The sequence below is a fragment of the Haematobia irritans genome, chromosome 1 (assembly GCF_050003625.1).
Source record: "Haematobia irritans isolate KBUSLIRL chromosome 1, ASM5000362v1, whole genome shotgun sequence".
Taxonomy (NCBI): Eukaryota; Metazoa; Arthropoda; class Insecta; order Diptera; family Muscidae; genus Haematobia; species Haematobia irritans.
The window spans coordinates 58,423,244-58,495,332 of record NC_134397.1 but is presented as its reverse complement, the minus strand read 5'-3'; the positions used below and the strand labels follow the sequence as shown (position 1 = coordinate 58,495,332).

The window sequence follows — 72,089 nt, the reverse complement described above, 5'->3', positions numbered from 1 at the left end:
CAAACGGAATGACAAAGTTAATATACCCCCCATCCTATGGTGGAGGGTATAACAAGTGAGTAAAGTAGAAAGTCGGGCGGGACCGACTATATCATACCCTAAACCACCCCTACTGAATTAGTAAACATAAGCATTTATGGGGTATCATTGGTATAGGTTTTGGAGAACATAAAGGGGGGTACATGTTTATGGGTGTCTTGTCACAATCTGGGCAGAAATGTCTAATATTAAGAGCTATAGTTTATTTTGTACCAAAAGAGTTAGTATACCATTAATATTGAGTCCATTATTAAAAAAGGGGAAATCGGTCAATTAGTTTAGGGTAATAAATCCAAATTTCTGCAAATAGGACAATAGATTTATGTAAGATCTAAATGTAAGTCTAAATACGATCGGCTAGTACATCAAAATTTGAAATTTGAGTAACATTGGTTAATAAATAAAAGTATTATGGCCAAATATGACAAAATCGAGCGATGCATATATATGGCAGCTATATCTAAATCTGAACCAATTTCGATGAAATTTCGCACATACAGTTAGAGCTATAGAAGATTACATTTAGCCAACTTAGAGTACCATCGGTTGATAAATAAGGGTTTTACGGCCAAATCGGGCGATACATATATATAGGAGCTATATCTAAATTTGAACCGATTTCGATGAAATTTCGCACATACAGTTAGAGCTATAGAAAATTACATTTAGCCAACCTTGGTTACGATCGGTTGATAAATAAGGGGTTTACGGCCAAATTTGACCAAATCGGGCGATAGATATATATGGGAGCTATATCTAAATCTGAACCGATTTCGATGAAATTGCGCACATACAGTTAAAGGTATAGAAGATTATATTTCGCCAACTTTGATTACGATCGGTTGATAAATAAGGGTTTTACGGCCAAATTTGACCAAATCGGGCGATACATATATATGCGAGCTATATCTAAATCTGAACCGATTTCAATTATTTTTGGCACATATTGTCAGTACCATAAAAGATTAGAGTAAGTCAAGTTTGAGTAAGATCGCTTAATAAATAAAAGTTTTATGACCAAAATTGGGAACATCGGGCGATACATATATATGGGAACTATATCTAAATCTGAACCGATTTCGATGAAATTTTGCAGACTTAAAGGGTGATGAAAAAGTTTACTATGTGCAAAATTTGATGACGATCGGTGTGTAAAAAAGCGCAACGTGACTCCATTTGTCGAAATCGGGCGATACATATATATGGGAGCTATATTTAATTTTTATCCGATTTCTTCAAAAATCAATAGCGTTCGTTCTTGTGCCCAAAAAACACCCTGTACCAAATTTCATCCAAATCGGTTAATAATTGCGACCGGAATCCTGTGAACAACAAATACATGGACAGACGGACGGACGAACGGACACCAAGCGCTAGATCGACTCAGGAGGTGATTCTGAGTCGATCGGTATTTATTTTATGGGGTCTAAAGTCAATATTTCTGGTAGGCACATTTTTTGGCCGATCAAACTTATTATACTCTGACCACTATGTGGTTTAGGGTATAATTAGTCGAGTTTTGCAACCAAAACTAATTAAGTTCTTAATTGAAACAATTAAACAAATAGTTGAAGAAGAAAGAAAATTAAAAATTAATTTTTTAATCAAATATATTTGTTTCTAATTAATTATGTGATCATTTCGAGCAATTTCAATTAATTAGATCAATTAATTTCGTGATTGAATACAACACCAATATATTTCTGTGTATGTTGTTTTTTTTTTTATACCCTGCGCCACACTGTGGAACAGGGTATTATAAGTTAGTGCATATGTTTGCAACACCCAGAAGGAGGCGAGATAGACACAGGGTGTCTTTGACAAAAATGCTTAGGGTGGTCTCCTGAGTCGATATAGCCATGTCCGTCTGTCTGTCTGTCCGTGAACACATTTTTGTAACCAAGGGATTAGGTAGTAATTTAAGGCCAATCAACTTCGAATTTGGCACAAGTATGTGTTTTGGGTCAAAATAGAACCCTATTGATTTTGGAAGAAATCGGTTCAGATTTAGATATAGCTCCCATATATATCTTTCGCCCGATATGCACTTATACGGCCCTAGAAGCCTGAGTATTACCCCAATTTGGTTGAAATTTTGCACTAGGAGTACAATTGGTAGTATAGTCAAATGTGCAACATTTTATTGAAATCGGTTCAGATTTAGATATAGCTCCCATATATATCTTTCGCCCGATATGGACTAATACGGTCCCAGAAGCCAGAGTTTTCCTCCAATTTGATTGAAATTTTGCACAGGGAGTAGAATTAGCATTGTTGCTATGCGTGCCAAATTTGGTTGAAATCGGTTCAGATTTAGATATAGCTCCCATATATAGCTTTCGCCCGATTTACACTCATTTGCCCACAGAGGCCAATTTTTTCCTCCGATTTAGTTGAAATTTTGCACAGGGAGTAGAATTAGCATTGTTGCTATGCGTGCCAAATTTGGTTGAAATCGGTTCAGATTTAGATATAGCTCCCATATATAGTTTTAGCCCGATTTACACTCATATGACCACAGAGGCAAATTTTTAACTCCGATTTAGTTGAAAGTTTGCACAGGGAGTAGAATTAGCATTGTTGCTATGCGTGCCAAATTTAGTTGAAATCGGTTCAGATTTAGATATAGCTCCCATATATATGTTTTTCTGATTTCGACAAAAATTGTCAAAATACCAACATTTTCCTTGTAAAATCGCCACTGCTTAGTGGAAAAGTTGTAAAAATGACTCTAATTTTCCTAAACTTCTATTACATATATATTGAGCGATAAATCATAAATAAATTTTTGCGAAGTTTCCTTAAAATTGCTTCAGATTTAAATGTTTCCCATATTTTTATACCCACCACCATAGGATGGGGGGTATATTAACTTTGTCATTCCGTTTGTAACACATCGAAATATTGCTCTAAGACCCCATAAAGTATATATATTCTGGGTCGTGGTGAAATTATGAGTCGATCTGAGCATGTCCGTCCATCCATCCGTCCGTCCGTCCGTCCGTCTGTTGAAATCACGCTAACTTCCGAACGAAACAAGCTATCGACTTGAAACTTGGCACAAGTAGTTGTTATTGATGTAGGTCGGATGGTATTGCAAATGGGCCATATCGGTCCACTTTTACGTATAGGCCCCATATAAACGGACCCCAAAATTTGGCTTGCGAGGCCTCTAAGAGAAGCAAATTTCATCCGATCCGGCTGAAATTTGGTACACGGTGTTGGCATATGGTCTCTAACAACCATGCAAAAATTGGTCCACATTGGTCCATAATTATATATAGCCCCCATATAAACCGATCCCCCGATTTGGCTTGCGAGGCATCTAAGAGAAGCAAATTTCATCCGATCCGGCTGAAATTTGGTACGTAATGTTAGTATATGGTCTCTAACAACCATCCATTGGTCTACATCGGTTCATATTTATATATAGCCCCCATATAAACCGATCACCAGATTTGACCTCCGGAACCTCTTGGAAGACCAAAATTCATCTGATTCAGTTGGAATTTGGTACGTGGTGTTAATATATGGCCTCAAACTCCCATGAAAAAATTGGTCGATATCGGTCCATAATTATATGTAGGCCCCATATAAACCGATCCCCAGATTTGACCTCCAGAGCCCCTTGGAAGAGCAAAATTCTTCCCATTCGGTTGGAATTTGGTACGTGATGTTAGTATATGGTATCCAACAACCATGCAGGAATTGGTTCCTATCAGTCCCTAATTATATATAGCTCCCATATAAACCGATCCCCAGATTTGACCTCCGGTGCCTTTTGGAGAAGCAAAATTCATCCGATCTGCTTGAAATTTGGTACGTGGTAGTCCATATCAGTCCATAATCGTACATAGCCCCATATAAACCGATCCCGATATTTGGTTTTGGAACCTCTTGGAGGAGCAAATTTCATCCGAGTGAGTTGAAATTTGGTACATTGTGCTAGTAAAGGGTGATTTGTTAAGAGCTTGATAACTTTTTTTTAAAAAAAAACGCATAAACTTTGCAAAATCTCATCGGTTCTTTATTTGAAACGTTAGATTGGTCCATGACATTTACTTTTTGAAGATAATTTCATTTAAATGTTGACCGCGGCTGCGTCTTAGGTGGTCCATTCGGAAAGTCCAATTTTGGGCAACTTTTTCGAGCATTTCGGCCGGAATAGCCCGAATTTCTTCGGAAATGTTGTCTTCCAAAGCTGGAATAGTTGCTGGCTTATTTCTGTAGACTTTAGACTTGACGTAGCCCCACAAAAAATAGTCTAAAGGCGTCAAATCGCATGATCTTGGTGGCCAACTTACCGGTCCATTTCTTGAGATGAATTGTTCTCCGAAGTTTTCCCTCAAAATGCCCATAGAATCGCGAGCTGTGAGGCATGTAGCGCCATCTTGTTGAAACCACATGTCAACCAAGTTCAGTTCTTCCATTTTTGGCAACAAAAAGTTTGTTAGCATCGAACGATAGCGATCGCCATTCACCGTAACGTTGCGTCCAACAGCATCTTTGAAAAAATACGGTCCAATGATTCCACCAGCGTACAAACCACACCAAACAGTGCATTTTTCGGGATGCATGGGCAGTTCTTGAACGGCTTCTGGTTGCTCTTCACTCCAAATGCGGCAATTTTGCTTATTTACGTAGCCATTCAACCAGAAATGAGCCTCATCGCTGAACAAAATTTGTCGATAAAAAAGCGGATTTTCTGCCAACTTTTCTAGGGCCCATTCACTGAAAATTCGACGTTGTGGCAGATCGTTCGGCTATTCATGATGAAATGTCAAAGCATACTGAGCATCTTTCTCTTTGACACCATGTCTGAAATCCCACGTGATCTGTCAAATACTAATGCATGAAAATCCTAACCTCAAAAGAATCACCCTTTATATGGTCGTTAACAACCATGCTTAACTAGGTCCATATCGGTCTATAGTTATATATGGCCCTCAGATAAATCGATCCCCAATCACACAAAAATTGGTCCATATCAAGTTCATAATTGTATATAGCCCCCATATAAGCGACCCCCATATTTCAATTCTGGCTCTCTACGTACAAAAAGTCCATATCGATTCGTAATTATTTGTAGACTTAACTATACATAACTTTTTTATCTAATATATACCATGTATGGACTAAATCACAATTTAGAAAACGATGTTAAGAAGTTTTAAGATACCACAACCCAAGTAATTCGATTGTGGATGATAGTCTTTCGTAGAAGTATCTACGCAATCCATGGTGGTGGGTACATAAGATTCGGCCTGGCCGAACTTGCGGCCGTATATACTTGTTTTTTACTAACATTGTGTTCCACCCTAGTGCATTAGCCGACTGTCCAGATCGAGTGATATTTAAATATATGTATTTGGGACAAACCTTTATATATAGCCCCCCCCAACACATTTGACGGATGTGATATGGTATCGAAAATTTAGATCTACAGAGTGGTGCAGGGTATAATATAGTCGGCCCCGCCCGACTTTAGACTTTCCTTATTTGTTTTTAATTGTGAAATGAAAAAATAGAACAATATTTACAAATAACATCCACTACACTTTTCCCCAAAACGATAATTTCCCTTTTTATCTTTTAAAGTATTTTCATTAAAGACAATAAAAAGAACTTTTGTCGCATTTGTTTTCAACGAGTTTTTGTTGCCCTAAAAGAGAACATGTTAATGCCAAAAGGGAACATTGTTGAAATTTCGTTTGGGTACGCACACCATTTTGTTGTGTGTATTGAATTTAGAATAAATATGAATAAGTTGGTGTATTTTGCACTTCCATAAACTGTCTGACATACTTCGACTAGAACTAGAACTCATCGCATTGTACTTTCTCATTCATAGAAATTGTCTAACGTATACGCTCATACTAGAGACTAAAGAGATTTCTCTGATTACATACCCAATAGGAACAATCCACTAGTTGATATTATGGCTATTGTTAAATATGTCAAGCAAATATACACACAGAAAAAAAAATAATTCCATTCGCCAAAGACAAGAAAACGTTTCGTCATCAAAGTAATTGGATTTTTGCTGCACTCCATTCCATTCTAGAAAAATTGGGATATTTTGAAATTATTTGATGTCAAACGTTCTAGACAAGCATTAGAATGCATTTAAAATCATAAGAAATTGTAAAAATTATTTATTTGTCAAAATATCACAAAATTTCTTAATTCACATCCAACACTCTGAATTCGCATTACATCTTATGAAGTGATGCAAATTCAGTGCAACGGCTTTTGAAATGGTGGACATCCGTCCTATGACAACCCCATGTTAAATTCATCGCTTCTGCGCAAATTTAGCACCACTTCCGGATCCAAACAGAAAATTTTCACTTCTTTTTTGGCGACGCTTGTTTTGCTGGGCGTTGATTCTTTCAAATCCAAATTGTCCAAAAGCAAAAAATGTCCGAAAAAAAAATAAAATTTTATACTCAGTTTAGATTTGTTCGAATTGGGTAGCTTTGGAAAGAATTATTGTTTTCAAACAGCCAACAAAGCCATCACACGCATCACGAATGTGGTTCTTCGATATTTTGGCCCATTTCCCGGCGATGCGCCGATTTGGTTGACACTTTAATATTTCTTAGTGTCAACCTAATTCTACAAAATGCTCCAGGCGCAAAACTTCAACGGTTTGTGATTTTATTTCTATAGAAATAAAATTTTGACAAAATTTTCTATAGAAATGCAAAATTTTGACAAAATTTTCTATAGAAATAAAATTTTGACAAAATTTTCTATATAAATAAAATTTTGACAAAATTTTCTATAGAAATAAAATTTTTATAAAATTTTCTATAGAAATAAAATGTTGACAAAATTTTCTATAGGAATAAAATTTTGACAAAATTTTCTATAGGAATAAAATTTTGACAAAATTTTCTATACGAATAAAATTTTGACAAAATTTTCTATAGGAATAAAATTTTGACAATATTTTCTATAGAAATAAAATTTGGACAAAATTTTCTATAGAAATAAAATTTTTACAAAACTTTCTATAGAAATAAAATGTTGGCAAAATTTTCTATAGGAATAAAATGTTGACAACATTTTCTATAGGAATAAAATTTTCCATTCGTTTTGTTTTGTTGTCGTTGGTTCTGTTCTTTAAGCATTGTTGTTGTTTTTTATTTCAGCTTAAAACCATACATTGACTAAACTACAAGTGTAGCTTAACCAACAGAGGAAATGAATGTTTGTCAAATTTATTTGGGCAAAGCCCTATAGACTGCAAGATGGTTGGATGCACGCACGTTTCGGAATTACCACATTCCTCATCAGCATCCTCTACTTGCAGAAAAACTATCAACCAATTATCAGAGTAAATTCAGGCAGTTCATTAAACCCAACAATAAACCACACTAGAACATTCCGAAAAAAGGTTTTGTATGATAGACGGCTTATGCCGAAATAAATTCGAAACAAACATATCTCTTTTCCTATGCCACTGTCAAATCATCGATTTGAGTGCAGTTGGCTGGGTTTATTTTGAGCGTGCTTCCTCTTCTTTTTCCATTCGTTTTGTTTTGTTATCGTTGGTTCTGTTCTTTAAGCATTGTTGTTGTTTTTTATTTCAGCTTAAAACCATACATAGGAAAAAGAAGAGGAAGCACGCTCAAAATAAACCCAGCCAACTGCACTCAAATCGATGATTTGACAGTGGCTTAGGAAAAAAGATATGTTTGTTTCGAATTTATTTCGGCATAAGCCGTCTATCATACAAAACCTTTTTTCGGAATGTTCAAGTGTGGTTTATTGTTGGGTTTAATGAACTGCCTGAATTTATTCTGATAATTGGTTGATAGTTTTGCTGCAAGTAGAGGATGCCGATGAGGAATAGAGGTGTGCACGTGACACGAAATGGTCATGACTCACGAAAATTTTCGTGCGTGAGTCGTGAGTCACGCTCATGACAACAGCGTGAGTGTGCGTGAGCGTGAGTCACGAAAATAATATCTTCGTCAGTGTGCGTGAGTAACGAATTACACTCATGACAATATTCCTGCTCACCAACATAAAACGCTTAAGAGTTAAATTCAATTACAATTCTAGTGACACCTGAGATGTCAAGAGTTTAATAACACTCTCGATTTTAATAATGCTCATGTTTTCAGACACTACGGTAAGGTAAATTAATTATAAAATTATTCGTGAGTCACGATATTTTTCGTGAGTCACGGTATTTTTTGTGAGTCACGACGTTTTCGTGCGTGAATACAAATTTTCTTTTCGTGAGTGTGCACGAGCGTGAGTCCTACCAAAAAATATCGTGCGTGAGTAAGATTTTTCTGTCGTGAGTGTGCGTGAGCGTGAGTAAACTATTACTCACGTGCACACCTCTAATGAGGAATGTGGTAATTCCGAAACGTGCGTCCATCCAACCATCTTGTAGTCTATAGGGCTTTGCCCAAATAAATTTGACAAACATTCTTTTCTTCTGTTGGCTAAGCTACACTTGTAGTTTAGTCAATGTATGGTTTTAAGCTGAAATAAAAAAAGGAATAAAATTTTGACAAATTTTTCTATAGAAATCAAATGTTGACAAAATTTTCTGTAGAAATAAATTGTTGAAAAAAATTTCTATAGAAATAAAATTTTGACAAAATATTCTATAGAAATAAAATGTTGACAAAATTTTCTATAGAAATAAAATTTTGACACAACTTTCTATAGAAATAAAATGTTGACAAAATTTTCTATAGAAATAAAATTTTGACACAACTTTCTATAGAAATAAAATGTTGACAAAATTTTCTATAGAAATAAAATTTTGACAAAATTTAGACAAGTTTTTCTATAGAAATACAATTTTGAAAAATTTTTTTATAGAAATAAATTGTTGCAAAAATTTTTTATAGAAATAACATGTTGACAAAGTTTTCTATAGAAATAAAGTGTTGACAAAATTTTCTATAGAAATACAAGATTGAAAAAATTTTCTATAGAAATACAAATTTTGACAAATTTTTCTATAGAAATAAAATTTTGACAAAACTTTCTATAGAAAGAAAATTTTGACAAAATTTTCTATAGAAATAATATGTTGACAGCATTTTCTATAGAAATAAAATGTTGACAAAATTTTTCTATAGAAATAAATTGTTGAAAGAATTTTCTATACAAATAAAATGTTGACAAAGTTTTCTATAGAATAAAATTTTGACAAAATTTTCGATAGAAATACAAATTTTGACAAATTTTTCTATAAAAATAAAATTTTGAGAAATCTTTCTATAGAAAGAAAATTTTGACAAATTTTTCTTTAGAAATAATATGTTGACAAAATTTTCTATAGAAATAAAATGTTGACAAAATTTTCTATAGAAATACAAATTTGGCTAAATTTTCTATAGAAGTACAATTTTGACAAAATTTTCTATAGAAATAGAAATTTTGACAAAATTTCCTATAGGAATAAAATTTTGACAAAATTTTCTATAAATATAAAATTTTGACAAATTTTTCTATAGAAATAAAATTTTGACAAAATTTTCTATAGAAATAAAATCTTGAAAAAATTTTCTATAGAAATAAAATTTTGACAATTTTTTTAAATAAAATTTTGACAAAATTTTCTATAGGAATAAAATTGTGACAAAATTTTCTATAGAAATAAAATTTTGATAAAATTTTTTAGAGATAAAATTTTGATAACATTTTCAATAGAACTAAAATTTGACAAAATTTTCTATAGAAATAAAATTTTGACAAAATTTTCTATAGAAACAAAATTTTGACAAAATTTTCCATAAATATAAAATTTTGACAAATTTTTCTATAGAAATAAAATTTTGACAAAATTTTCTATAGAAATAAAATGTTGACAAAGTTTTCTATAGAATAAAATTTTGACAAAATTTTCTATAGAAATACAAATTTTGACAAAATTTACTAAAGGAATAAAATTTTGACAAAATTTTCTATAAATATAAAATTTTGACAAAATTTTCTATAAATATAAAATTTTGACAAATTTTTCTATAGAAATAAAATTTTGACAAAATTTTCTATAGAAATAAAATTTTGACAAAAATTTTCTATAGAAATAAAATTTTGACAATTTTTTTAAATAAAATTTTGACAAAATTTTCTATAGGAATAAAATTTTGACAAAATTTTCTATAGAAATACATTTTTGACAAAACTTTCTATAAAATTATTTTTATAGAAAGTTTTGTCAAAAAAACGTTTTTTTGACAATTTTGACACAATTTTCTATAGAAATAATATATTGACAAAATTTTCTATAGAAATACAAATTTGACTAAATTTTCTATAGAAATACAATTTTGACAAAATTTTCTACAGGAATAAAAATTTGACAAAATTTTCTATAAAAATAAAATTTTGACAAAATTTTCTATAGAAATAAAATTTTGACAATTTTTTTTAAATAAAATTTTGACAAAATTTTCTATAAGACTAAAATTTTAACAAAATTTTCTATAGAAATAAAATGTTGACAATTTTTTCAATAGAAATAAAATTTTGAACATTTTTTCTATAGAAATAAAATTTTGAACATTTTTTCTATAGAAATAAATTGTTGAAAGAATTTTCTATAGAAATAAAATGTTGACAAAGTTTTCTATAGAAATAAAATGTTGACAACATTTTCTATAGAAATACAAATTTTGACAAATTTTTCTATAGAAATAAAATTTTGACAAATCTTTCTATAGAAAGAAAATATTGACAAAATTTTCTTTAGAAATAATATGTTGACAAAATTTTCTATAGAAATAAAATGTTGACAAAATTTTCTATAGAAATACAAATTTGACTAAATTTTCTATAGAAATAAAAATTCAACAAAATTTTCTATAGAAATAACATTTTGACAAAATTTTCTATAGGAATAAAATTTAAACAAAATTTTCTATAGAAATAAACTTTTGACAAATTTTTCTATAGAAATAAAATTTTTACAAATTTTTCTATAGAATTAAAATTTTGGCAACATTTTCTATAGAAATCAAATTTTGACAATATTTTTTATAGAAATAAGATTTTGACAAATTTTTTCAGCAAAAAAAAAAATAAAAAACTTAATGGTCACGAATAATAGGTTCATGATTTTCCCGACCATGATTTCATATTCAATTCTTTAAATAAGAGAACACGTTTGTCGCATTTGTGGAACATTTATTGCTACCATCATTTTTTTCTGTGCCAAAAAATTCACAAGGACAAAATTCATGGTTTTTGCAACAATTATATGCTCTAAATAAGCATTACTCGTAAAAGGATGCAGTTCAAACATACACCCAAAGAAGGAATATGATCACCTCAAACATGTTTCAAGAGCAAAATGTTATTTTTGGATGGTGACCATGTACCATGTTTGTCGCAAAAATGTTGTTTTCTCGCCAAACAAAAGGCCGCTTGTGCTGCCTTAAAAGTTCTCCTGATGAAAGGAGACATAGATATAGTTCTTATTCAAGAACCATACATATATAAGAACAAGATCTGTGAATTAAGCACTCCGGGTTTCAAACTTTTGCATAATACCGGTAACGATATAAATCGAGCATGTATAATTGCTAAAAACGAACTAAACTTGTTTCTGCTTCCTTCATTGAGCAATGCAGATACTGTCGTAGCCAGTCTAGAGATATCCACATGCAAATATTGGGTATCTTCGGTCTACATGGGACATGATAGGGATATGCCACCCTGTGCCGTTAAGACCTTAGTTGAGGAGTCACTAAAAACAAAGACAAAGCTCATTATGGGATGCGATGCAAATGCACATCATAGTATTTGGGGAAGTAGTGATACTAATGCAAGGGGAGAGTCGCTAATAGAGTTTATTTTGCGTACTAACCTGGTAGTTTGCAATAAGGGAGATGCACCAACCTTCGTCACCAGGAACAGACAAGAGGTTTTGGACGTAACGTTGACCTCTCCGGAACTGAATGATAAGATATCTGAGTGGCAAGTTTTGAGGGAACATAGCTTCTCAGATCATCGCTACATCAGTTTCAGATTGGCTGTTCGTAATTCAAAGACCATATTTCCGCCAAATGTTAGGAAAGCTGATTGGAATAGGTATAGGGAATCTTCAATTTGATGATACCGGAAATGCCGGAGACAAATATGAGCACTGTGCAAGATATCGAACACGCAGTGGAGCGGATTACGAAGGCCTTCAACATTTCACTGAAAGCTGCTTGCCCTAGGGGAAAGCCAAGGGGAAAAAATCGGCCGCCATGGTGGACTACGGAGTTAAGTAATATGAGGAAATCCTGCAGGAAGCTCTTTAACAAAGCAAAGTCCACAAGAGCTCCGGAGGATTGGGACACTTACAAGATGAATCTGAGAGAATATAAACGAGAACTGAGAAGGTCTCAACAAAACTCTTGGGATGATTACTGTAGCAGTATTGAGAATACGTCAGAGGCTTCCAGACTACGGAAGGTACTAGCATCCACTAACTCCGCTCCAGGTTTCATTAAAACATCGGAGGGAAATTGGACAACGTCCAGTGAGGTGACGTTGGAGGTACTTTTGGACACACACTTCCCTGGAAATCAGACGGTTGACCCATGTTCCGGCGGTGTAACAGATGCTCGGCGATCACTTCCTATCGAGGAAATTGTGTCGGAATCTAGAATAAAATGGGCTTTAAATAGCTTTGGACCATTCAAATCCCCCGGACCTGATGGAATTACTCCGGCGGAGTTACAGGCAGTGGCTGAAAGAATTATCCCCTGGTTGACGGTGATATATAAACAATGTGTAAACTTAGCATATATTCCAGAAAAGTGGAGGGAAACAAAAGTCGTCTTCATACCTAAAGCAGGAAAAGCCTCTCACTCGAGTGCGAAGGATTTCCGACCAATCAGCTTATCCTCATTCCTACTTAAGACACTGGAGAGGATGATAGACATGTATCTTAGAACTAGCGTGGATTCAAGTTTGCTCTCGAAACGACAGCATGCATACTCGAAGGGCAGGTCTACTGAGACCGCATTGCATGAACTGGTCAGCTTTATTGAAAGCTCACTATCTGTCAAAGAATACACAATCGTGGCGTTTCTAGACATCGAAGGGGCGTTCAATAATGTCCATCCGAGCTCGATATTAAATGGACTGACAACTCTCAATGTTGATCCAGGTATATTTAGGCTGTTAGACGAACTTCTAATAAAGAGACGTATTTCAGCCACACTAGGGCAAGCAAACATACAAAGGTATGTGAACAGAGGCACTCCCCAAGGAGGAGTTCTATCACCTCTTCTTTGGAATGTTGCTATAAACAACCTTCTGGTTTCTCTAGAAAAAGAAAGGATAAAAGTGGTGGCATACGCAGATGATGTGGCGCTAGCAGTCAGGGGAAAATTCCCATCCACAATCAGAGATATTATACAGAGAGCTCTCCGGATGACTGAGAAATGGGCGAAAGATAATGGTCTTGGTGTAAATCCAGCAAAGACAGAAATAGTCATGTACTGCAAAGATCGCAAAACTCCCACGGTTAGGCCCATTTCCTTAGGGGGTACTGAAATTCCCTTTGGTGAGTGTGCAAAATACCTTGGCGTTATTTTGGACAGGAAGCTGAATTTTAGGCTTAATATTGAAGAGAGGGCGAGAAAAGCCACGGTAGCTTTGTACTCGTGCAAAAAGGCAATAGGGAAAAAGTGGGGACTAAGACCAAAAATTGTGCATTGGCTATACACGGCAGTGGTTAGACCTATAATGCTATATGGTGTTGTAGTCTGGTGGCCGGCACTTCAGAAACCGACTTGTTTAGATAAAGTTCAGCGTATGGCGAGCTTATGTATCTCAGGCGCATTTAGTAAGACAGGAACAGACTCCCTTAATGTCATGCTACATCTATTGCCTTTAGACATTTTGGCCAAACAGTCAGCTGCAACAACGGCTGTGCGGTTGCGCGAGCTATCGCTGTGGTCGGAAAAAATGTACGGTCATAGTTCGGTCCTCAAAGTAATGCCAGATGTGCCTAACGTAGTGGATTACACCCTGGCAAAACCACTTTTCGACAAAAGTTTGAAACTCTAATTCCCAACAGTGAGGCGTGGTGTACACAGACCCCGGGGAATAAAAGATATATAGATTTCTATACTGATGGCTCCAAATTGAATGGACAAGTGGGGTTCGGAGTATATTCTAAAGATTTGGAAATTCGAATAGCGAAAAGATTACCTAATCACTGTAGTGTTTTTCAGGCTGAAATATTGGCAATAAGAGAGGTGGTGGATTGGCTGAGAAGTAATGTTCCAACAAATATTGGCATTAATATATACTCAGACAGTCAACCTGCAATAAAATCCTTGGACTCTGTGTTCCTTAACTCAAAAACGGCCATAGACTGCCGCAAATCTCTCAACGAGATGGCTGAGCAGTACAATATTCACCTAATATGGGTGCCTGGTCATAGGAACATACCGGGGAACTGTGAAGCAGATGTGTTAGCAAGGCTAGGAACTACCTTACATATTCCAGGGGAACTAGAATCTGTTGGTATGCCTCTGGCCACCTGCAAGCTCTTACTGCGTGAGAAGGCTGTTATGATGGCCAATATTCGATGGGAAAATTGCAAGGGTTGTAACGACACCAAGCAAATATGGCCCCATTTAAACTTAAACCGCACACTAGATATGCTAGTGTTCTCAAGGCGTCAGATAGCACTCCTAATATCTGCTATAACGGGTCGCTGCCTGATAGGCGAATTTGCAAAAACTATAGGTGCGAAGTATAATGACTATTGTATAAGCTGTCATGACGTGGAGGAAAAGGAATCAATTAAACACCTCTTGTGTGAGTGTCCTGCTTTTTGTGTAAGGCGTAAGCGAATTTTAGGAGCATATAGCTTTAGATTACTGGCTGACCTGGAAAACGTTAACTTAAGCAGTTTGTTAATGTTTTTGGAGCAATCTGGTTGGTTCCACAAAAGTAAATAATAGAGAAGGTTCAGTGGTTAAGACTAGAAGTGCCCATATGTAATAGGTACTTTTAGTTAAATGTGGTATCACAATGGACTGAATAGTCTAAGTGAGCCTGAAATTTAATCGGGCTGCCACTTTAACCTAACCTAACCTAACCTTCTCGCCAAACATAACATGCTTTCCGAAAACAGATACATAATTTCCGAGAAAATAACATTGTTGCAGCGAACATGTTACATGGTCACCATCCAAAAATATCATTTTGCTCTTGAAACATGTTTGAGGTGATCATATTCCTTCTCTGGGTGTACAATAAAAATTTAAATTAAATTAAATTTAGTAGAATTTTGATTCACTTTTTTGTGTGTTTTTACACCACCACAATTTTTTGGCTACAGGGTCACTTACATTCCAGGCATTAGGCAAGTAATCGTTTGAAAGCAATATAGACTAAATTCATTTTGTTATTATTATTAAAAATTATTATTATATAGATTTTTGTATATTTTGCAACTGTTTACTTAACTCGAATGACATTTAAGCCCAGTAAATTTCCTACTCATTATTGGTATATGAGGTGCTTTGATTTTTTTCTTTTGAATTTAATCCATTTAACTTATCATCGGCTCAAGCTCTCTCCACCATGTCAAGACATCAGCTGGCTTTTATTTTTTGGATTTTTTTACTGTCTCATTCGTGTTCTGTTTATTGCTGTTTAAGTTATAAATAAATTAAAAAAAAAAAAACAAATCAAAACGCAAAAACATATTTTGCCTAGAATAATTCAGTTTGTCTATGACAGAGGTTGAACAAAGTTGATTTCTTTATTCTAAGATAAATTTTGTCAATTGTGAAAAACAAAAAAAAAAAAAAAAAGAATAACGCACAATGGCTAAGGATAATTTAACAGCAGTTTTGTATGGCATTGAAGATATGAGATTGGTAAGTCACCCCAAAAAAAAACATAACAAATGAAATAGTAAACATATCCCAAAAGACCGGCTTCTCGTTTATATTTTGCAAGAGTCTTCATAAATATATGACACGTATGGTAGGTAGCTGTCAGTGTCTGTTATATTTTAGTGTTTATTATGAACAGAAAGACTTACTTTATAAAAATGCTGGTGAAAGACCTATATAAATTATTCTAAAAATTTATCAATAAAAATGTTTATTTGTTTTCCATTTAAAATAATGGAAATAAAAATGAATGTCATATTTTAAAAATTTCTTTGTACATATTTTTAGAGAATTTATAAAAAGTAGGAAAATATTAATAAAAAATGATTGAGTGCAGTAATGTTGTCCAATAATTTGGAAATTTCACTCATAATGTGGAAAGTGATACACTCGCCCGAACTACTTCTTAAGACAAAACTTTAAGCACACTTACCAAAGCAGAAATTTTAGTCAAGAAGAAGTCACTTTTTTACACGTTTCAAGCAACAAAACATACGAAAAATTTGCCGGCTTGGGGAAAATCTTGCGATCTCAAGTGAGTTGTGAATAAAGTTTGATACCGAAAATCAATGCAAAATACCCCAACTGCACTGAAAAACAAATAAGGAAAGTCTAAAGTCGGGCGGGGCCGACTATATTATACCCTGCACCACTTTGTAGATCTAAATTTTATATATAAAGGTTTGTCCCAAATACATACATTTAAATATCACTCGATTTGGACAGAATTTGATAGACTTTTACAAAATCTATAGACTCAAAATTTAAGTTGGCTAATGCACTAGGGTGGAACACAATTTTAGTAAAAAATATGGGAAACATTTAAATCTGAAGCAATTTTAAGGAAACTTCGCAAAAGTTTATTTATGATTTATCGCTCGATATATATGTATTAGAAGTTTAGGAAAATTAGAGTAATTTTTACAACTTTTCCACTAAGCAGTGGCGATTTTACAAGTAAAATGTTGGTATTTTGACCATTTTTGTCGAAATCAGAAAAACATATATATGAGAGCTATATCTAAATCTGAACCGATTTCAACCAAATTTGGCACGCATAGCTACAATGCTAATTCTACTCCCTGTGCAAAATGTCAACTAAATCGGAGTTAAAAATTGGCCTCTGTGGTCATATGAGTGTAAATCGGGCGAAAGCTATATATGGGAGCTATATCTAAATCTGAACCGATTACAACCAAATTTGGCACGCATAGCTACAATGCTAATTCTACTCCCTGTGCAAAATTTCAACTAAATCGGACCAAAAAAGCGGCCTCTGTGGTCATATGAGTGTAAATCGGGCGAAAGCTATATATGGGAGCTATATCTAAATCTGAACCGTTTTCAACCAAATTTAGCACGCATAGCTACAATGCTAATTCTACTCCCTGTGCAAAATGTCAACTAAAGCGGAGCAAAAAATTGGTCTCTGTGGTCATATGAGTGTAAATCGGGCGAAAGCTATATATGGGAGCTATATCTAAATCTGAACCGATTACAACCAAATTTGGCACGCATAGCTACAATGCTAATTCTACTCCCTGTGCAAAATTTCAACTAAATCGGACCAAAAAAGCGGCCTCTGTGGTCATATGAGTGTAAATCGGGCGAAAGCTATATATGGGAGCTATATCTAAATCTGAACCGATTTCAACCAAATTTGGCACGCATAGCTACAATGCTAATTCTACTCCCTGTGCAAAATTTCAAATTGGGGTAAAACTCTGGCTTCTGGGACCGTATTAGTCCATATCGAGCGAAAGATATATATGGGAGCTATATCTAAATCTGAACCGATTTCAATAAAATTTGGCACAATTGACTATAGTGCTAATTGTTCTTCTTGTGCAAAATTCTAAGCAAATTAGGGTAAAACTCTGGCTTCTGGGGCCATATAAGACCATATCGGGCGAAATATATATATGGGAGCTATATCTAAATCTGAACCGATTTCTTCCAAAATCAATAGGGTTCTATTCTGAGCCAAAACACATACTTGTGCCAAATTTGAAGTCGATTGGACTAAAACTGCGACCTAGACTTTGATTACAAAAATGTGTTCACGACTAACACAAAAATGTGTTAGTCGAAAAGTTGTAAAAATGACTCTAATTTTCCTAAACTTCTAATACATATATATCGAGCGATAAATCATAAATAAACTTTTGCGAAGTTTCTTTAAAATTGCTTCAGATTTAAATGTTTCCCATATTTTTTACAAAAATTGTGTTCCACCCTAGTGCATTAGCCGACTTAAATTTTAAGTCTATAGATTTTGTAGAAGTCTATCAAATTCTGTCCAGATCGAGTGATATTTAAATGTATGTATTTGGGACAAACCTTTTTCAAAATTCGGTAAATTGGAGTTCTCAATCTTTTCTAAACTTGGAAAAGTCAATTTTTCAAACTTTGGACTTTATATAAATCTAGAAAAGTCGACAAGTTCTCTCAAGTTCTCGATTTTTCCAATTTTGTTTTTTTTTAAATCAACTTTAAATTTGAAAAATCGATATTTAAAATGTAAAAAAGTGGGCTATTCGAAGTTTTCAAAATTTGAAAAATCCGCCTGATCGAGTTTTCAACACTTTTAAGATTTGGAAAAGTTGAATTTTCGAGCCTTTCAAATTTAGAAAAGTCAATTTTTCGATATTTTTAAAATTTAAAAATTTCGATTTTGGACCTTTAATTTTTTTAGAAAAGTAGACACTTTGGCCTTTGGATTTTTTTTTTTTTAATTTAGATGAGTGGATTTTTCGAATTTTCTACTTTTTCAAAATTCGTTGGATTCGAGTTTTCAATCTTTTCAAGATTTGGAAAAATCAATTTTTCAACCTTTCGATTTTGTAAAAATCTGGAAAGTTTGACATTTTCAAAATTTGGCAAAGTTAAAAATCGTCTTGAAATTTGAAAAATCGACAAATCGATGTAGTAAAGTGGACTCTACGAGTTTTTCAAAATTTCGAAAATTCGCTTTATCAAGTTTTCAACACTTTCAAGATTTGGAAAAGTCGATTTTTCGAGCCTTTCAAATTTGGAAAAGTCGATTTTTTAGATTTTTTAAAAATTTCGACTTTTTTAAAATTTAGGTGAGTGGATTTTCGAGTTCCCTACTTTTTCAAAATTCGGTAAATTGGAGTTTTCAACTTTTCTAAATTTGGAAAAGTCAATTTTTCAACCCTTTGGATTTTTTAAAAATCTGGAAAAGTCGGCAAGTTCTCTCAAGTTCTCGATTTTCCAATTTTTTTAGATATACTTTAAATTTTTGAAAAATCGATATTTAAAATATAAAAAAGTGGGATATTCGAATTTTTCAAAATTTGAAAAATCCGCCTTATCGAGTTTTCAACACTTTCAAGATTTGGAAAAGTTGCATTTTCGAGCCTTTGAAATTTAGAAAAGTAAATTTTTCGATATTTTTAAAATTTAAAAATTTCGATTTTGGACCTTTAATTTTTTTTTTTAGAAAAGTAGACACTTTGGCCTTTGGATTTTTTTTTTTTAATTTAGATGAGTGGATTTTTCGAATTTTCTACTTTTTCAAAATTCGTTGGATTCGAGTTTTCAATCTTTTCAAGATTTGGAAAATTCAATTTTTCAACCTTTCGATTTTTTAAAAATCTGGAAAGGTTGACATTTTCAAAATTTGGCAAAGTTAAAAATCGTCTTGAAATTTGAAAAATCGACATTTAAAATGTAGTAAAGTGGACTCTACGAGTTTTTCAAAATTTCGAAAATTCGCTTTATCAAGTTTTCAACACTTTCAAGATTTGGAAAAGTCGATTTTTCGAGCCTTTCAAATTTGGAAAAGTCGATTTTTTAGATCTTTTAAAAATTTCGACTTTTTTAAAATTTAGGTGAGTGGATTTTCGAGTTCCCTACTTTTTCAAAATTCGGTAAATTGGAGTTTTCAACTTTTCTAAATTTGGAAAAGTCAATTTTTCAACCCTTTGTATTTTTTAAAAATCTGGAAAAGTCGGCAAGTTCTCTATATGGAAAAATTTGGAAAAATCAACTTTTTGACCTTTATAAAAGTTAACTTTTTACTTTTTTTAAATTTAGAAATGAGGGCTTTTTAACCTTTTCAAAAATTTGATTTTTCGAAATTTTCAAAAATTGGAAAAGTCGAGTTTTCGACCTTTTCTAAATTTAGTAAACCCGAAATTTCGTCTTTCCTAGTTCTTTTTTTAATTTCGAAAAGTAGACTTTTCGAAACGTCGATTTTTCGACCTTTCACTATTTTAAAAATGTAGTGCACTTTTCGAGTTTTCGACTTTTTCAAAATTTGGAAAATTCGACTTTTCGAGTTTTCGCCCATTTTATAATTTGGAAAAGTCGAACTTTCAACCTAAAATTTGAAAAAACCGACTTTTTTAAAAATAGTCGAATTTTTGAAATTTCGATTCTACGAATTTTCGGCCTTTTCAAAATTTGGAAAAGTGCATTTTTCGACTCTTCGACCTTTCAAGTTTTTAAAAATTTTCGATCTTCGACTTTTCCTTTCATTTCTAAACTTCGATTTTTCGACCTTACAACTATTAAAAAAATTTAGTGCACTTTTCGATTTTTCGACTTTTTCAAAATTTGGAAAATTCGACTTTTCGAGTTTTCGCCCATTTTATAATTTGGAAAAAAAAAACTTTCAACCTTTTTAAAATTTGAAAAAACCGACTTTTTAAAAATAGTCGAATTTTGGAATTTTCGATACTACGAATTTTCGGCCTTTTCAAAATTTGGAAAAGTGAATTTTTCGACTCTTCGACCTTTCAAGTTTTTAAAAATGTTCGATCTTCGACTTTTCCAATGGTGAGTGTGCATCAGTACATATTTCGAGTTTTCGATTTTTTTAAATTCGACTTTTAGAGTTCAACCCTTTCAAAATATGGGAAGGTCTACTTTTCGGAAATGCCGACTTTTTGACTTTTCAATATCTGTTTCGACCTATTCAATATTTCAACCTTTTCAAAATTCGAGATTTCGACTTTTTATCCCAAAATCGGACAGCAATAGAGAGGAATCGTGCAGTCTTCTCAATATTCTGAACTACAATAGATTTCTATTTGTTCTTAGATAAGAACAAATAAACAGAACAGATAAAGATTGAGCTTGAAAATTAAAAAAAAATGGTCCAATTTTTGTCTACAAAACTTTGCCGAAAATCTTATAAAAATGATACTCCATTAATTTTTTTTTTTTATTATTTAATTGCAGGAACAACGTCCAATACCAGAAATTGCTGATAATGGTAATCAAGATTTAGTACAAAATCTGTTGCTTTAGTACCAAAAAAATTTTTGAATATATTAGAGAGACAAAAATGTAAAAATATTTTTTTATCATTCATACTTAAAAATTTCTATTTTCATCCAATTTTCTATCAGAGGTTCTCTTGGCCATGGATAGCGTGGGTATTTGCGGATCAGATGTCCATTATTTGGTCAATGGACGCATTGGGGATTTTATTTTAACCAAACCCATGGTTATTGGTCATGAAGCTGCTGGGGTGGTGGCCAAAGTTGGAGGCAATGTAAAACATCTCAAAGTGGGTGATCGTTGTGCCATCGAACCTGGTGTACCATGTTACATTTGTGATTTCTGCAAAGGCGGAAGTTATAACCTATGCGCTGATATGAAATTCTGTGCCACTCCACCCTATGATGGTAATTTAACGAGATTTTATAAACATGCCGCTGATTTTTGCTATAAGTTGCCCGATCATGTGACAATGGAAGAAGGTGCTCTACTCGAACCATTATCGGTTGGTGTTCATGCTTGCCGCCGAGCTGGAGTATGTTTGGGATCTAATGTTCTAATCCTGGGAGCCGGACCTATAGGGCTAGTTACCCTATTGGTGGCCCAATCGATGGGTGCTTCGAAAATTATGATTACAGATTTGGTACAGCAACGATTAGATGTAGCCAAAGAGTTGGGAGCAACGTATACAATGTTAATGACACGCGATGATGCGGCCGAAGAGGTGGCCAAAAAAGTAGAAGAAATTATGGGTACTATGCCCGACAAGACTATTGAATGTTGTGGAGCAGAGACTACAACAAGATTGGGAATTTTTGTAAGGGGAATATATTTTTAAATATCACATAAATGGATTTTATTATTTCGATTTATTTTAGGCAACTCGTTCCGGTGGATGCTGCGTTGTGGTGGGCATGGGTGCCCCTGAAGTTAAGTTGCCTCTTATCAACGCTTTAGCTCGTGAGGTTGATATTAGAGGAGTGTTTCGCTATTGCAATGAGTAAGTAGTTCTTTGAATGGTTTGAACTTTCATAAAGGCGTGTTTATAGCTCCTCTGATTTATATTCTGTATTTTCAAAATTATTTTTTTATATTATTCCTAGCACACTGAGAAAAACACCATTGCCAAAATATTTCCAATTAAAATGGTGAACTGTATTCCCAGTATTTCTCTGGCTCTTTCCCCAAATTGAGGCGCTTTCGTCCCTAAAAAAATTCAAATTTAATTAAAATTCCTCACAAAAACTCCGAAAAATATGAAAATTCTCCACCAAATCGCCAAGTTAAAATTTCCGTCCCCTATCATGAAAAAAAACATCCGCTATTTGAGGAAAAATATCCAATACATATTGGGCCAACAACGCCTTCATATTGATCGATCACCCAATTTAATTTCTTTACTATTTAGAACAAAATTTTAATTCATAAATGACATAGTGATCGAAGTCCGATTTTTAATTTCCATAAGATAAAAATTTGATTACTCTTTATACCCATAATTAAAAAATATCCGCAATTTGATGAAAAATCTCCAATACTGGCAACACTGGTGGCAAAACTTAAAACGTGTACAATTAAAGAATTAACTGTTGCAAATAACTTTTTCTTTTTGTATATAATATTTAATTGATATAATTTCATTTTTTTTTTTTTATTTTTATTTTCCATTCTTTTAATTTTAGTTATCCTGCTGCCTTGGCTTTGGTTTCCTCGGGTAAGGTGAATGTTAAGCGTTTGATAACCCATCACTTCGATATAACCGAAACCGACAAAGCATTCGAAACAGCCCGCAAGGGTTTGGGAGGAGCTATTAAAGTAATGATCCATGTTCAACCTAGGGATACAAATAATAAAAAATAATAGGCAAATATATTTTTTAAATAAGTGTCTTTTTCTTCTGGGGTATATGGGTACCATTAAGGTAATTAGAATTAGGACCAATTCTACCAATCTATGGATTTTTCAGGAAGACCTAGGTTAGGTTAGGTTAGGTTAGGTGGCAGCCCGATGTATCAGGCTCACTTAGACTATTCAGTCCATTGTGATACCACATTGGTGAACTTCTCTCTTATCACTGAGTGCTGCCCGATTCCATGTTAAGCTCAATGACAAGGGACCTCCTTTTTATAGCCGAGTCCGAACGGCGTTCCACATTGCAGTGAAACCACTTAGAGAAGCTTTGAAACCCTCAGAAATGTCACCAGCATTACTGAGGTGGGATAATCCACCGCTGAAGAGCTTTTTTGGTGTTCGGTCGAAGCAGGAATCGAACACACGACCTTGTGTATGCAAGGCGGGCATGCTAACCATTGCACCACGGTGGCTCCCTAGGAAGACCTAAATTTTCTTCGGAGACCTTAAAACTTAAAAGCCTGTAACTTATGTCCTCTTTAGAAAATCTCCGTTGCAACCCCTCGAGACCAGTAAAAGAGATAACAGGATATCAGATGGACGAGATATTAATTATTAAAAAATTAATTGGAAGCGCCGAAAAAATCAATTAATTTTTTAGCCAAAAAATTTTTATTTTTTTTAATTGAATACAATTAATACCGTGATTGAATCAGAAAAAATTCTGTTTACACAAAAAAAAATATCACCAAAATTTTTTCCAATTAAATTTTTAAATGAATTTAAAAAAATATATTCAATTAAAAATTAAATTGATTTAACAAATTGTTTAATTGAAACAAAAAATTAATTGGAACAATTCATTTTTTAATTGGCTCTGATACACACAAAAAAACTTTTTCTGATTCAATCACGAAATTAATCGACCCAATTATTTTTTTAATTGAAATGTCTTCAATCATAGAAATGATAGTATCAATTAAAAAATTAATTGAAAGCCAATAAAAAAATTAATTGATACAATTAATAAATTAATTCTGTTTACACCTAAAAAATATCACCAAAATTTTTTCCAATTAAATTTTTAAATGAATTTAAAAAAATATATATTCAATTAAAAATTAAATTGATTTAACAAATTGTTTAATTGAAAGAAAAAATTAATCACAAAAAGTAATTTGTTTCAATTAATTTTTTAATTGGCTCTGATACACACAAAAAAACTTTTTCTGATTCAATCACGAAATTAATCGATCCAATTAATTTTTTAATTGAAATGTCTTCAATCATAGAAATGATAGTATCAATTAAAAAATTAATTGATCCAATTAAAAAATTAATTCTGTTTACACAAAAAAAATATCACCAAAATTGTTCCGATTAAATTTTTAAATGAATTTTTAAATTTTTTTAAAAATATATTCAATTAAAAATTAAATTGATTTAACAAATTGTTTAATTGAAACAAAAAATTAATCACAACAATTAATTGTATCAATTATTTTTTTAATTGGAACAATTCATTTTTTAATTGGCTCTGATACACAAAAAAAAAACTTTTTCTAAGTCAATCACGAAATTAATCGATCCAATTAATTTTTTAATTGAAATGTCTTCAATCACAGAAATGATAGTATCAGTAAAAAAATTAATTGAAAGCCAATAAAAAAATTAATTGATACAATTAAAAAATTAATTGATACTATCAATTTTTGTGATTGATTTTTGTTTCAATTGAAAAATTAGTTGAATCAATAAAATTTTTAATTGAATATTTTTTAAAATTCTATTGGAAAAATTTTCGTGAAATTGTTTTCTGTGTACTAACATTTCTGTGATTGAAGACATTTCAATTAAAAATTACTTAGATCAATTAATTTCGTGATTGAAGACAATTTTTTTTTTTTTGTTTTGTGTAGGATGAGAATCAAGAAGTCGACATTTGACGCTATTTGCTGAACTAGCAAACATTATCTGCTCGATTAAAAAATGTTTTAGCTTGGCTGAAACAAATAAAAATGTCAACTTAGGGGCTATGCTAATACAATTTAAATAATATATTATGAATAACTATAGTATTTGCCCATAAATCAAAATATTTATCAAAATTGAGGCATAACAGCAAACAAAATGTTTGCTGACCGCATTTAGGAACTTGTAAGTATATTACAGTACAAAAATATACCAAAAACTACTTTTGGCTCTTAAATATGCTTTGGAGAAAAATGTATAACCTAAAAATTTTATAATTTGTTGTTCGTTAGACCCTGAAATACAAAAATACAACAGCAGACATCGACTGCTTTTTTAGCAGACTTTTTTTCTATGAGTGTAGTTTTTGATCATGCAATCAAGTCGCCATTTTTAATATATGACCTACAAGGATTTTATTTAATTTTTTGTTTTTAATTAAACTAAAATTCTATGAAAATATGGCTAGCAGGAATATTTATCCTGGACCACAAAATCTCAAGCAAGTGTCACAGTCTTCGGTAGTCGCATATATTGCTGGTCTACAAAAGCCTAATTTTATTTCACGTAGATGTGAGTTACCTCAACAAAATGCAAAAACTGCTGTTTTACCAAACCTTTTTGCTGTTATGAATAATAACATTTTTTGAGTACATATCAGACTAAAGCTGCTATTTTAATAGACGTATTTTGTAATTCTAAATAAAACATTTGTTTTTGATTTTATTAAAATTAATATTGTATTTTCTGGGTGCGATCTCCACCTTTATTATGTATTCCACAAAATCCATTTGATTTGATGTTTGCGCTTTTATTTGCGGATAAAAAAAACAAAAAATATGAGGGATAGGTTTCTCATATCAATGTGGAATAATAAATTAACAATCAATGTTTTATATGCAGAATATGTGATAAAATTATATCAACTCTTTCTCCTCCACACCTCTAACTCACGACTAAAATCACAATCTAAATTGACAACAGACTAAAGTCTGTACACCGAAAAAATCGTTATTAAATAAAATATTACCTGTTCTTTCTCAGCAAAAAAATTTGGAAGTTTTTCTAAAGGAACAACTTTAAAAGTACTTCCAAAAATATCCTCCCAAAGGTGTTCTTTATTTTGACTACACAGGAAGTTCTTTTCCTTTATTTTTTTAACTCGCTTTATTCATATTTTCAATGGATAATTTTAACTTTTTTGTTTCCAAAAAATGGCACAAATTATTTAAATTATGTCGAACAAAATGCTAAATACATTCTAGAAATATTTTATATTTTGCACCACTTCCAGATCCAAAAAAGAATATTTTGATTATTTTTTGGAGACGCTTGTTTGCTGTATTATTATGCTGCTTAATTGGGGAATAAATACCTTTTTGGTATTTAGGGAAAATCTTGCATTTGGCTTTTGATGCACTCATAGAAAAACGTCTGTTAAAAACAGCAAACGATTTTTTTCTAAAATTTTAAAGTTCTAACATATTACCCAAAGTATATTCAAGAACCAAATATAGGTCCTAAATCCCTGCCAGATTTCAAGGTTCGATTATATAAAGATCACTTACGATGGGAAACGTACCAAAAAAATGTATTTCTATAGAAAATTTTGTCAAAATTTTATTTCTATAGAAAATGTTGACAAAATTTTATTTCAATAGAAAATTTTGTCAAAATTTTATTTCTATAGAAAATTTTGTCAAAATATTATTTCTATAGAAATTTTTTTCAAAATTTTATTTCTATAGAAATTTTTTTTCAAAATTTTATTTCTATAGAAAATTTTGTCAATATTTTATTTATATACAAAATTTTGTCAAAATTTTATTCATATAGAAAATTTTGTCAACATTTTATTCCTATAGAAAATTTTGTCAAAATTTTATTTCTATAGAAAATTTTGTCAAAATTTTATTTCTATAGAAATTTTTGTCAAAATTTTATTTGTATAGAAAGTTTTGTTAAAATTTTATTTCTATAGAAAATGTTGGCAAAATTTTATTTCAATAGAAAATATTGTCCAATTTCTTATCTATAGAAAATTTTGTCAAAATGTTATTTCTATACGAAATTTTGTCAAAATTTTATTTCTATAGAAAATTTTGTCAAAATTTTATTTCTATAGAAAATTTTGTCAAAATTTTATTTCTATAGAAAATTTTATCAAAATTTTATTTCTATAGAATATTTTGTCAAAATTTTATTTCTATAGAAAATTTTGTCAAAATTTTATTTCTATAGAAAATTTTGTCAAAATTTTATTTGTATCGAAAATTTTATTTCTATCGAAAATTTTGTCAAAATTTTGTTTCTATAGAAAATTTTGTCAATTTTTTTTTTCTATAGAAAATTTTGTAAAAATTGTATTTCTATAGAAAATTTTGTCAAAATTTTTTTTTTCTAAGAAAATTTTGTCAAAATTTGTGAATTTTATAAAAACATTGAGAAATATATAAGCAACATTTTTATGAACTCGTTGAGATTTAGATATCATATACGATTGTTTTCGAGGTGATGGGGATTCTAAGAAGAAATTAAAAAAAATGTTTGCAGGAATACAGCTTCGTCTCCGTAAATAAATTGTTCACTTTTTGTATACACAAATTTCTCCATAGTTTTCATTTTTGAGTAGCTTTTAATAATATGCGATTTTTATACCCACCACCATAGAATGGTGACGGGGGTATAATAAGTTTGTCATTCCGTTTGTAACACATCGAAATATCGATTTCCGACTATATAAAGTATATATATTCTTGATCAGGGAAAAATTCTAAGACGATATAACGATGTCCGTCTGTCTGTCTGTCTGTCTGTCTGTTGTAATCACGCTACAGTCTTCAATAATGAAGCGATCGTGCTGAAATTTTGCACAAACTCGTCTTTTGTCTGCAGGCAGGTCAAGTTCGAAGATGGGCTATATCGGTCCAGGTTTTGATATAGTCCCCATATAAACCGACCTCCCGATTTGGGGTCTTGAGCTTATAGAAATCGATTTTTTTATCCAATTTGCCTGAAATTTGAAATCTAGACGTATTTTATGACCATGAAGAGGTGTGCCAAAAATGGTGAGCATCGGTCCATATTTTGGTATAGCCTTCATATAGACCGATCTCCCGATTTTATTCTTGGGCTTATAGAAACCGCAGTTTTTATTCAATTTTCCTGAAATTGGAAATCTAGAGGTATTGTAGGACCACAAATACGTGTGCCAAAAATTGTGAGTATCGGTCCATGTTTTGGTATGGTCCCCATATAAAACGACCTCCCGATTTGGGGTCTTGGGCTTATAGAAACCGTAGTTTTTATCCAATTTGTCTGAAATTGGAAATCTAGAGGTATATTAGGACGATAAAGAGGTGTGCCGAAAATGGTGAGTATCGGTCCATATTTTGGTATAGCCCCCAAATAGACCGATTTCCCGATTTTACTTCTTGGGCTTCTAGAATCCGAAGTTTTTATCCTATTTGTCTGAAATTGGAAATCTAGAGGTATTTTCGAGTCATAAAGAGATGTGCCGAAAACGGTGAGTATCGGTCCATATTTTAGTATAGCCCCCATAAGAACGATCTCCCGATTTAATTCCTTGGGTTTCTAGAAACCCTAGTTTTTATCTGATTTGCCTGAAATTGTAAATATTGTGGTATTTTAGGCTCACAAAAACGTGTATCGGACTAAGTTTTTATCGGTCCATTTGGTAATGCCTCCATGTAGACCGACTTCACTTCTTGAGGGTGTATAAGACGCGCCGATCATGAAAATTGCTTGAAACTCAATGTAAAATGTCCAGATTTTACTTCTACAGATTTAAGATTTCAAATCAAGACGTTATTTTATAATTTTCTGGCACACTTACAAGAGATGTTAATGATTCCTCTAAAACTCAAACAATAATGGTTCTTATAAATCCAGAATTTGATATAGTCCTCATAGGTGAAATCTTTAAATTTATCTTCGGGAAGTGTCCTCAAGTCCTCAAGCCCTCCTGAAATGTCAAAGGAAACCCTAATATTCGGTTCATGGTGGTGGGTATTTAAGATTCGGCTCGGCCGAACTTAGTGCTGTATATACTTGTTTTATTTATTTTTTGTTAAATTAAGCTCAAAATGTCAGCTTTCGAACACCATATGATATGGCCCAATTTGGTGGGTATCACTGGAGAGAGGCTACTCCAACGGCATCTATTGCCAAAATATGAAAAAAAAACGTTTTTGACTCTTCAATGGTAAATATTCTCCACTAGTAATTCTAGATAATAACATAGAATTCAACCTGATAACGCCGGCAAGACTTGGCGATTGATTTAAAAGGCTTTATTTCACATTTGTGGTGAATAATTGAAAATGGCATTTATTTTTTTTTTATACAAAAAATACACATATTTTTGTTCATTTTCAACATTTTGTCTGTTGTTTTTTTATATATTATTAAATATAAAATAGAATAACATAAAAAGAAAAAGAAAATACATACATTAAGTGTGTGTGTGTTTGGGTAATATAAGAGTAGAGTAGTCATTCAATTTCACAATTTCTAATTAACCTTAATAAAACAATATTAAATTGGCATTTACATATGGTAAGCAGAAATTGGAAAAATGAATGAACAAATTTACAATTCATATGCGTTTTTTTTAACATTTAAAATGTCCTACATTTTCACTTTCTAGACGGAAATGGAAGCAGTTTTTTGTTTGTTTATATATTTGTTTAAAAGATTTTTTTGTTTTGCTGGATTTAACAGAGAAAAGAATTTAAAAAGAATTGCTTTTATTTGCTTTACTTAAATCGAAAATAAATGTATGTTTAATTCTAACACTTTTTAAGCATCTTTTTTATTTAATCATAGGCACTCTTCTGTTTTTTTTTTTCTTATTGTTGTTTTATAAACAAAATTTATATTAACGAATTTCAAATATATAAGGAAATTACGTTAATAAATTATTTAAAAATTTAACAAAAAAAAAAATAAGATTCAAATTTTTAAAACGAAAATAAAGGACGGTGCAAAATAAATATGTATGAGATAAATAAACAAAGAGAAAAAATAATCAAATTTTGTATTTGATTACAGAATTTCACTTTTGGGGATCTTGAGAGGAGATTGCATTAAAAGTTGATGGCAGTAAATTCGTTATGAAAGCTTTAGTTTTAAACCCTAGGGCTTATTAAATTGCCATAGGCAAAAGATAATATCACTCATAGAAAAAAATCTGCTAATAATATCAAACATGGACTGGCATTTTTCAGACCTATTACATATTACAAAGCCGAAATTCGAAATGTAAGATTTCTGTAGAGACAACATTAGGATTATTGAAATAAGCAATTTTTAAATTAATGGAAGAAGATTCGTTCTAGGAAATGATTGATTTTTTGATGATTTTTTTTCGTTACGACTTTGAAATTTGGTTACTTCATTAAAACCCATACAAATTTGATTTTAAAAAATGGAATTTCCATCGTACGGCCAATATTTTTCATCACAACATTTTCAAGCCTCTTGGAATATCTGTCATAATAAATTTTGAATTATTTTTCTATTTCATACAAAAAAAAATTTGGAGGCAATTAAATTTCGACTAGAAAAATATTGACCACCATATCCATTACCATTCCTAGTTTTTTTTTACATCCTTTTGTTTTTTCTTAAACCTAGTAAATATTTTCTTTTATAACTCACTTTTAATATCATTGAAATTAAATACTTAAAGATTTCTTATACTTCAAAATCCCTATAAAATGCTTCATGAGAAATTCTGTAATCAAATCGTCTTCATCCTCTTTGAGACTCTTAAATAAATATGATATTGATTTTTTTTATTTTTTGAAAAACATTTCGATTCTCCATCGAAAAGTCTTTTGTGTGGGGTTTTATGGAAAGTTGTGCGCTGCATGACATACTTAAAGCAGATTCTTCATTTGATTTTCCAAAAACAATTTCCATAGAGATTTTATTTGCATGTGGTGTCTTATGGTTTTATGGATGCAAATGCATTTTCCTTTACATTTTTGGAGGTGCCGTGGGTGTATTGAATTGGAAAGTTGGATAGCGTGGTGCAAAATCAACATCACCTATCACACGAGTATGTTCCGAATCATCACGATTTGTGATTTTGGGGGCTTTAAATTGAGTTTCCACAAATTGTGGGGGAGCTAAAAAAAATGGAAAACAAAAAGTAATGCAATTAACTCTTGTTTTCACATAGACTCCACAGTCTAAAAACTTACGTATATTTGGATACAATTGACCCCCACCAACACTATCGGCTACATTCCATCCCAAAGCACCACCCTGACCGTTTGGTGGACTTGCCGGGCTCACTGGTTGTGTGGGTGCCATTGATGGATCATCATTCTGTTGTTGCGGTGCAATTTGAGCTGGAACATCAGTATAAGGTGCTGGTGGCTTAAATGAAGCCAATGGTATTGTACCCAAAGTTATGGGTATATTGCCTGTTAAATTCCTATGTGGTCCAGCTACGGTGCATTCCACATGCAAGTCATAATCCAATGCAATAACACCACAATTTACTAGATTCGTAGGAGGTAATGGGGGTATTTCCAATTGTTGACTAAATGTTCTTGATTCTCCACCGGCCACGGGACCAATACCCAATTCAGCTATGGTTATCTTGGATTCTTTCTTCTCGGCCCTTGGTTGGGTTGTGTGGAACGTAACACGTTTACGTAATACAAATTTCACTGTATTAATAGTAACATTACTGGCATTATCACATTCACAGGTAATTGGTATTATCTGGCCAGAGACATATCCGGTAACTGGTATCGATGTAATAACCGATAATGGACCAGACTTGCAACAGAAACAACAAAAACTTTTCTCCAATTCCAATTTGAAGGGTTCTTTCACACGTGGATTGAGATTTAGATCAACTGGAGCAATTACAGTAAAAGCCATTTTCATGTCTTGATCAAATTTCCAGGGTCGATCTAATGTGACTTTAATGGTGTAGCGTACATGACCGAATTCGCCCTCGAATGAAGAAGGTAATGTGGCCGGCAGAGCACAGGTGAATGGGTAGGTATGAGTACCAGCTGGTAAATCAATTTCGGCACCTTGAGAAAAAGAAAAAGTTTTTAATGGAAAATTTGAAAGAGTGTAGAGATTTTAATCGGAATCTAAAAAACCATTATTGTCAAATATAATCAGTGATTTTTTGGGCTTTTATTGCTTTTTTTGCACTGTGGAAAATCGATTTGTTAAAATCGATGAGTTTCTACGGCCCATTATTTTTGAAAATTTGATTTGTGTAGATTTTGAAAATGCATTAAACTGAACTTAAATATATTTCGTAGTCCACATATTCGAACGAATTTCTATTTTAAAACAAGTAAGGAAAGTCTAAAGTCGGGCGGGGGCGACTATATTATTGATTGATTGATTTATCCATTTATTTCCCGACATCTTCTACATTTTTTCAATACGATTATTATGACTGGAATATTCCCTGCGAATTGGAAGCTGGCTAAGGTATTTCATCTACTAAAAAAGGGTACTTCTGGCAAGGAATGCTCAGACTTTAGACCGATTTGTGTCCTACCTGATTTGTCTAAGACGTTTGAGATAATTCTTAAGGATCAGATGTGTGCATATCTTGAATCACATTCCTTGGTGGACAGCTGCCAATCTGGCTTTAGGAGCCACCATAGCACAACATCTTTAATGATTCATGTCACGGACAATATAAGACGATCTTTAGATCGTAGGAATCCGGGTATACTTGCAATATTAGATCTAAGTAAGGCGTTTAATTCTGTTGACCACACTATTCTCTTAACTAAGCTTTTTTCTCTGTTCCGTTTTTCGCACTATTCATGTATGTTAATTCGTTCTTTCTTGTCGGATCGATCGCAGTTTGTCATATCTAACGGTCGATCATCTGGGACTCGTGCAATACAATATGGTGTCCCGCAAGGTTCCATTCTAGGTCCGTTGCTTTTTATGTTATATGTCAATGACATTTGCGAATGTGTTCATTTTTCTGAGCTTGGGATCTATGCGGATGACATCCAATTATATAATTCTTTGGATTCTTCTTTGGGTAATTGCATTCGGGAACTTGACGACGATATTGGGCGTATTTCTGTGTGGTGTTACGAGAATAATATCTGCTTAAATGTGCGTAAAACTAATTGTGTTTTGTTTCATGGGGCGCGCGATCACTCTGCAAGTATTACGGTACAGAATTCTGTTGTACCTTATTCTACTTCCGTTTCCTGTTTAGGATTTGAGATTGATTCCGGACTGAGTTTCACGGGTCATATTTCCTCTGACTGAATCTGACTCTAAGGAAGTTATATAGTATTGATGTTATTCTACCGATTGATGTACGACACAGTCTAGCTCAGGCCCTACTCATGCCGAATATTTTGTATGGACAGGAGGTACTAATGCATCGAACTTACGTAAATTACATTCTTATTTTCATGGTATTTTAAGATACGTTTATGGCTCACATGCGCGTGATAACTACGACTTCTACTCTTTTCAGTTTTTGGGTTGTTCATTTGACAACTTTTTAAACTTGAGATGCTTGTATTTTTTCTTCTGTGTGGTGAAATTTGGTTCACCACTGTATTTGATGGAGTCAATAACGTTTTTGAATAAGACTAGAAATACGCATGTGCTGTTGGATCATTTTCACTATCTTGTCTTTGAGAGATCGTTTTCTGTACGTGTAGCCAGGTTATGGAACTCGCTACCTCACCACCTTAAAAATTTCTCTATTACTCCTTTTACATTTAAAAGAAATTTGTTAAATTATTTATCTACTCTATAATGCAAATATTTATCATCTCACTGACAATTTCAAACTAAATGCGTTTTAATTTCTTGTTTGCTATGTATAAAGGGTTGTGCGTTAGGATTTTAATTTTAATTTTTTTTTTTAGTTTCGTTTTAATTATTAGGGTAAATTTTTATTTGCAATACTAGAGCTCTATTGATTGAATTTCTATCATCATGTTGTCCAGAAGGGCGTTGGTTGATTAAATAAATAAATAAATAAATATTATACCCTGCACCAGGAGCCACCGTGGTGCAATGGTTAGCATGCCCGCCTTGCATACACAAGGTCGTGGGTTCGATTCCTGCTACGACCGAACACCAAAAAGTTTTTCAGCGGTGGATTATCCCACCTCAGTAATGCTGGTGACATTTCTGAGGGTTTCAAAGCTTCTCTAAGTGGTTTCACTGGAATGTGGAACGCCGTTCGGACTCGGCTATAAAAAGGAGGTCCCTTGTCATTGAGTTTAACATGGAATCGGGCAGCACTCAGTGATAAGAGAGAAGTTCACCACTGTGGTATCACAATGGACTGAATAGTCTAAGTGAGCCTGATACATCGGGCTGCCACATAACCTAACCTAACCTAACCTGCACCACTTTGTAGATCTAAATTTTCGATACCACATCACATCCGTCAAATGTGTTGGGGGCTATATATAAAGGTTTGTCGCAAATAGATACATTTAAATATCACTCGATCTGGACAGAATTTGATAGACTTCTACAAAATCTATAGACTCAAAATTTAAGTCGGCTAATGCACTAGTGTGGAACACAATGTTAGTAAAAAAATTTGGGAAACATTTAAATCTGAAGCAATTTTAAGGAAACTTCGCAATAGCTTATTTATGATTTATCGCTCGATATATATGTATTAGAAGTTTAGGAAAATTAGAGTCATTTTTACAACTTTTCGACTAAGCAGTGGCGATTTTACAAGGAAAATGTTGGTATTTTGACCATTTGTGTCGAAATCAGAAAAACATATATATGGGAGCTATATCTAAATCTGAACCGATTTCAACTCAACTAAATCGGAGCAAAAAATTGGACTCTGTGGTCATATGAGTGTAAATTGGGCGAAAGCTATATATGGGAGCTATATCTAAATCTGAACCGATTTCAATCAAATTTGGCACGCATAGCTACAATGCTAATTCTACTCCCTGTGCAAAATTTCAACTAAATCGGTGCAAAAAATTGGCCTCTGTGGTCATATGAGTGTAAATCGGGCGAAAGCTATATATGGGAGATATATCTAAATCTGAACCGATTTCAACCAAATTTGGCACGCATAGCTGCAATGCTAATTCTACTCCCTGTGCAAAATTTCAAGTAAATCGGTGCAAAAAATTGGCCTCTGTGGTCATATGAGTGTAAATCGGGCGAAAGCTATATATGGGGGATATATCTAAATCTGAACCGATTTCAACCAAATTTGGCACGCATAGCTGCAATGCTAATTCTACTCCCTGTGCAAAATTTCAATTAAATCGGAGTACAAGATTGGCCACTGTAGTCATATGAGTGAAAATCGGGCGAACGATATATATGGGAGCTATATCTAAATCTGAACCGATTTCAATAAAATTTGGCACACTTGACTACACTACTAATTGTACTCCTAGTGCAAAATTTCAACCAAATTGGGGTAAAACTCTGGCTTCTGGGCCCGTATTAGTCCATATCGGGCAAAAGATATATATGGGAACTATATCTAAATCTGAACCGATTTCTTCCAAAATCGATAGGGTTCTATTCTGAGCCAAAACACATACTTATGCCAAATTTGAAGTCGATTGGACTAAAACTGCAACTTGACTTTAATTACAAAAATGTGTTCACGGACAGATGGATTTCACTTCTTGGGCTTATAGAAACCGTAGTTTTTATCCAATTTGCATGAAAGAGGTATTTTAGGAGGGGTGTCAAAAATGGTGAGTATAGGTCCATGTTTTGGTATAGCCCCCATATAGACCGATCTCCTGAGTTTATTTCTTGGACTTATAAAATCCGTAGTTTTTATCCAATTTGCCTGAAATTGGAAATCAAGAGGTATTTTAGGACCATAAAGGGGTGTTCCAAAAATGGTGTGTATAGGTCCATGTTTTGGTATAGCCCTCATATAGACCGATCTCCCGATTTTACTTCTTGGGCTTATAGAAACCGTAGTTTTTATCCAATTTGCCTGAAATTGGAAATCTAGAGGTATTTTAGGACCATTAAGGGGTGTTCCAAAAAATGGTGTGTATCGGTCCATGTTTTGGTATAGCCCCCATATAGACCGATCTCTTGATATAGGCCCCATATCGACCGATCTCCCGATTTTACTTTTTGGGCATGTAGAAGCCGTAGTTTTTATTCAATTTGCCAGAAATTTGAACTCTAGAATTATTTTAGGATTATAAAGAGGAATGCCGAAAATGGTGAGTATCGGTCAATGTTTTAGTATAGGCCCCATATCGACCGATCTCCCGATTTTACTTTTTGGGTTTGTAGAAACCGTAGTTTTTGTTGAAAATTTGGGGTTTTTTTAAAACTTTAAATAGGTTTGCAAGAAATGATTTTATTGTTTAGGATTCTAGAAACCGTAGTTTTTACACAATTTGTTGGAAATTTTAAATCTACAAGTATTTTAGGACCATTAAGAAGAATGCCGAAAACGATTTAACTCCTTGGGTTTCTAGAAACCGTAGTTTCCGTAGTATCCGATTTGAAATTGTAAATATACTGGTATTTTAGACTCACAAAAACGTGTATGGGATTTTAATTTTATCGATCCATTTGGTAAGATCTCCATATAGACCGATTTCACTTCTTGAAAATTGCTTGAAACTGAATGTAAAATTTCCAGATTTTACTTCTCGTAATCATTTAAATAATGGGGGTGAAAATCTACAGGTTTTAGACTTCTAATCAAGGCATTATTTCATCATTTTCTTGCCCACTTACAAGAGATGATAATGATTCCTCTAAAACTCAAACAAAAAATGGTTCTTATAATTCCAGAATCTGATATCGTGTTCAGAGATACAATCTTTAAATTTATTTCGGGAAGTTTACTGGTTGAACTGCTCTGCTTGGGAGAATATCTGTCATCAAACCCCCTGAAATTTGAAAGTAGACTATAATATTTTACATTAATTACAATTTTAAATGCGAGCTAATTGGACATGAAGATTAAGGAATTTGTATTATTATGCTATTGAAAAGAAAATTCCAGATACCCATCTTACAAGCCTGACTATACATATGTTTCAGTGTTGGCTAATCCACATTTCCATAGTCTCTAGTAAGATCTATTTGAAACTAGTATCAACTAGTTATCGCAGCATAATAATACCAATTCCTCAATCTTCATGTCCAATTAGCTCGCATTTAAAATTGTAATTAATGTAAAATAATTGATTTGGACGAAAACGCAGCCTGCGTTGATATCAGGCTAACATAAAAATAGGAAACTATAATATTTGATTCATGGTGGTGGGTATTTAAGATTCGGCCCTGCCGAACTTACTGATGTATATACTTGTTTATAAATTCAAAATTCCAGAAAAAACGTAATCGCAATGTTTAATTATCTTTGTGGACATTTGTATACCTTATATACTTACTATTTTTTCCTCCTACCAAATAGTATTTAATCTGAAAATATTCTTCATGTCCTTTATAGGTGGTTGTCTCATCTTCTTCCCGTCCCTCGCTGTTGGTAACTTTGCGTGTATCAGACCATTCTGTATTAGCTTCGCCCAAAAATCTGATTATTATTCCTGAAAAAAAAAATAATTTATTATTATTGCATTCTATATACATAAATAACAAATAATAAACACACACTCCATATATTCGATCAGTTACAGTATCTTTATAGAGAACAACTGAATGACATCATCATCATATTTTATTGTGAGTTGTTAAATTAAGTGTGACAATTACGATAAATACTTTATCTCAAGTATGTCAGTCAACAAAATCACGCACAGCACAAACATTACTTTGAAATCGTTCTACCATGTTTGCTTTTGATGTAAGAAACTATAACATAATCTGGAAAACCTACATTCCAATCAATCATAAAAGCTTTGAAAGTTATATAGTATTCTATTCCAACTTTTCCTATTAAATAAAGAAATCTTGGAAAAATCGACCTTTATGTTTTGCAAAAGGCCAATTCTCAACATTCGATTTTTCAATATAAGGAAAATGCCAATTTTTTCAAACGATGACTTCCCAACCTTTTGTCTTTTTCAATCTTTGGAAAAGGCGAATTTTTCACTTTTACAAGATATGGAAAATCTAATTTTTTTAATTTAATTTGTTTTGTTCTGTTTTTTATACCCTCCACCATAAATTTGTCATTCCATTTGTAACACATCGAAATATTGCTCTAAGACCCCATAAAGTATATATATTCGTGACGAAATTCTGAGTCAATCTAAGCATGTACATCCATCCGTCTGTTGAAATCACGTTAACTTCCGAACGAAACAAGCTATCGACTTGAAACTTGGCACAAGTAGTTGTTATTGATGTAGGTCGGAGGGAATTGCAAATGGGCCATATCGGACCACTTTTACTTATAGCCCCATATAAACCGACGCTCAGATTTGTCTTGCGGAGCCTTTAAGAGAAGCAAATTTCATCCGATCCGACTGAAATTTGGTAAATGATGTTAATATATGGTCACATCGGTCCATAATTATATATAGCCCCCATATAAACCGATCCCCAGATTTGACCTGGTTGAAATTTTTATGTGGTGTTAGTATATGGTCTCTACCAACCATGCGAAAATTGGTCCATATCGGTCCATAATTATATATAGCCCACATATAAATCAATCCCCAGATTTGACCTCCGGAACCTCTTGGAGGAGCAAAAATAATCCGATTTGGTTGAAATTTGGTACATTGCGCTAGTATATGGCCGCTAACAGTCATGCAAAAATTGGTCCATATCGGTCAATAGTTATTTATAGCCGATGGTTAATCACACAAAAATTGGTCCATATCGCCAAAATAATCTACCAAAATTTTATTTCTATAGAACATTTTGCCAAAATTTTATTTCAATAGAAAATTTTGTCAAAATTTTATAATTTATAAATTTGATTTGTCCTAGCACAACAAGATTTTATATCTTATAAGTTACAGTACTAGGTAAAAATAATGTTATTTTCGCATCACAGTCTGATAATTAACATTGCAATTGAAAGAAAAAAAATATAATAATAAAAAAAGATGTATAAATATAGTAATAATTGTAAAATATGATTGAAAAAAAAAAAACAAAAAAGTAGAAAAGAAAGCATTTAAGAATAGTAAGGTAGATAAGTAGATGGTACAAAACAAAAATGCTTACAATTGTTAAAATTAATAATGAATTTATATATGGATAATAAGTAAAAAATGAAAGAAAATTAAAAAAAAAATTACTTAAACTTGGTTATTAAAAAATGATTGAAGTGTTTTCTTAAATTGAAATGCGTTGCTTATTAACTGAATATGGGTAGGAAGATTGTTCCAAAGACGTATTGCGCAGATCAGGAATTGATTCTCAGATGCAGCGTATTTATAGCGAAGTTGAGTGATCCTCTTCCCTCGATTTGATCGAGAAAATTGAAGTCTATCATATAGATATGTTGGTTCACCAGTATAAATAATTTTCTGGAAAAATACAAGACGTTTGAAATTTAAAAAGCTGTCGAAAGTCATGTTAAATAGTTGGTAGGCAAATGTAGAAATTCGGTTACAGCGTATTTTATTGAATACATATCTTGCAATATTGTTATAAGCTACTCTTAGCTTTTGCTTATCAGCGCTGCTACAGTTTCCAAATATTTCAACTCCATACAGAAGAACAGGAATAAGATACGTTTTGGATAGAAGCATTCGAATATGATGTGGTGTTGATGATTGCACAGTCCACAAGTTACGCAACATTCCGTAGGTTTTAGCAATATTGCTTTGAATATGGTTAGTCCAAGTTAGATGCTCATTAAAAGTAACTCCCAGATTTGTTGCAGATTGAACAGTGTTTATCTTGACATTTTTCTTGTAAATAAACAAGCATTTCGATTTGGTGGGATTGATCATAAGTTCATTCGTTAGTGCCCAATTATTTATTCTTTCCAAGTCCTTATTAATTTCTTCGATGCATACTGGCAGTTTATTAACAAATGTACTAGCATAAACTTGAACATCATCAGCATATAGGTGGACTTTGCAATACCGTAAAACTGCAGGCAGATCATTTACATACAAGCAAAATAATAGCGGACCAAGCAATGATCCCTGTGGAACACCTTTGTTGATATTCAGCGCACTAGATTTTTGATTACAGTGATAAACAGATTGTGTTCTGCCGCTTAAGTACGAAGAAAGAAGCCTGCAGGCAGAGGCAGAAAAGTAAAACATTTGTTTTAATTTTCGTGTTAAGATTCCATGGTTCACAGTGTCGAACGCCTTACTATGATCAAGCAGTACAAGTACAGATACCATGTTTTCATCCAGTTTTGATCTCAGATACTCAATTACATCCGTAAGCACGGTGATACAACTTCTTTGAGGTCTGAATCCTGATTGTTTCTCTGTTAGAAGGTTGTGCGATTTAATATATGTGTTCATTTGATTGCACATAATACGTTCCAGAACTTTCGACAGATATGGCAGTATGGCTATGGGACGAAATTCATTTGATTTAGGCTTAGGTAAAGGAATAATTTTGGTAAATTTCCATGACTTGGGGAAAACAGATTTTGTGAGAATTGTATTAAAAATGAAAGTGAAATAGGGCAGGCACTTTGGAAGCAATAATTTAATGAATTTTGGACTTAGTTCGTCTGTTCCTTCAGCATTTGATTTTATAGATAGGAAACATTTCAGGACTTCACATTGTTCAAAACAGTTAAAATTGAATTCGATATTAGAATCAACATAATTTGATGTTATAATCGGGTATGCTAAATCATTTGACGCATTAGTAGAAATGGATTGACGCGCAAAGATTTCGTTCAGATTATCAACATCAATATCAGCTGGCGCTGAGTGCTTTCTCCCAATACCAATATCACGGATTACTTTCCACTTAGATCCACTATCAACTGCCATACCAAATTGTTGTCTATAGAATTCTGTTTTTGCGACTTTAATTTTTTCGTTGACTTCACGTCTTGCATTTTTGAATTCTTCGTGTAGCTCAACAGTTTTATAGCGTTTCCACCGTTTGTATATTAAATCACGTTCACTGATTGATGTCTTAATTTCTTGATTGAACCAAGGCTGTTTGGGTTTACTTTTAATGATTTTTAACGGAACGGATGCATTAAACAGTGTTGATATATTTTGCTGCATGAAATTCACTTGGTCCTCCACATCATCAAGGTAATAAATATCATCCCAAGCAATATTATTAACCATTTCATTCAGTAGGTTATAATTTAATCTACGAAAGTCTCTCAACTCATATTCAATGCGTTTCTGACAGAATTTTGCGTCGTAAGTCATGAAGAGCAAGTCATGTTTAGAGAATGTTGGTGCAGACAGTTGGTCGTATAAAAGTATCTTATTCAGACAGTTAACAAAAATAGCATCGATAAGAGTGTTTCCAGTATGTGTATAATGTGTTGGTATTGTCGTATTAATTGAGTATATTACTATAGAAAGTTTTGTTAAAATTTTATTTCTATAGAAAATTTCGTCAAAATTTTATTTCTATAGAAAAATTCGTCAAAATTCTATTTTTATAGAAAATTTTGTCAAAATTTTATTTCTATAGAAAGCTTTGTCAAAATTTTATTTCTATAGAAAATTTTGTCAACATTTTAGTTCTATAGAAAATTTTGTCAACATTTTAGTTCTATAGAAAATGTTATCAAAATTTTATCTCTAAAAAAAATTGTCAAAATTTTATTTCTATAGAAAATTTTGTCAAAATTTTATTTCTATAGAAAATTTTGTCAAAATTTTATTTCTATAGAAAATTTTGTCAAAATTTTATTTCTATAGAAAATTTTGCCAAAATTTTATTTCTATAGGAAATTTTGTCAAAATATTTCTATAGAAAAGGTTGTCAAAATTTGGACTGACTTACAATGTAGAAGACGTTGTTAAGGAAGTTTTAAGATACCTTGCCATCGGCAAGTGTTACCGCAACCCAAGTAATTCGATTGTGGATGGGTACATAAGATTCGGCCTGGCCGAACTTACGGCCGTATATAACATACTTGTTTTATTATTGGTTTGTCCGTCTGTTGAAATCACGTTAACTTCCGAACGAAACAAGCTATCGACTTGAAACTTGGCACAAGTAGTTGTTATTGATGTAGGTCGGAGGGAATTGCAAATGGGCCATATCGGACCACTTTTACTTATAGCCCCATATAAACCGACGCTCAGATTTGTCTTGCGGAGCCTTTAAGAGAAGCAAATTTCATCCGATCCGACTGAAATTTGGTAAATGATGTTAATATATGGTCACATCGCTCCATAATTATATATAGCCCCCATATAAACCGATCCCCAGATTTGACCTCCGGAGCCTCTAGGATGAGCAAAAATAATCCGATTCGATTGAAATTTGGTACATTGCGCTAGTATATGGCCGTTAACAGCCATGATTGGTACATATCGGTCTATAGTTATAGAATATAGAAAATTTTGTCAACAACATTTTGTCAAAATTTTATTTCTATAGAAAATTTTGTCAAAATTTTATTTCTACAGAAAGTTTTGTCAAAATTTTATTTCTATAAAATATTTTGTCAAAATTTTATTTCTATAGAAAATTTTGTCAAAATTTTATTTCTATAGAAAATTTTGTCAAATTTTAGTTCTATTGAAAATGTTATCAAAATTTTATCTCTAAAAAATTTTATCAAAATTTTATTTCTATAGAAAATTTTGTCAAAATTTTATTTCTATAGAAAATTTTGTCAAAATTTTATTTCTATAGAAAATTTTGTCAAAATTTTATTTCTATAGAAAATTTTGTCAAAATTTTATTTCTATAGAAAATTTTGTCAAAATTTTATTTCTATAGAAAATTTTGTCAAAATTTTATTTCTATAGAAAATTTTGTCAAAATTTTATTTCTATAGAAAATTTTGTCAAAATTTTATTTCTATAGAAAATTTTGTCAAAATTTTATTTCTATAGAAAATTTTGCCAAAATTTTATTTCTATAGAAAATTTTGCCAAAATTTTATTTCTATAGAAAATTTTGTCAAAATTTTATTTCTATAGAAAATTTTGTCAAAATTTTATTTCTATAGGAAATTTTGTCAAAATATTATTTCTATAGAAAAGTTTGTCAAAATTTGGACTGACTTATAATGTAGAAGACGTTGTTAAGGAAGTTTTAAGATACCTTGCCATCGGCAAGTGTTACCGCAACCCAAGTAATTCGATTGTGGATGGGTACATAAGATGCGGCCTGGCCGAACTTACGGCCGTATATACTTGTTTTATTTTTGGTTTGTTCTTCAATAATATTTGTTGTTTTGATTTCAGCTTAAAACCCTTGCGTTGACTAAACTACCAGAGTAGCTTAACCAACAGAGGAAAAATATATTTGTCAATTTTATTAGGGCAAAGCCCTATAGACTGCAAGATGGTTGGATGGACAGCCGTTTCGGAATTACCACATTTCTCATCAGCATCCTCTACTTGCAACAAAACCCGCAACAAATTATCAGAATAAATTCGGGTAATTCACTAAACCCAATTAAAATTACACTCGAAAAAAGGTTTTCGATAGTCGGCTTTGCCTAAAATAAATTTTGTATTAAATAATTAAATTAAAACATTTTTAATTTTATTTCATTTTCTTTTAATGTTTGCTAAGTTTTCGCTCTACTAATTTTAGATCGTCAGGCTTCAAAAATAGTGAAACAGTCAGTTATTCGATTATGCTAACCATTGCCACCGTGGTGCAATGGTTAGCATACCCGCCTTGCATACACAAGGCCGTGGGTTCGATTCCTGCTTCGACCGAACACCAAAAGTTTTTCAGCGGTGGATTATCCTACCTCAGTAATGCTGGTGACATTTTCAACTTTGTTTTTTTTTTTTTTTTAATTCGATTGTGGTCTACAACTTTTAATCTAAAGCACACATGTACACCATTTGTTTAGGAAATGCAGTTAAGAAAGAAAGCAAGAAAGGGTAGGAATCCACAAACTTGCAAGCTTAGTGGAAAGCAAATCAGCTTTCAAACAAAGACAATTATGTTGATATCTTTACCCTGTGCGTTTTGCCCAGCAGATAGGTCTAAAGGATATATGGTCGTCTTGTGATTTCTTCTTCTTCGAAAGTGGAGGTGTCTGAGCTAGACATGTTCAACAAAACGCCGTACAGCCACCCAGTTTCTCTCGCTTCTTATCACTCTCGAGAAGAGAGCGTAATAATTTTGAACACTCCCTGTATGCTCGGCATCATTGTGATATCTTTTTCGTCGAAAGTGAAATTGTGTGACCCTTATTTCCCTATTTGGTAATGACAAAATAAGATTGGCCTTTGTGTCCACCACCGTTTTTCTCCATATTTTTGCCACTCGCCCTGGTCACTTGATGGATGCTAATTATTAAGTTGTTCCCGTCTTGGTGTTTGGCTTGGAGTATTTTTTTACCGTTATTTTTGACTCTTAGAGCTAGTGCTCTTCGTTTTGAAAACAGTTTCTTTTGGCTTCAACACTACAGCCCATGACGATTTCAGCCAATTTTTAAATAATAAAGTTTTTTTTCGAAATCAATAAGCCAATTGCCCCATTTATTTCTCTATAATGAACTTTAGTCTACCCATCACATTATAAATATTTGCATTTTTCACATTTTAAGAATATGGAAAAGTCGACTATTCTATGTAAATTTTGAACAGTAAGGATGATTTTTCCTAAAATTTCAAAAAGACGAAAAGTCGATATAAAAGCCCCAATTCGAATTGCTAATTTTACAGTGATAGACAATAGAAGAAATTTTCAAAATAATTTGGCACTTTACCTTATCTTGGAGATAAACATCACATCGGCCAACAGTCACTATGTTGCTTTTTTCGATGACAATGAAATATGAACGTTTCTAAATCAAATGCACTACAAGATAAGGGTTCCATACCCTCAAACACAAAGAAAATGGAAAAAATTGTCACCTTGACAAATGAAAGGAATAGTATTGGGACTTTTCAAGTTTATTCAATGACAATAGAGGTTAACGCCGTATACGAAGCATCAAAATAGGATCATTTACAATTTACAAAAATTTTATATAATAACATTTCTGTCCCAATATAATTTTCTACCTCTCCACCACTGACATATGTACTTCTTAAATGCATATACAGTTAGAGCATTTTAGGTGCATTTTTGGCTGTGTGCATTAGTTCATCAACCTCAATGCGCATTGCATTATCGCTAAACTTTAAAGTAATCGCCAGACAATCATCAGAAATTTTTGCTTCTTTCTATAAACCACCCACCAATCTTGTGCATACACACATAAATACGTATACTTTTGGGGCACGCATCACAACGTTGTACTATAGCTGAAAACCGAAAATAGGGAGATGCTTCTGTTGGGAAGAAGAAAACTGGAATTGGCATTTCTTGTTATAAGAACAACAATAGCTATGAAAATGAAAATATGTTGACTAAAAATAACATAGAACCGGCTTGAGTGTTTGGATAATACAAACAAACGCACAAGCAGAAGACAAAAAAATATCCAAGAGAGAGAGAAAATGTTAGAGACCCCAATTCTTATGGCATTCGGCGGCACTTGTTTGAAATGGAACTAAAAGTAGTTCTGTTCGCCCGCATATTTACAGACGACAAAGTGATGGGGCTGGTAGTATGAGGGAGAGGAGGAAAGCTAGGGCAAGAGTGGCTGCTGATAGTTTGGGTATGATATGACGATACAAACAAAGCAACGTATTGCCATAAAAAACAGACCCACCACACACACATTCATAGGAGAAATCGAAACACACAAAATCCAAAAAACTATATTGACAAAAATACAATATTAGCTAATAATGGAAGAGGTAAGCATTGTGCTATGAACACCCAATTATTTGGCAATAATGGAATGTCTATATACGATAAAAACAACGAATTTTAATGACGTAGTACTTCAACACTGTAAACCAATAAAAGATTCATAAAGACATCTACGTTAGCAGCAGTACCAGGGGAAGGCCATGCCTCGTCCGTCCATCCATTCAATAGTCGTCTGTCTTATTGATGTGATGATGTGATACATTATACAAAATGACTAATATTTTTCAGATTTACTTTGTATGTGTGTAGCTTTTAACAAATATAAATCTCAGCACCATCTAACTCTAAATGAAAAAATGTCATCATTTATATGTATGGCCTTGTGCTTTCCTATTTTCTTTGGAATATTTTGAAACTTTTTCGTATTTGATACCAAATTCCATCTGCTATCCAAAATCAAGTCATACCTCGAATTTTTTTCGCTGAATCAAATGTTAAATTCACTTGTCCATTGACCGTTTGACCGGCATAATATGTATTCCAGGGATTGTCCAAGAGAATTTCACAACCTTTAAGACCCATTTTAGTTAATTAACTGTTTTATTTTGGATTTAAATGTAATTTTATCTTCGCCTCTTTGAAATTCACGCCCACTTCGAATTCGGCAAAATAACAAACCCCAACTGTCAGACACTGGCCACGAAAATACAATAACATAATAATCGATATTCGATAAATCGATTATTGATGTACACTGTGATGCAATTTAGCAACCAAATCATAATATTCAGAAGGTAGTAACGCGATACAGCTGATTAACGTATCCAAAAAAAAATACAAACGTTTGAAAATTTTTCAAACATTTTTTCAAAGGATTAGGGTATTATTCAAGGGAGAAAATCGCGTTCTCAAAAGAAAACAGACAGATAGTAGAATTCAACACATTATTTACATATAGTTATATCCATTTATTTAGGCAATCCAAAGACTTTAGAAAGGCCGATTTGGCGAATTACAATTAGCAATAATTTCTCAACTACAATCTTCAAATTGAAATACATCGTTACTCAAACAATTTTCGATGTGGGCCAACTCAAAAAATTAACATTGTTGCGTATATATTTTAACCAAACTTTGTATAAATGCTAACCTCACATCTGACTGGAAGTCAAAGCCAAAATTCTGGGGATTTTTTATAATTTATTTATTTTCGACAACAACAAAAATAGGTAATAACATAGCGAAATCTATCATACACTACAATACTATACGAAAATCTTATTAAACATATCAACAAAAAATTTTTAAATACCTTAAACATTAGTTTTAAACACTTTTACCTAGAGAATTCGATTTCCTCCAGAAAGTTTGGTTTCACAAAACTGTATTAAAATGAATTATGCGCCTTTGAGACTATAAGTTTATCCGGACAACAGTGGTCGTGTCGAACATATCCCATAAATTGGCCACATTATAAGTTAAGTCCGAAGGCATAATCGATACTGCTGCATGTTTATGGGATCGATCAACAACGAATTGTCGTATCGATTGGACACATTGTAAGATTCTTTACAAATACTACCCAATAAACACAAACGTTCGAAAAATGCTAAATTTCAACAATTTTTCAAACATTTTTTCAAAGGATTAGGGTAATATTCAAGTTGAGAAATTGTTGAGAAAATCGCGTTCTCAACAAAAAACAGACATTACCCTCAACAGTGAAATTCAACACATTAGCAATAATATCTCAAGTGTTATCCTCAAATTGAAATGCATCGCTACTCAATAATTTGTCAAACAATTTTCGATGCGAGTCAAATTCAAATTAACATCGTTGCAAATACTTTTCAACCTAAATTTGTATGAATGATATCCCCACTTCAAATTGAAAGTCAAAGCCAAAATTCTATGAATTTTGTATAATTTATTAATTTTCATCAAAATAAAATATATAATAATACACTACACTACATAATACACTACAATACCAATTGATAAATAATAATCTTATTAAACATATCAACAAATAAGAACAAAAAAAAAAAAAAAACAAATAACAAAACTTTAAATATCTTAAACATTATTAGTAAACACTTTTGCATTGATAATTCGATTTCCTTCCTTTTGGTGTCATAAAACAGCATTAACATTTATTAACATGCGGGCAATTTGAAATTAGGAACGTACTGGACCGCGTGTTAGAATTGATTTCCAGCAGAAGGAATTCACAAAATATCCATTTTAAACTGATAATAGCATATGAATTAAACTGACGATGTGATGCACATTTACATCCAGAAGTTGTTGATTTCAACAATTTGTTGCTTTTAACAATTTTAATAGCTTGCACTTGTAATGTTTCTGGAAACTTTTTCTTGTCTGGAAACTTTTTCTTGTCGATAAGCCACTCATTTTTCATTGGTCAGCTTCTTAATGTTTGTAAGAATGTAGCATCCAAAGATTTTAGTTTTCTGCAAAGAGATTTAAATTTAGTGACTTCTCTAAAGTGTTGATTTAATTTTTCATATTGACGTACTAATTATTATAAACTATTTGAAGCAGTTCCAGTTAATTGTCCACAATTTTTTCATCGGCCAGCTTTTTAATGTTTTCAAGAACGTAGAATCCATAATTTCAGTTTTCTGCAAAGAGATATACATTTCGTGACTTCCTTAAAGTTTTATTTCATTTTTTATTTTCACTTACCTATTTTTATAAACTATTTGGTTATTTGTCTAAAATTTTCCATTTTTTTATTTCTTGCAATTGACCACGAACTTCGTTGCACAAATAAGTATTGAAAACCACATGGTTTTTTCGTTGCATTTTAGGGTAGTGTTTTGTCAAAGTTTTCTCAAATTATCTTCAACACCTTTTCAAAGATTTCGTCAACATTTTGGCAAATTGGAAGTAATTCGCAAACAATTTGAAGATGTATTGAAGATGAGCTATTTCAAGTCATGTTGAATTTATGTTGAAAATTATATTTACCCTCAAACTGAAAAGTTGTTGCATTTGAAAAACGCTCATCCTGTGTTTATTGGGTACGTTCGCACTAAATACGAAATCTCGCTATTTAAAACCTAAATCTCTTTACAAATCTCAAGTGTTCGGACTGGCAAACTCCCTGCCAACATTTTTTGAATTTGGGAGCGCTTCTGAGAATCCCCACTACGTCGAAAACAGTCGTATACGATATCCAAGACACCTCGGAAAAGCGCCGTCACTATTGAGAAGTTGTATCACGCCAAGTTACTACAAAAAAGTATCGCATGAGTGCAATTATTAGGTGCCCTTCTGGATACATTTAGAAGGACGCCAATAAGAGCCCCTTCAAACAATCAGACAAAGTAAATTTTAAAATTGTTGTAAAAGAATCATTGTGGTCAAGTAAAACACGATTTAGATGTTTATTAATTTTATTAAACGTTTATAAATTCTCATAAATATAACATTTATACGACTACCACATCACATTTAACATATTTTTATGCATTAATAAAAGATTGATGTTGAGTTACAAGTTGCAAGTTACATGTTGTAGCGTCTATCAGCCAGTGCTTCTAGTCCCAATGGAGGCAGCGTGTCTAGAAAAATATTTGGAAAACTATCACTTTATTCCATTTGGAAAGTCAAAAATTGTTCATCAATATACCTTTCACAATTTTAAGCGAAATAACTATGTTTTCAGCACTTCATTATCGTTTTTATTTAAATAAACTATAAGAAGCTAGTTGTGCTTGGTGTTTCACAAAATATAAAATGGCTCTTGTAACAATAGTGATGACAAAATACTCTCATTCGATTAGTGATTGCAAAATACTATCACAATTGGCAATTGTTGCAGTGTCAGTTACGAGTCTGTGGTAGCGATGAGGATGAAATGGAACTTTGAAATGCTGGCAGGGACTGGCAAAATAACGAGATTTTGTAGATTTGAGGATTTAACAGTTGTTTATAAATATATCAATACAAACACAAACCCGTATGGGTACACGCACACACACATTCATCTACAAGGAAAATTGGGGCAGGGTTGCAAAAAGCGCATTCCCTGCCAGCATTTCAAAGTTCCATTTCATCTTCATCGCTACCACAGACTCGTAAATGTCACTACAACCATCCTACTGTGATGGGGGGCAGCATATCATAAAGTACAAAATGTACTTCATACATGTATTTTGCCATCACTACTTTTACAAAAGCCATTTTATTTTTTGTGAAACGCCAAGCGCAACCAGCTTGTTATACTTTATTTAAATAAAAACGAAAATAAAGTTCTGAAAACATAGATTTTACGCTTAAAATTGTGAAAGGTATATTGGTGAACAATTTTTGATTTTCCAAATGGAATAAAGTGATTGTTTTTCAAATATTTTACAGACACGCTGCCTCCATCGAATAAAAACACTGGCTGATAGACGCTGCAACATGTAACTCGCTACTTGTAACTCTACATCATCATTAATGCAAAAAATTATGTTAAATGTGATGTGATAGTGGTATAAATGTTATATTTTTAAGAATTTGTAAGTGAATAATCAAATTAATAAATATCTAAACAAACGTGTTTTACTCGACCACAATGATTCTTTTACCACTATCTTAAAATGTGCTTTTTCTGATTGTTTGGAGGGTCTCTTACTGGCGTCGTTCTAAATTGATCTATAAAGGCACCTAATAATTGCACTCATGCGAAACCTTTTTGTAGTAACTTGGCGTGGTACAACTTCTCAATAGTGACGGCGCTTTTCCGACGAGTTTTTGATATCGTATATGATTGTTTTCGACGTACTGGGGATTCTCAGAAGCGCCCCCAAATTCAAAAAATGTTGGCAGGGTTTTTACTACTGAAAACCACAGATGTACAAGGCAGTATAGGGGATTTTGAAAGAGATTTTGTTGAAATCCTCTACGAGCCAGCTAAAATTTGCCTATTGCAAATCTACTGAGATCTAGGGGGATTGCGACCAACATCCTCGTTTACGAGGATTTTGGGTCTAGTGCAAACGAGGTATTAGTATGCGGGAATTTGAAATAAGGACCACGTTCCTTGAAAGTTTTCATCCAAAAGTTTATTGATATGGATTTTATTTGGTTGCACTTTTTTTATTTTCACTTACCAATTATTATAAACTATTTGAGACAATTTCAATTAATTGTCAAACATTTTTCATAGGTCAGTTTTCTAATGTTTTCAAGAAGTTTTATTTCATCTTTATTTTGACCTACCAATTATTATAAACTATTTGGAGTACATTTAGTTTTTTGTCTAAAATTTTCCAATTGTTTTATTTCCTCCAAATGACCACGAACTTCGTTGCACAAAGAAGTGTTGAAAACAACATGGATTTTCCTTGCATTTGAGGGTAGTGTTTTGTTAAAGTTTTCTCCAATCCCAATAAACACAAACGTTTGAAAAATACTAAAATGCAATAATTTTTCAAACATTTTTTCAAAGGATTAGGGTAATATTCAAGTTGAGAAATTGTTGAGAAAATCGCGTTCTCAACAAAAAACAGACATTACCCTCAACAGTAAAATTCAACACAATAGCAATAATCTCTCAATTGTAATCCTCAAATTGAAATGCATTGCTACTCAATAATTTCTCAAACAGTTTCCAATGTGAGACAAATTAAAAATTAATATTGCTGCGAATATTTTCTAACCACAATTTGCATGAAAGTCAATCCCAGTTCTTACTGACGTCAACACTAAATTTCTAGTGATTTTGTACATTTTATTAATTTTTTTCGTTAAAAATATAATAATATTAAAAATAACATTAACAATACATAAAAATAATAATATGTTATAATACCAATCAAAACATAATTATCTTATTAAAGGTATTAATAGCTAAAACTATCAATACAACTTTAAATAACTTAAACATTTTTCATGTATAATTTCCCCCATAATGTTGGTGTCACATAACTGTTAATTAATTAATTATTAATTAATATGCTCACAATTTCAAATAATTACTATCGAGGAACTTGATGGCCTGCGTGTTAGAATAGATTCCATCAAGAGGAATTCACAAAATATCAAACTGATGACGGAATGTAAATTGATGTAATGCACATTTTCATCCAGAAGTTCTTGATTTAGGAACTGTTGCACTTTGTTTTGTTGTTGTTGTAACAGTTTATTGTGATCTCATCCATTTCATGTTATACGCTTGGTACATCAGCTTGTTGGCAGATCAAGGAACTCTGCGACTAAGGTGGGGTGTGTCCAGAGTGATCTGGTGGTAAGTCGGGTTGGTTTGGCGGGGCAAAAGAAAAGATGACGCGTGTCGTGTGGCCCTTGGTTGCAAACTGGACAAACGTCAGCTACGCTGCTATCAATCACCGATATGTAGGAATTGAGGCGGCTGCACTTGCCGTGGGAGGTCTCTTTCCTCCGGTGCTATGGGCGGTGGTCGGACTCCAAGAACAGGATTAACCTTGTAGCTTCTCACCGCTTCAGCTACAGTATCCTCATGAATCCTGTTCAAACCTGCCTGGTACGCTGCTTGATCTAGAGGCTCTCTTTTATAGCGCTGGATCTCGCGCTCTAGATTATGTATATCAACCCTTACGTTCCTGGGTGGTGGTTGTGTATCCATAAGATGGTGGTTTGGATGATTACTTTGTTTTAATTGGTTGCACTTTGCAAGTTTTCTGGAATCTTTTCTTTGTTGTTTCCTTCATCATTTTTTCACCGGTCAACATCTTCCAAGAATATAACATCCAATGATTTTAGTTTTCTGCAAAACAATCGAGTTTTGTGATTTCCATTACGTTTTCATTTCACTTTTTATTTTGACTTACCAATTATAATTACCGTTTTGGATTAATTTCAGTTTTATGTCAATAAAAATAACTGACCACGTACTTCGTGGCACAAAATGTATTGAAAACCACAAAATTCCTCAAGAACGTTGGTGTCACAAAATTGTTGTAAAACTCATTAAAATTCGGGAAATTAGCAAGGAACTTGATGACTAGAGAGTTAGAATAAATTTCCAGCAATTTCAATTCACAAAATATCAAATTAAACCGATGATGCGATGTAAATTAAACTATAGGCGTGATGCGAATTATCACCCAGTAGTTGATATGGAAAAGCATAAATACCAAGTTTAATTCATTGTACTTTGATTTATGGAAACTTTCTCTTTTCGATAAGCCACCATCATTTTTCATTGGTCAACCTCTTAATGTTTCCAAGAATGCAGCATCCAAATATTTTAGTTTTCTGCAATGAGATTTAAACTTAGTGACTTCTCTAAAGTGTTGATTTAATTTTTCATATTGACTTACCAATTATTATAAACTATTTGAAGCAGTTCCAGTTACTTGTCCAACATTTTTTCATCGGTCAGCTTTTTAATGTTTTAAAGAACGTAGAATCCATAATTTTAGTTTTGGGCAAAGAGATATAATTTAGTGTCTTCCTTAAAGTTTCATATCATTTTTTTATTTTCACTTACGTATTATTAGAAACTATTTGGAGTAAATTCAGTTTTTTGTCTAAAATGTTTTTTATTTCTTTCAATTGACCACGAACTTCGTTGCACAAACAAGTATTGAAAACCACATGGTTTTTTCGTTGCATTTTAGGGTAGTGTTTTGTCAAAGTTTTCTCATATGATCTTCAACCCCTTTTCAAAGATTTCGTCAACATTTTGGCAAATTGGAAGTAATTCGCAAACAATTTGAAGATGTATTGAATATGAGCTGTTTCAAGTCAAGTTGAATTTATGTTGATAATTATAGTTACCCTCAAACTGAAAAGTTGTTGCATTTGAAAAACGCTCATCCTGTGTTTATTGGGATTATTTTCAATACATTTTCAAAGATTTCGTTAACTTTGTGGCGATTTTCAAGTAATTTCAAACGATTTGAAAATGTATTGAAGGTGAGCTGTTTGAAGTAAAGTTAAAATTATGTTGAAAATGGGTTTTGCCCTCATTTGTTCCATTTGTAAAACTTTCATCCTGTGTTTATTGGGATATATTCTCATAAACGTAATCGTCCAACGCCAGCATTTATTAATGTGTTTAAGCATAAAGAGGCTCTTTGACAGCAAGCCACCCCTGACAACTGCACAACTGCATAAGAAGAAGCATCGTTTTAATAGACAGGAAAAATTCTACATCTTTTTCGCAAAACCGGACAAATTTATTAAATTCTAAGCAAAATAAATAAAATTTCTTAAAATTAAAAGTATCATTATAAAAAGTAATCATGTCACTTTTTCGGAAACCGAAAAAAATACAAAGAAGGGTATTTTCTTGTGCTTTGGACGATGATGAGGATAACAACGGTAGCAGCTCAAGAGACAATGGTGGAGGATATGCAAAAAAGAAAAGTGATGCTGGCGAAGAAATGGATCAAGATGATGATCTTATAGCTCCACCGCCACCACAAATATCGAAAAAGAAAAGTAAATCGAAATCCTCAAGTAGTAAAGGAAGCAATGGAGCTGCAGGAGATACTGGAAAAACCAAGGCACTTTTGAGTTTTGCAGATGAAGGTAATTAGAAATGCATTGCGTGCATTATTTATAATGTAGGTTACTTGGGGTCGCAAAAGCAGTTTATTGGGGATAGCATTTCGTTATTTATATGGAAGAGCAGGGTGGATATATATACGGAGCGCATGGGGTGTTTTGTAACACCAAGTTCGTGTAAACAAGAAGCATATCGGCTTACACAACCGGAAAATTGAAATTTTGGGAAAGTAAAATTTCCGGGATTATCGAATTTTTACTTCTGTTCTAGTTTGATGGATTTCTAGTATAGATCTTCAATGACTTAAAACCATATTTGAAACTTTGTATTTCTTTAGAGGTTTACAGAGCATAATCCGGTATGGTTTATATTAAGCCATAATTTTTTTCACTGTGGCTGAATCTCTAAGTAATGCCGGGGGTCTTCTTGGAATTTAAATCTTGTAAATTTCTTCTTTGTTGAACACGTTTTTGGATGTTCAATCTAATTTACAATAGATTCCTATTGTAAAATGATCAAAGTTTACAGTTTACTTTTAAAGATATAGTTTATATCTTCTTGTTTATTAACCTTTTTCCCACCATCACTACCTTCAATTGCAGAGGAAGACGGTGAGGTGTTTCAAGTGCGTAAATCATCACATAGCAAAAAAGTCATGCGTATGATGGACAAAGAACGACGTCGTAAAAAGAAGGAAGAACGTAGTGCTGATACAACATCCACAGGAGGAGATGATGGCATTTCGTTTTCAAACGATAACACGTCAAGCCGTTATCAGCACCACAACAGTGCTGGGAATCGTGAAAACGGTTCACGTCTTAATAATGATTCTCATAATTTAGGTTCATCATCCATGGCATCATCGACCACAACAAGTTCTTCGGAACACATTAAGAAAAGTAATAAAAGTGATTCTATCCAAACTGAAATACGCACAGACGAGTTTGTGGTAAGGTTATTATTATCTTTTTTTACATACAAAAATAGTTTACAAAAAAATGAAACAAAAGAATCAACCAAAATATACAAAACAAAAAATCAGATCAAATATATATGGAACAAATATATAATCACATCATAATGGATAAAACAAACTTTGCTTTCTTTTATGCGAAAGAAAGTATTGTTGCATGCCTTAAATCCGGTATGCACCTCTAGCGAAAATTTTCGGTAGCATAGAAAGACAATCCTTATGTGTAGCAAAATTTTCGTAAGGGTTGCACGCCGGGCTTACTATGAAAAATATGTAAATTTGTATCAAAGTTATAGAATTACGTATTTTATATATTTATTTGATTTTATATATGATGGGAAATATTTTTTGTTTATTTATAAAAAATTTTATAAAAATGCTTTTAAGTGTTCACCAATATGGAAAATAGTTATAGCTTATTTAGATTAAAACCTCTACTTTAAAATAACATAGAGAAATAAATCAAAACTAAGTGAAGAAATAGTGTTTGGTGGGGTTTTCGAATGTCCTCCAAAGTGAACATCGGTAGTCAAAGGGTTAATAAGTAGATTTAGTGTCTTTATTCGAAGTTCCTATGCAATATCACAATGTTTCCGAACTGAAAATCAATTTTGGTTCAGGAAATCCCAAATCCACAGAAATCATAACTATTAGTGCGGACAAAGAATTCCTGTTCTGGTACACACATGTATTGCTTTCGTGAGGTGTCACACTTGAGAGGTTCGTGAACAGAAGAACTTTTTTCTCTGTGGGTGAAGTGAACAGCTATCGTATGCAAAGTTAGAAGATTTATAAAAAAAAAATAAATAAACAGATTCCAAAACGTTAATTCATTTTTTAATATATTTTGCACATTTTATTGAGCAAAATCATTTGGCTCGGAATACGATTTAAAAAATCATCTAAGATATGAATAAACGTTTGTACTTTTTATTCCACAGTCTACTGCAATTTTACCGCAAAAATAAGTTTACAAAAATACGATCAGAAGTCTGAAAGAAGTTCTCAAGTGTGAGTCAGAACAATCAAATTTTTGAGAGGTGTGAATAATGTGTGTTGGGTGGTGTACAGTGCGCTGAGATCCAGAACAGCGATTAGTATGACATACTTTGACGCGGTACATTGTCCTGGTTAAATACTACTACTTCTCTAAATTTGTCTGTCTTTCAGAGATTTCATAGTTGTTATAGCGGTTTGGACAAACTGAAATGATAATCGTTAGAAAGGCAGCGTCTGGAAATTCGTATTCAAGTCAAGTTCCAACTGTAGTTTTTCGTTCAACAACCAATATCAGCACACTACATTACCTATTGTAGAATTACTAAAACCGATCTTCTATTCTTAATAGATTTATATCGGTCCATTTTTTATTAGGCACTGTCAAAATAAATCCATTTGTTTTCCAATAGATGACATTATTTATGTGTATTATGCGTTAATCCAGTCTCGTTTTGCTAGATGGCTTTAGAAAGGTGTCATAGATCACAATTCGCAAAATATCGTTGCTTTAGGTCCGTAATAAGCTCGAGTTTCACACTTGAATTTTGAATTTTGGGTTTCAATAGTGAAAGAGGAATTAAGAAGAACATAATGAGACATGCTAAATATGGGTTATATGGATTGATGGATTATTATAGACGCAAGGAATGGATTTTTATAGACTAAAGGAAGGAATTTATAAAAAAAAGATTAAAAATATTTATTTTTTCGAAAAAAATAAAACATTTTCAATATATTTTCTTTGGCAATGATATGCCAACAAACCGTGGTAGGGTGGGGAAAACCATTTTAAAATGTGATGCCAAAACTATTTTTATTTAATCCTGTACAATAAGATTTAATTCCTGTCCTTTAATCATAAAACTTTAATCTTGATGTACAGGATAACGCCTAATTAAATAAATTAAAATATTTTATCATATTGTTAAAATTTCTTTAAGCCTTCTTCATTTATTGGCTAATTTTTCCAGTTGACAAACAAACAAAATTTCACTTCATTATTTACTAATATTGTCTTCATCCATTGTTTCACAGCTGGTGGTTAAAAAATCGGAACCCAATATTATACTCAATGGTCGGGCAGCTTTATGTGCTGGACGTGATGATATGTCCGATGAAGATGATGATAATGATGGTCATAGTGACAGTGAGAAAAATGGTAGTAAACATCGTTTTGCAAAGCCGGATCATTTGAAACAAATGCTGGAGAGTGGTTCAATTCCCGATGCAGCTATGATACATGCAGCTCGCAAAAGAAGACAAAAAGCCCGAGAGCAAGGTAAGTAGAATAAAAATAGAAATCTAAAAAGCAAAATTCATGATTCTTCAAATTTAAGGTGATTTCATACATATTGAAGAACCTAAAGTGGAAACGAAAAAAGGTAGCCGCTTGGCCCGTGAGGATATGGAAGGCGATAATTCAGATGATGAAGAACGTATGGATATGAATGCAATAACTGGCATTAAGGAACGTGAAGAAAGGCGTGAAAAATTCTACTCTGTGGAAAAAGATTGTATGTAATTAGAAAATGTTTAAATTACGGTTTGTAAGGCTAATACAATATGGAGCTGTCATATAAACTTACTCTTAAATATCCCCTGAGAGAAAATCCCATCTTTTAAGGTTACTATAAATTTCCATGGATTTTCTTTTTTTTCTAAATATAGGCTCTGAGGAAGATTCCGATTGTGAAACAAATGAATGGGAAAATCAACAAATACGTAAAGGTGTTACGGGTGCCCAATTGGTTAATGCTCAACATGAATCGGTATTATCGAGATTTATGATCAAATCTGCTTCCGATAAAGCCATAGAGGCAGCTCCTGAAAGTAAATCGACATCATCATTGCTCGAGGAGGCTTATTCGAAATGTACTTTGGAAAAACCTCATCAACTACTGAATGCCACAAAACCCAAAAAGGATAAAGTAAAAGCCACAGCCTTGAGATCACCCCAGGAAATACGTGAAGCTATCAATGAAAGACTTAATAAATTGAAGGAGCTTAATGAAAAACATACAAATGATATTGAGCGCGTGAATAGAGAAATGAAAGCTATGCAATTGGAGGAAATGGATTCCAAACAAAAAGCACCAACGGCAGCTGCAAAATATCGTTTCTATCAGGAGATTAAGTGCTATGTTAGTGATTTGGTGGATTGTCTTAATGAAAAGGTATTAATCTCAATCAAGTATATACAACCGTAAGTTCGGCTGGATCGAACTTTAAATACCCACAACCATAATTCATATAAATTGAGTTTCGTTTGAAAACTCCACGTCGTGACATGTTACTTAGGTTAGGTTAGGTTAGGTTAGGTGGCAGCCCGATGTATCAGGCTCACTTAAACTATTCAGTCCATTGTGATACCTCATTGGTGAACTTCTCTCTTATCACTGAGTGCTGCCCGATTCCATGTTAAGCTCAATGACAAGAGACCTCCTTTTTTATAGCCGAGTCCGAACGGCGTTCCACATTGCAGTGAAACCACTTAGAGAAGCTTTGAAACCCTCAGAAATGTCACCAGCATTACTGAGGTGGGATAATCCACCGCTGAAAAACTTTTTGGTGTTCGGTCGAAAACCCATACTGCCCCATGACGATCGGTACAAATGGTACATATATAAGCGTGCAAGAAAATGATGAAAACACGCCTTGATTTTAAATCTAAATTTTGTAGATTTTTACCACCATTACTTGAATCAATAGAAACTTCTGGACATTTTACTTTTATTTTCAGGCAATTTGAACGAACAGTGTGCTAGAGTGTCCAAAAACCTGTGTTTTTGGAAAAGTGGGTTTTTGGTTTATCCTAAAATCCCATTTTTTAAAAACCGGTTTTCGGTTTTTTATTTTGCTCAAAATCGATTAACCGGTTAAAACCGAAAAAATCGAAATTAGTGAAAATGAGTTTTAAACGTAAATGGTATAAATTGTTGAAATAAATGTTTTACAAATTTTTTTTTATAGAAATGAAATTTGGACAAAATTTTCTATACAAATAAAATTGTGACAAAATTTAGAAATAAAAGTTTTAAGACATTTTCTACAGAAATACAATTTTGACAACATTTTCTATAGAAATCAAATTTCGACAAAATTTTCAATAGAAATACAATTTTGACAACATAAAATTGTGACAAAATTTTTTTTGACAGAATTTTCTATAGAAATACAATTTTGACAAAATTTTCTATAGAAATAAAATTTTGACAAAAGTTTTAAGACATTTTCTACAGAAATACAATTTTGACAACATTTTCTATAGAAATCAAATTTCGACAAAATTTTCAATAGAAATACAATTTTGACAACATAAAATTGTAACAAAAATTTTTTTTGACAGAATTTTCTATAGAAATATAATTTTGACAAAATTTTCTATAGAAATAAAATTTTGACAAAATTTTCTATAGAAATAACATTTTGACAAAATTTTCTATACAAATAAAATTTTGACAAAATTTTCTATAGAAGTAAAATTTTCCATAGAAATAAAATTTTGACAAAATTTTGTATAGAAATAAAATTTTGACAACATTTTCTATAGAAGTAAAATTTTCCATAGAAATAAAATTTTGACAAAATTTTGTATAGAAATAAAATTTTGACAAAATTTTCTATAGAAATAAAATTTTGACGAAATTTTCTATAGAAATAAAATTGTGTCAAAATTTTCTATAGAAATAAAATTGACAAAATTTTCCATAGAAATAAAATTTTGACAACATTTTCTATAGAAGTAAAATTTTCCATAGAAATAAAATTTTGACAGAATTTTGTATAGAAATAAAATTTTGACAATATTTTCTATAGAAATAAAATTTTGACAAAATTTTCTATAGAAATAAAATTGTGTCAAAATTTTCTATAGAAATACAATTTTGACAAAAATTTTTTATATAAATATAATTTTGACAAAATTTTCTATAGGAATAAAATTTTGACAAAATTTTCTATAGAAATAAATTTTTGACAAAATGTTTTTTGACGAATTTTCTAAAGAAATAAGATTTTGGCTAGAAAAACAATTTTGACAAAATTTTCTATTGAAATAAAATTTTGGCAAAATTTTCTATAGAAATAAAATTTTGACAAAATTTTCTATAGAAATAAAATTTTGACAAAATTTTCTATAGAAATAAAATTTTCACAAAATTTCCTATAGAAATAAAATTGTGACAAAATTTTCTATAGAAATAAAATTGTGACAAAATTTTCTATAGAAATAAAATTGTGACAAAATTTTCTATAGAAATAAAATTTTCTATAGAAATAAAATTGTGACAAAATTTTCTATAGAAATAAAATTGTGACAAAATTTTCTATAGAAATAAAATTTTGACAACATTTTCTATAGAAATAAAATTTTGACAAAATTTTCTATAGAAATAAAATTTTGACAACATTTTCTATAGAAATAAAATTTTGACAAAATTTTCTATAGAAATAAAAATTTCACAAAATTTTGTATAGAAATAAAATTTTTGACAAAATTTTCTCTAGAAATAAAATTTTGACAAAATTTTTATAGAAATAAAATTTTGACAAAATTTTCTATGGTAATAAAATTTTGACAAAAATTCCTATAGTAAAAAATGTTGACAAAATTTTCTATAGAAATAAAATTTTGACAAAATTTTTATAGAAATAAAATTTTAACAAAATTTTCTCTAGAAATAAAATTTTCTATAGAAATAAAATTTTGACAAAAATTCCTATAGTATTTTCTATAGAAATAAAATTTTGACAACATTTTCTATGGTAATAAAATTTTGACAAAAATTCCTATAGTAAAAAATGTTTACAAAATTTTCTATAGAAATAAAATTTTGACAAAATTTTTATAGAAATAAAATTTTGACAAAATTTTCCATAGCAATAACATTTTGACAAAATTTTTTATAGAAATAAAATGTTGACAAAATTTTCTATAGAAATAAAATTTTGACAAAATTTTTTATAGCAACAAAATTTTCTATAGAAATAAAATTGTGACAAAATGTTCTATAGAAATAACATTTTGACAAATATTTCTATACAAATAAAATTTTGACAAAGATTTCTATACAAAAAAAAAAATTGACAACATTTTCTATACAAAAAAAAATTGACAAAATTTTTCATAGAAATAAAATTTTGACAACATTTTTGTACTAAAATTTTTACTACAATCCGTAATGTGAAATCAAATTAAATTTTTCTCACTTGCTTATAGATATCCGCTATTAATGATTTGGAAAAGAGATGTCTGGTATTCTTTGGTAAACATCAGCATTTTTTGATAGATCGCCGCAGACAAGATGTACGCGATCAAGCTAGAGAAATGGCCGAAGCAGCAAGTAAGTACAAGCAGTATTTTTTACACAATATGAGGTCAAAATTTACATACTTTCCCCTTTTTGATCCGCAGAACCCGCTCTATTACGAAAAGGTCCGGAATATGATGAACAAATTCGTCGAGCAGCAGAACGTGAGGGACGTCGCACTCGAAGACGTTGTGAAAGGGAAAAGCAAAATATGTTAAGTTCTCATTTGGATGGTATGTCATCAGATGAGGAAACATCGGATCGATATCAAGAACAATTTCAAAATGATTTAGGTATGTTGACATTAATGAAAAAATCTCAAAAAAAAAAAAATATTTTAATTAAAATTTAAGTTGAGTTATTAGTTTTTTCTTTGATTCTTTGGCGATCTTTCTGTTATAATAAATTCATGTTGTTTTAAACTCGAGGTCTTTTTTTAATATTTTATTTATTTTCCCAATATTTCGCTATTACGATATTTATTTATAGAAATGATATTTCTTAAATATCACAGTATTATACATTTTATAAAAAGCGATTCAATATCGTAATCGCGAAATATTGAGGAAATAAATAAAATATTAAAAACCTTGAGAAAACATGAATTTATTATTCCTATTGAATAAAAAAAACATAAAAAATTGATGGTTGAATTAATTGTTTAATCAAAGCAAAATGCAATCATTTATTTGTATTAATGAAATTTTTAACTGGATCAATTAATTTTTAATTGGTGTCGGTGATTGAAATTATCAATTCTGCGATTAAAGGAATTTCAATTAAAAACCAATTGGTTTAATTAATTTGGCGATTGAAACTAATGGCGTTTTCGATTCGCAAAAAATATGTTGCCTTGGTGTTACCCTACTTTTTTCCTCATTGCATTTTCGACCAAATGATAGCATCATTCCAAAGTTATTGTTAATTCCTAATATTGTGAGAGATACAGGATCCAAAATCTATCACAGTGTCCTTCATATTTTGCTATCATTTTCGAGAATGTTGCACCTTTTTTCCCAATCGAAATCGCTATTAGAAATATCTTTTTCTATGTTATTATTATTTATCCATTAATGGTAGAGATTTCTCACTTGTTTGTCTATCTCTTGTAGAAGAACTTATAAAAGAGGGCCTTGATGTTATGGATGATGTTACCGATGATTTTTGTAAATCCGAAATAATTCTCTCAAAATTTCACATATGGCGTCAAACTGATATGGATTCCTATAAGGATGCATTTGTTAGTTTATGTTTACCTAAGGTTTGTATATGTTTAAATATCATAATGCATAGTTTATAAAATCTATGTTTTTTTAGATTTTGGGACCATTAATACGTCTGGAAATGTTAACATGGTCTCCTTTATTAGCAGATTATAAAGATATAGAAAAATTAAATTGGTATCAGTCAGCTATTTTATATGCCTGGAAAGAAGATGAAACAGAGGAATCATTGCGACAAGATCCTGATGTTAATTTGGTGCCAACGTTAATAGAGAAAATTGTTTTACCCAAAATTACAGGTAAGAAGAAGAAATTTATTTATAGCTTCAACAATTCTAAATTGTTTTATATTTATCTCTAGATATTGTAACACATTGCTGGGATCCTTTATCGACATCACAAACATTGCGTTTGATAGGTTTCATAAATCGTTTGGGTCGTGATTATCCTTTAAAGGAAAACGTCAAATCATTGCAATCACTTTTCAAAGCTATTCTTGAGAAAATGAAAAACTCTTTGGAAAATGATGTTTTCATACCAATTTTTCCCAAGCAGTAAGTATGAAATATTTATTTTATTCTATTTGGGATCGGAAAACATTCGGTATACGGAAAAAATCGATAAGCAACCATTTAAGTCGTGCGTATAGAAGAAGTGTAACACTGACCCTCGATTGCAGAATGAATTATTATCAGCTACGCAGCTATCAATTCCAGATAATTAGGAGAATATTTAGAGCAAATACATTTCCTTAACCTTAGTTGCGCTACAATGGCATGTGGTCAGACTCAAAGAACATGATTAAACTTTTATCTATTCAGAATCTGGTTTACGAGGAGTAGGAGTTCGCATCCCAATTTGACAGTACGTAAAGTGTGAGCCGGTTGTTTTTGTAGCCTCTGGGAATTGATAAAGATTAGACATTTAAACTTTTACATCCAGTTCGAGGAATCAAGCTACCTCTACTGGATTAGTCCAGAGTGAAGTAGGTGTCAGGACTGTTAGCTTTGCAGGATACCCTAAGTGATGTCTCGTGATGTGAGACGATTGTCCCCAAATGGGGCAAAAATGTTTAATTGGCGGGTTCAAAAGGGAGAGGTAACTATTTAAGTACCTGGAAATGCCAATCTAGTCTCTCTAGGCATCACTGTCATCGCCGATCAAGTGGTTGACTGTATCTCTTTCCTGAAATCCAACCGGATGGGGTTGACTCGGATTGTACCCTCTTGGATGTGGCATGGTTTGGGTGGTTTAACCCTCTGCACTTTACCAGGTGCTGGTATTTCTGAAGGTTTCAAAGCTTATCTAAGTGGTTTCACTGCAATGTGGAACGCCGTTCGGACTCGGGTAGAAAAAGGAGGTCCCTTGTCATTGAGCTTAACATGGAATCGGGCAGCACTCAGTGATAAGAGAGAAGTTCACCAATGTGGTATCACAATGTACTGAATAGTCTAAGTGAGCCTGATACATCGGGCTGCCACATAACCTAACCTAACCAATGAGTGCAAGTGGTATTCTGGTGTTTTAGAGTGACATCCAGTGGCAATCCACAACGCAGTATTTTGCACCGTTTGAAGATTTCTCCATCGGACATCGCTAATACCTGGAGATGCCACATCTTAGCTGAGATATTACCGACCTGGCTTTTCTAAGCTGCCGTCTCTCATCATCACGGGCAGGTGGGGGCTTCCACCCTGCACAACGCTGCATTTGTAGGAATCTATAGCCTTCTGAAACGTTGCCGTGTGTGCCGCCCTCAATTCCGTCCTTATTCCCTCAACACTGTCATCACCGATCAAGTGGTTAATAGACTGACGTTCGGATTGTACCCTCCTGGATATGGCATGGTTTATTTTTTTCTCCCTCTGCTCTTTATCAGGTGCTTGTGGGTGAGGAGGTCGCTCAATAGACTCATATGTCTTTTGTAACGTCTCGCTACCAGCTAATGCCGTCAGGATCTTGTTTTTTGCTCCAACGTTACACCAATAATCTTGGGGTTCTTGCATGTACTATGGCCATAGGTTAGGTATAGTGGCAGCCCGATATTTTGAGGCTCTCTTAGACTATTCAGTCCATTGTGATACCACAGTGGTGAACTCCATGGATGTGGATATTGAGTTTCAGGCTCACTTCGTTGATCCACGATAGGAAAATGGTCTCCGTCGATTTAGGAATAGAAAGTTTCAGATTCCTGCAGACAAAGAAGTCGCTAAGTGTATGAACGTAGTCGTTGATTTTCACCTCAAGGTACTTGATGTCGCTATCTGATGTGACTATGGAACAGTCGCCCGCATATAAAATGATCACGTGGACATGTGATGGTGGAAGAGGAGATCCTGCCACGTAAAAGTTAAAAAGGAGGTGGGACAGTACACCGCTTTGGGGTACGCATTGTTTATTCCTTATAAGCGAAAATGTCTTTCCTCTGAATGTCACATAGGACTCTCTGCCAGCCACATAATTCGCCAACAAACCAAGATTATTAGGGAGAGAAGTCTCCTAAAAAGATGGTATAGTGAACCGTACCAAACTCTTTACTATACTCTGCAATATTGGCCATTAATTCACATATCGCAGGGATCGTACTCCTGCCCGAGCAAAAAGAATGCTGATGTTCAGTAAAATAGCTTCCAGAATCTTCGTGAGGAGGGAATGGTGGGTCGATACGAGTCTCCAAGATGTGCCTGTCTTCCAAGTTTCAGAACTGAAATAATCTTCCCTATTTTCCAGTTGTCTGGTATTTTGAGAGTGTTGAGGCAAAAATTGAAGCTATGGACCAGGAACCTACCGCCATTCTCTTCAATGTGTTTCAGCATCCTCGTAGCCAGGCCATCTGGGCAATTACATTGAAGCTCTTGGCGTCCTTTATAACCTGGAGTACACACTCCTGACTGATGACCATAGCGCAGCTGTCTGTGTGTACGAAAGACTCGCCTTTGACTTCTGCTTGCACGATCTTCTGCCTGGGGGTGCTCTACGAATTATCTGGAGAAAGCATTCGCTAACCGGGTTCATCCTTTTCCCCACAAACAAAATGGAGATTTTGTATTTTCGTTCGGGGTTCGAGATGTTCCAGATCGTAGATAAATTGCTTGCAATGCTTTTCTCGCTTATGGATGCCACAAGCTGTCGATCTTTTTAGGGATCCTGGGATCAGCTGGGTCTACTTTCCGGATCTCGTCATTCTTATATGCCAACCTTGATGTTTCCGGTGGTCCGAGACACAGGTAATTTCTCTCCAGCCGACGCTGACGTTGGCAGTGGTTTTACCAAAGTTCATAAACGTTCTTTTCTCTGGAATAGCGGAATATGTTCCCAAGTCAACATTTACTTGGTCTTATATCCTGTCTGGCAAACTGAATCGGGAGGGATATATACACTGTCCCAAACAATTGTCCGTGCACCAAGCTGTTGAAAATATATTTCATCGTATCTCAGAAACTATATAATTTGATTTTATTCGATCATTTTTTGGTATCAAATAAAAAATAATTATTCAAGCTTGATCTTTAAAATACAATTTACTTGAAACCAATCGGCCGTATAGTTTCTCAGGTACAATGAAATATAGCTGTAACAGTTTGGTGTATGGACAATTGTTTGAGATACTGTACGTTTGTATGCATATATCTTCCTCCCCAACCGTGACAGTTTTCTCACCAAATGGGGGAGTTAGTCTCCTGGAGCGCGGCAATTGGAATACCCTACTTGATTTTAGTAATCGTGATTGTCAACACATAGCAGTTTCGTTGCAAGATCTTGAGGCCACTCAACTGCTTTCTATCAGTGTAAGGGGCTGTCGCACTGTGCTCGCTTGGCTGTGCTGCAGAATGTGCCGACAAGGAAGAGTTACTTATGGTGGTGACGTGATGGCTGTTGTCAGTGCTCGGCGATTACTGAGATGGTTGGGTTCTTCGGCAGCAGGTTCTAACAAAATCAGGGGGCTGTTGGTCCGAATTCGTGAGACCTTAGCATAACCTTCTTGCCCATAAAATCTGTGATTTCATTAATCTTCCGTGTGAACACATTGAAGTTCCTCTGCAGGATCTTGAAGTCACTCAATTCGTTTCTATCAGTGAAAGGGTCTGTCGCACCCCGCCCGCTTGGCTGTGCTGCAGAATATGGTGACAAGGAAGAATTAACTATTATCGTGAAGTGATGGCTATTGTCGGTGGTCGGTGATTACTGAGATTGTTGGGTTTCTCGGCAGCAGGTTCTAAGAAAATCTGCGGTATATTGGTCCGAATTCCTAAGGCCTGATCATCACAGGCGTTTCGAGGTCTTGCAGATGACGCACTATATGGGTTAAGCTGCCTTTGTGAATTTCCTTCTGCAAGTCCGACATGTCTCCGGGCCAGATGTGCTATTATTTTCGAACGGACTCGAATTTGTGTGTGGCAAAAATGTGGTGTGTGATGAATGTGTGGCGGGTCCTGGAATGGATTGGGACAATCTTGAATTTATTCTCTGATACAGTACTCTGTTTATTCTCCTGATATAGTACATTGTTTCGACTGTTTTTTGGTTCTCGGTAAGCAGCCGCTTGAAAATTTCCCGCTATGGTCGGAAGAGTAATGGGGTGGACCATGGACTGCTGGTGCGAAAGCTTAGGGATTGCTTTGTCGTACCTGAATGAGATGTTTGCGAATTATTGTAGATGACAGGCTTAGTTTCGCTGAACATGTGAATTGGGTGTCCTGTGTTATCTAGACCCTCCGATAGCTCTTTAATTGCGATTTGATGTTGCCCCGTGGTGTGAGGTTTCTGACGTAGTCAATTCTGACGCGAAGCAGTCAATTGCTCGTACCAAGGTCGAAAGTAGTAATTAAAAAACTTGTGGTTTGGGAGTTCCTCGGGCTTTTAATATCCTCCCTGAAGACTTGAGAACGTTTGGTATGCCTGATACGGTGTACCGTGGTAGGCTATTGCAACATTAGTTCTGAGAAAATTTGACGCTTGGTGGTCCATGTGATGTTTTAACTTCCTATTTGCGGTTAGGTGGGAACTCTGATAGACACTATTATAATTTCCTTTTTATTCTATAGACTATTGTTATATAGATTTGGGGTTTATATTGTTACGTTATATACATATAGTTTTAAATTGATTTTATTTTAAAATGTTCAAATAAACCCATGTATTTATTTTACAGAGTCTCAGAAAATAAGACATCGTTCTTTCAAAGACAATTCTGCAGTGGATTGAAATTGTTTAGAAATTTTTTATCATGGCAGGGTATTATAGCCGATACGCCTCTAAGAGAAATGGCTATAGGATCTCTGTTAAATCGTTATTTACTTTTGGCCATGAGAGTGAGTATTATAAAAAGTTTGCTGCTTAACCATCAAATTTCTAGAAAAACAAAATGTTTTGTTATTTATTTTAATAGGTGTGTACTGCCACTGATGCTATAAGCAAAGCTTATATTATTGTTAATACATTACCCACAGCATGGTTACAACCAGATTCGGAATGTTTAAAAAATTTACAACTTTTCATATTATATATTAAGCAAACAATTGAATCGTGTGATCCTAATAATCCTGTATTTATGTAAGTTGTCTTCTTTTTTAAGACATAGATCATTATTTATCTCTTTTTTTTTTTCTTTGCTTTTTTTTCTAGCCAAACTAGTGATAAGGCTAAGCAAATCTTACAAAGACTACATAGCAGCCAACAAACATTCTAACTTTAAATACAACATATTGTTGCATTACTTTAACAAAACAAAACAAAAAAACGAAAACGCATACTTTAGATATTGTTTTAGATATTTTGTATATACTCTAAAAAGACTAGTTTTTCAATACATTAATAACTTCGTTTTAAACTTAACAGTAGTGTTTTTTATTACATAAACATAGTAAATTTAATAATTCTTACAGAAAAAAGATTAACCGGGACTTTACTGTACAAACCCCAACTTTGCAAACTCCCAAAGGCTGACGACAGAGTGTGAGCGAGAAGCAAAGCGATGCTGGATGCTATAATAGTTCATGCTATAGCAATGCTATACTATGGTAGAGTGAGCGCGATATGGAGCAAAGCGTGTTGTTTGTTTACATCAGTTTTTTCAGGTGTAATGTGGTGTTTATTTACGTAAAATGGATTCCTATGAAGAATTTTTCTTGTCGCGAAATACTTTCAACGCACTTTTTAGAAGAAAGAACGGAATTCATGAAATAAACAAAAGTAGAAAAAATAATGCAGAATTCCATAATTTGCACTACGAACTTAGAAATCAACCCGAGAAATCTTTCAATTATACCAGGATGTCAGTTAAGACATTTGACTACATTAAAAAAAAAAAAAATAGAACATAAACTATTGGTCAAATTTTATGAAAACCCCAATACTCCCCGCCAAAAACTAATAATAACATTGAGGTAAGATTAAATATTATTAATATTTATTACTATATTTTTTATTCACAACTCACAAATATTGGTCACAAAATGATTAATTTCATGGAAATGCAAAACAAGATGTCAAAAGAATGAACCCAATACAGCCCAATACCGGAAAAATCAAAAAAATACAAAAAGAAAATCAAACAGAGACAAAGCGAGTTATTGCTATAAGCCATTGCACAACACACTTTCTCGCTCAAACTAGCATCGTCTCGCTTGTAGCTACTGACATATTTTGCGCTACACCACCTTTACTCTGAAATCTTTTGCGCTAAACCATAAGAAAACACACACAGAGGTTTATAGCGCCCCGTATAGCGCAATACCATACCAACGCTTCTCGCTCCCACTCTGTCGTCAGCCTAAAGAGCGGCGATCACACAGAAATGGTGATAAAAAAACAACGCAGGTGATGGGAAATTGTTTTCTCTGGGAAGAAAAAGAGGCGAAGTCTAAGGGAAAATCTTGCTTAGAAAGGATAAAAAGAACGTTCTGACGTTGTGGTTATAAACCCCTATCGAGCACAATTATGTCGATATACTGAAGAGTTTGAGGTACAAAGTATACACGAGGAAGTCTGAATTAGTTGTGCAAAAAGTACGAATAGCGAATCCATACTTTTAGTAATGGGTAAAAGGTGGAAACAAGAAAAAGATTATTACGGTCATTCTGAAGGTCAAATCTGCGGATAGAGCATTTAGATAAAAACAAATAGAATTGCAAGACTTCGATGGAGAAAATTAAGCGCTTACAAGCCACCATTCGCAGTGGGAAAGTGGCACACGCTCTCAATCAACATATAGTGAAAGAAAAGCAAGCAAATTTCGTATGACAAACGGTCTATGGATCGGAGACAAGTCTGGGACTTCTACGATATGGGTCCAAATTTGCAGACGTCTTACATCGAGCAGTGGGTGCGAAAATGGAAACTGAGAAATTCATTATAGTAAGCTGCTATCTAACCCAAAAAGAGACACTGTGAGAAAAAAATTTGAATTTCGCTCGCAAATCCACGACTATGTAAATTACATGTCGCTTGGCGGTGGAGAGAATATTGTCCAGCGAACTCATCCTTCCCTTCTAGGGTATGAGTTTATCCCACTCTCCAGCTTAACGACCGTACCAATAAAAGATCTGTTCTGCATTTAATATGACTGTTTATGTCATTTTGAACATAAAATCTATTTTATCCTACACTTGAAACTAAAAACCCCAAATACAAATATTTCGATATATAATAAAGATTTGCCAATCGAACAAACTTATTTTCGCCGCGAAGAATCCCCCTGTCATCATTAGACTTCGGCAAAATCTTATCTGTCGTCTGTGTCATTTGCCTGTTAGAGTTACACTGGTAAGAGTCGCAAAACACTAATAAAATCCAACTTTTAAAGTACCATACTAATCCACTTGCTTTCCATTTTTGTGGTTTTATTTTCAATCGTTTTTGGAATAAAATCTCCACTGTTTCTTACTGGGAACCAAATCAATATTCATTGGGAATCATTAACTTTGTGGTTTGATCACGAGCCATCCTTCTCCTCACGAGCCGTCCTTCACTTCCCTCAGGGGCAGTCCTTCACTCCCCTCCGACGGATTGTCACCCTCCTCACTTAATCAATGACCATACATCACCAAGATTGGATGAAATATGGAATCCTCCAATTGCCCACCCAATCATGGTAATAATCGCTCCCCTTAAATCATATTTATCAGATGACCCATTATCACTATGAATAACAGGTACTCCAAATTTATGGAATGTCTCCGTTGTTAAAAATTCTATAACATTACTTGCTGTGGCATCTTTCATATCTTTCAAAAATTTGGGAAAATGATCCAAAATCCCCGAAGATATAGCAGTTGCCACTCTTTGACCTGGAACACATACCGAGAAAATGAACGAACGGTTATTATCTCTTGTCCTATTCCAGGCATCGTGTCCTGACTGGATGCTTTGCATTCCTTGCAGGGTTGACATTTTCTGACGTACTCTGTTACATCCTGTTTAATTTTTGGCCAGTAATAAAATTTTCTTAATCGTCCCAGTGTTTTCGCTATTCCTCCATGAGCATTGATGCTAGTACCCACATGGGACTTTTCGATTCGTATTCAAATTATTCGGGATCCATGATCGCCTCTCTTATAAATTCCATGTTCTAATAAACTTTTTCGTCAATCTGACTGTTCCCTGTAATAGTTTACATTAGGTCTCTATACTCCTCCGTCTCAAATTTATTAGAATATTCTTGCAAAAACCCTTCGGGATCTATTACCTCGATTTGATGACACGGAGCTCTTGATAACTTATCTGCCACTACATTATCACTTCCTTTCATGTGCTCGATTTTGAAATCGAATGATTGGAGAAATTACCATCCAGCCAATCTGCGGTTCAAGTCTTTTAAACCCATTAGCAATTTTAGACTGCAATGGTCCGCAATGACAGTGAATTAAATTAGTTCAACATAGGGTCTACATTTGTTGATGGCCATGACAGTTGCCAAGCATTTTTCACTAACACTATATTTTCTCTGACATAGGATGTTTTACCTGCCTGTCGTTCATATGGTATAGGTTAGGTTAAAGTGGCAGCCCGATTAAGATTCAGGCTCACTTAGACTATTCAGTCCATTGTGATACCACATTAACTAAAAGTACCTATTACATATGGGCACTTCTAGTTTTAACCGCTGAACCTTCTTGATTATTTTTCTTTGTTGAACCAACCAGATTGTTCCAAAAACAGTAGCAGACTGCTTAAGTTAACGTTTTCCAGATCCGCCAGTAATCTGAAGCTATATGCTCCTAAAAGTTGCTCTTTACACAAAATGCAGGACACTCACACATTGATTCTTTT

At 32.9% G+C, this 72,089-nt stretch overlaps 3 protein-coding genes and 2 long non-coding RNA genes across 8 annotated transcripts; 2 read left to right on the top strand and 3 right to left on the bottom strand.

The window, feature by feature from the left end:
- Positions 1-15,754: 15,754 nt before the first annotated feature.
- On the top strand, positions 15,755-23,066 carry Sodh1 (Sorbitol dehydrogenase 1). The gene is made up of 5 exons (XM_075290494.1): positions 15,755-15,914; positions 21,141-21,174; positions 21,311-21,999; positions 22,061-22,182; positions 22,865-23,066. The coding sequence occupies exons 1-5, from the start codon at positions 15,861-15,863 to the stop codon at positions 23,040-23,042; spliced, it is 1,077 nt and encodes a 358-aa protein (XP_075146609.1). The 5' UTR covers positions 15,755-15,860; the 3' UTR covers positions 23,043-23,066.
- A 7,631-nt stretch (positions 23,067-30,697) lies between these two features.
- Positions 30,698-46,492, bottom strand: LOC142221010 (arrestin domain-containing protein 17). The gene is made up of 4 exons (XM_075290492.1): positions 46,274-46,492; positions 37,430-37,585; positions 31,235-32,083; positions 30,698-31,159 (listed from the first exon to the last, which is right to left on the bottom strand). Exons 1-4 carry the CDS (start codon positions 46,386-46,388, stop codon positions 31,008-31,010), a joined length of 1,272 nt encoding a protein of 423 aa, XP_075146607.1. The 5' UTR covers positions 46,389-46,492; the 3' UTR covers positions 30,698-31,007.
- Positions 46,493-47,872: 1,380 nt separating this feature from the next.
- LOC142238698 (uncharacterized) lies at positions 47,873-48,851 on the bottom strand. 2 transcript variants are annotated; one of them, XR_012722793.1, is made up of 4 exons: positions 48,801-48,851; positions 48,516-48,681; positions 48,346-48,451; positions 47,873-48,280 (listed from the first exon to the last, which is right to left on the bottom strand). It is a non-coding gene; the product is annotated as an uncharacterized LOC142238698 (long non-coding RNA). The 2 variants fall into 2 exon arrangements; XR_012722792.1 differs by lacking the exon at positions 48,801-48,851 and having other exon boundaries at positions 48,516-48,783.
- A 3,430-nt stretch (positions 48,852-52,281) lies between these two features.
- LOC142221009 (uncharacterized) lies at positions 52,282-53,620 on the bottom strand. Of its 2 annotated transcripts, XR_012717939.1 has the most exons (4): positions 53,293-53,620; positions 53,123-53,184; positions 52,631-53,057; positions 52,282-52,566 (listed from the first exon to the last, which is right to left on the bottom strand). It is a non-coding gene; the product is annotated as an uncharacterized LOC142221009 (long non-coding RNA). The 2 variants fall into 2 exon arrangements; XR_012717938.1 differs by having other exon boundaries at positions 53,123-53,617.
- A 302-nt stretch (positions 53,621-53,922) lies between these two features.
- LOC142221008 (PAX3- and PAX7-binding protein 1) lies at positions 53,923-68,654 on the top strand. 2 transcript variants are annotated; one of them, XM_075290491.1, is made up of 13 exons: positions 53,923-54,338; positions 54,918-55,264; positions 57,323-57,566; positions 57,625-57,801; positions 57,956-58,461; positions 61,506-61,629; positions 61,701-61,889; positions 62,709-62,857; positions 62,914-63,118; positions 63,181-63,373; positions 67,972-68,131; positions 68,209-68,372; positions 68,445-68,654. In XM_075290491.1, exons 1-13 carry the CDS (start codon positions 54,050-54,052, stop codon positions 68,506-68,508), a joined length of 2,811 nt encoding a protein of 936 aa, XP_075146606.1. In that variant the 5' UTR covers positions 53,923-54,049; the 3' UTR covers positions 68,509-68,654. The 2 variants fall into 2 exon arrangements, 1 of the variants encoding a protein (XP_075146606.1); XR_012717937.1 differs by lacking the exons at positions 57,956-58,461; positions 61,506-61,629; positions 61,701-61,889; ... (4 more) ...; positions 68,209-68,372; positions 68,445-68,654 and having other exon boundaries at positions 54,918-55,269; positions 57,625-57,765.
- The last annotated feature ends 3,435 nt before the right edge of the window (positions 68,655-72,089 follow it).

What these genes read in the sequence shown, in the direction of transcription:
- Sodh1 (XM_075290494.1), top strand. Translation starts at nt 15,861, where the DNA reads ATGGCTAAGGATAATTTAACAGCAGTTTTGTATGGCATTGAAGATATG. An exon ending in GCATTGAAGATATGAGATTG is followed by an intron (nt 15,915 to 21,140) that starts GTAAGTCACCCC and finishes ATTTAATTGCAG; the next exon opens with GAACAACGTCCAATACCAGA. An exon ending in CAACAAGATTGGGAATTTTT is followed by an intron (nt 22,000 to 22,060) that starts GTAAGGGGAATA and finishes GATTTATTTTAG; the next exon opens with GCAACTCGTTCCGGTGGATG.
- LOC142221008 (XM_075290491.1), top strand. Translation starts at nt 54,050, where the DNA reads ATGTCACTTTTTCGGAAACCGAAAAAAATACAAAGAAGGGTATTTTCT. An exon ending in CTACTCTGTGGAAAAAGATT is followed by an intron (nt 57,802 to 57,955) that starts GTATGTAATTAG and finishes TTCTAAATATAG; the next exon opens with GCTCTGAGGAAGATTCCGAT. An exon ending in AGAAATGGCCGAAGCAGCAA is followed by an intron (nt 61,630 to 61,700) that starts GTAAGTACAAGC and finishes TTTGATCCGCAG; the next exon opens with AACCCGCTCTATTACGAAAA.
- LOC142221010 (XM_075290492.1), bottom strand. Translation starts at nt 46,388, where the DNA reads ATGGGTCTTAAAGGTTGTGAAATTCTCTTGGACAATCCCTGGAATACA. An exon ending in TTCAGCGAAAAAAATTCGAG is followed by an intron (nt 37,586 to 46,273) that starts GTATGACTTGAT and finishes TTTTTTTTTCAG; the next exon opens with GAATAATAATCAGATTTTTG. An exon ending in TTTGGTAGGAGGAAAAAATA is followed by an intron (nt 32,084 to 37,429) that starts GTAAGTATATAA and finishes CTTTTTCTCAAG; the next exon opens with GTGCCGAAATTGATTTACCA.